The following is a 72089-nucleotide window of genomic DNA, read 5'->3' on the forward strand; positions in this document are numbered from 1 at the left end:
AACAATTAAGCTGCTAAATATCGAAGGTTCCAAGAGGGGTAAGATTTTCCATAATTATTCCATATCATACTCCTGTTCTTGAAAAGAAACTTGACCTCAAGTTTCATCCTCAAAGCAAGGTACCAAATCAGACGAAGGAAGAGTAGCACAAACTCCATTCCCTATAAGAACCTTGAATGTTTCATAGCCAACCTTCTCAACAATGTCAAACGGTCCCTCATCCATTGGTTCACCATTCTTGTGATCAATATGCAAACGTTGAGCATCTAAGGACAACCACACTTTCAATCCCTCTTGCAAATTAGTTCCTTTGCGCATTTGGAGCAATTTGTCCCTTCGTTCTCTCTTATCTTTTGAACAATCAAGTACCTCATGATGGCACGAGCTAAAACACACATGAGCAACGCCTCCTTTTTGTTCTTTACGCATAGGTGGACGTATAGGAGGTAAGGGATAGATGCAAGGCTAAATGTCTTTTGTTCCTCTTTATCCTTGTAATCACAAGCAATATAAAGTCTTTCGAATTCTTTGATATAATTAGCAACCGACATATATCCTTGTGTCAAAGAATTTAATTTCAAATATAAGTCTTGCTTATAAGATCGTGGAATAAATCGTTTTTTCATCTTAGCGTTTAAATCTGTCCAAGTAGAGAGTTGTGGCTTACCCTCTCTTTCAAATTTATTTTGTATGGAATCAAACCAAAGGGAAGCATACCTTATGATCTTGAGAATAGCGTGATTAAAACATTTGTGATTGTCTAAATTTTTGTGTGCAAAGATACGCTCCATTCTCCTCTCCCAATCCAAGTATAAGTCTGGATCACCATCACCATCAAAGCTAGGCAAATCAGCAAGCTTTATCTCCTTAACTGTGTGATTGCGTGTGTGCGGACACACCAGGAGATAACACATATCATTGCTGCTGTGTCTTTTAATATATATAGTTATTGATTGATACTACTCCCTCCATTACTTTGTACTTGCAACAATTGATATTATTTGTGAGATATTCAATTGTTGCAAGTAAAACGTAGGTAACGGAAAAAAGTAATCTAAAAAGGAGACGAGACATCGCCAAAAAGCACATCATATAAAGGAAATGTCATTAAAATAACTAAATAAGTGACACTTTTGGTTAGCCTTCAAGTACATAGACACGATGACGCAAAAGTGTAATTTCGACCGTTTTGTAGGCTATGTAAATGACAAAAAAAGAAGTCGGCAACATTTCCAAGAGTTACTATAATAATGGAGTTCATACCCCTAATCACCCCCACCACGACGGGAGAATGATAAATATCTAACAACATTTCAATGGGGAACTATAAATATCTAACATCTTTTACCATGAATTTAACGATATTTCACCTAAGTATGTTTATGCTCTCTTTGTTCTACAATGATTTATGTATATATTTTTTATAGTTTATACGCTTCTAAATGTACATTTTATATTATTGATTTTTATAATTAGTTGTTTGTAAAAAGTTTTGAGTATTAATGATGTACTCCATACTTATCAACTAAAATCAATCAAATGAAATATTAGTTTATTACAAATTAAAAAGACGAAGAAGTATTACTGAAAATATAAGTTTAAAGTTTGCAAAGTTTGACTCAAAAGATAGGTAGTAATTTAAGTTGGACGGAGAGAACAAAATTAGGAACATCATAAAAATCTTTTTTTAACGCACGTAATAATCTCCGATATACGTATTGTAATCCACTACTTGTCGAGTTGTAGTAACTACTATGTATGTTAAAGCCCTATTTCTTTAGTTTGAAGTTAACTTTCCTTCCAAAAAAAGAAAAAAAAAAGTTGACTTATATTGAGCTGAAATGAACTAAATTGAATTAAATTGATTTAAACCAAATCGAACTTAAATGTAGCATAGAAATGAACTAAACTTATATGAGCTGAATTGAAATACCATAAACTTCAAACTAAAGAAACGCAAAGGGCCTACATACTTGGGACTTTTTAGAGGGCCGACTTATGATGTAGTGGCACTAATAGTCACCTTATATCCTTGAGGTGCGAGGTTCAATTCTCACCATTAATTAATTGATAAAAAAGTAATTGTGCTTTTCCACTTATTAAAAAGACACTTCCTTTACTAGTGATCATTCATTAACCAAATTCAAACAATAATCAATCACTCTAACTTACTATTGACATTTTCCCACAATTATACGACCCTCCGAAGGTAAAAATGGAAAGAGGCTACGGTTCCCAGGAGGGAGGTGGGTATGGCTCAGACACTGGTCGCTATGGTTCGGCCGATACCAACCGCTATGGTACAGACCCCAATAGCGGATATGGCGGCGGCGGTGGTTATGGCTCAGATTATAGAACATCGGTTGGTGGCCCCGGTGGTGGCTATGGTTCAACTGAGACTAACCGCTATAGTAGTACAAACTCGGGTGGCTACGACAACAACGGTAGTTATGGCTCAAGCTACAAAGGCTCTGGTAGTGCCTTAGACAACAACGGTAGTTATGGCAATAAGGCGGATGGTAACCGCTATGGCTCACGCTACGCTGCGGAAGAGGGTTTTGGTGCCGGTTATGGTTCGAACCCGGCTAACCTCTATGGTTCAGGTGGCTCAAGAAACTACCAAGGCCCAGGTGGTGGGACTGGTGAGATGGTACGTAAATCCTACGCCTAAGTTTACATAGTTATGTTTTTATTGGTAAAATACAGTCAAACTTACAACGTGAATGTGAATAGTATCACCCTCTCAAATGAAACAACAAAATAAATCCAGGCAACATTATTATACTCAAAATATCTACAATATGCAATCAAAAGTTATTTCGTCCATTTTTTTTTGGACTTTTTGCATCTTAATTACGGAGTAATCTTTTTCCTTGTCTATATATCTTATCTTAGATTCCTAACAACTACACATTGATCATCAATTGTTATTAGTTATTTCATATGGTACATAATTATTACTACCTCCGTTTCTTATTAGTTGCAACTTTGGGGTATTATTTGTGAGATATAAAATATTCCAAAGTTTCAACTAATACGAAACGGAGGTAGTAAATTATGAGGATGTCCCAGTTTTTTATGGTGATTCCACATGACATATTCGCAAATAAATCAATAAATTTATTTAATTTTATTCAATTGTGGAGCCCACAATAATATAAAAAAGTTGTTCATTTATTCATAAAAATACCCCCATAAGAAACAAATTTCGTTTCTTAAAATGATAAACATGGAACTTCCCATTATTAATGCATACTTCTTTGTGTGTTGTTATCACAAACATTAATCATAATAGGGAGTATATAGTTGCAGTAATTTTCATAGGCAAATTTGATCATTTTCTTGCAACTCACTATTCAAAGCTTAACTTTTATGGAGAAAAATCTATAATACAAGTATTAATTTACGTTAGTATAAGAAAGCTTTGTACATAAGTACTCCCTCCGTACGCTAATATCGTAAATGCACACTTTATTTATTAGATAGTACGACGGAGGAAGTATATATGTGATACAAAGTTGCCTTTTGAACCCGGACATTTAATATCGACCTTGGCCTTAATAAACATCTCTAAAATTTCAAATCCACAGTGCACGATTCCTGGATCCTCCACTGGGGGCGGCAGCTATGGCTCGACTGAGGCACACCATTATGGCTCCACGGGGGATGGTTACGGTGAGTCCGAGGCGATGAGGTATAGCAGAGAGAAAGGAAGGGGCTACAAGAGGAGTGGTTGCTTCCCATTCCGGTGCTTACGCTTTGGTAACTATTTAATTCTTGCAAGACCTCTTTATTTTGTTTTCAGTACATAACATAGATATCACTAGTTCCGTTTCATATTTTTTTGCAACTTTGGAATATCTTATAGTATTTCACAAATAATATCCAAAGTTGCAAAACTCATGAAAGTAATAGAGGTAATAATTCCTTTGTTTTGTTCTAAATGCAATATTCCCCCTTTTTTTTTTTGGACAACTTCAAATTAAATGCGACAATTTTTTTTTTCTTTTTTGTAAGTCGTGTTAATGGTTTATAACATAGATATTATAAACTAAATCAAATTAACATAAAAAGTCATGTTCTCTTTTTTTAATTCAAAAAAAAATATATATATATTTAATACAAGTAGGTTTTTTAGTTGTTGACCTGCACTGTAGTTATCATTCTTAATAAGCTGTTTGTAACAATATTACATCGAGTTAAGTACAATCTAAGGTACTCAAATTTGACAAAAATTGCAATTTGAGTACGTACCCAATTAGGTTGTAAAAGTTGCAATTGGGTACCAATTGAAAATTGCAATTTCTGTTAGTTTTGTAAAAATTCCGTTAACTCTCCAAAAATTGAGTACATACGTAGATTGTGCTTATTAACTCATATTATTACGTCAGAGTGAATTTTCTCTTGGCAATTCGAATAATTCTTCATTTCTTTCCTTTCTTTTATCGGGACAATTTTTAAGTTAGCACAAAAGTTGGACAACTATAAGTGTATATGAAAGAGTAATCGAGTTTGAGAGGTTACATACATGTTGTACGTGGACGAACTCTTATTAAATCCTTGCAACTGTTACACAAATGCTTATTTGAGAAATCTATACAATTCTATTTTATGTTTTTGTTTCTGATTATAGTCTTAATCTTTGTCTTGGCATGTAAACTCATAAGGTCGCTGAAGGAATCATACGTAGGTGGCGCGGTGGCATCTGGTGGTTTTGCCTTCCATCAGCATCACCAGAAAAATCTATCAAGGACGAGGAGGGGGCAGGAGGACGGCTGTTAGGATATAGTGTTAATTGTGCAACAATGATAAAAATATATATATATATATATATATATATATATATATATATATATATATATATATATATATATATATATATATATATATATATATATATATATATATATATATATATATATTTATAATGTAAGTAAAGATATACATTGAGTATTACTTTTACTGATATTATTTCACATTGCTTTAAGTTTTACAATGACGTTAGTTTATATAGCAATATAGATTACACTAGTGCGCGAGGTTGGCTTAAGTGACAAGCAATTTGATGCCGCTTAAGCTATTGTAGGATGTATGTTTCATGAATTGTGTAAATGAGCACACTTAAACAAATTGATATGAAAAGACAGCAAAATGGTAGGGAAGATTGTATTGGGATGAGATAGTAAAGATTACTCCCACAAATCTACACAACAGAAACATAATTTTCATCTTCATTCATCAACATGGTATGTAATTCCCTCTGTCCGAGTGAAGTGCCAATCCAACCCTTCCCTCATGAGGCTCATCCTTTGAAGTAAAACAAATTCCTCTAAGAGATGGGAGGTCTAAATATTATGGAAATGTTATTATTGAACAAATTCAGAGATTAAATAGATGATACATCAAAAAGTGTTGTATGCCTATTGAAGGACAGGGCATAAAATCTTTGTATGCAGTATGCCTATTCCAAAGTAATTTTGTAGGAAAGTGGTTATTTATTTATTTTTTATAAAGATAATAGCTTGAGAATTTTGTCTGTATGAGCTGGTTTGACAATAAAAAAACAATTTTTTTTTTTTTTACATTAAAATTAATTCGTTGTAAAAAAATGGTAATTCAAATCTTTATAAATTTTGACGTCAAATTATATACTACTGCATAAGTCTTTTACATTATAATTACAATTTTATGAATTAATGCACAAAATAAAAATAGAGTAATGTTTGATTTCTTACAAACTTATTATTGTGAAATTATTAAGGAGTTACATTCCAAGGGAAATTTAGATAGGGTGTTATGCATATGAATAGTTTATCAATTAAACTAAACATTAATACATGAAGGTTAATGCATGGAGTTTTTCAATCATTAATGGTATGATATGATTTGGGGACACATCATATGCCAAATGGCAAAATTAGTGAAACATGATAAAATAACATGTCTTGCCATGAGTTTTAATAATATATATTGATTGATTATATTGAGTTATTAATAACGCTCAACCAAATATAGAATATAAATAAATAATAACGCTCAACCAAATATAGAATATAAATTGCTCATGTGCTAATTATATGAGAGAATCTGAAAATTGATTAAGAGTTGGGGCAATTAATTGATGATTACTACATTCTGTCTACAGTAATTACATTTCACACAGTGTGGAGCGTGACCCTTTATTACTCATGCATGAGTCATAAGAGCAACTCCAATGATTGTAGCTAGGGACTTGCTTGCAATTTCATTAATTCCCTAGCTTCTAGCTTAACCATTGGAGCTAGAAAACTCAATAAGCTTGGCTAAGCAAATTAGATTTGCCAAGCTAACTTGCTTGGGAATTAAACTTGCCAAAATAAAAATGCTCATTACACCAATTAAGCTCTTTCCATGTATTTTCTATCCAACAATTAATACTAAGCTAATAGCTAGCAATTTGAGCAAAAAGTAGCTAAAATGATAATTAACTTAAAAGCTTATGTGGCATGACAAGCTAATTGTCAAATTAGCTTGTCATTATAGTTACTCTAACAAACTCCATAACTCAATGTACAATACAATCTCCATTCTTCTGAGATTGTTTCAATTAAATTTTCTGAGTCAACTTTTAGAAAAATTGATCACCACCACTAATCCGTAATTTATTGGTAAAAAAAAAAAAAAAAAAAAAAAAAAAATAGTCATGTGAAATATAGTTAGATTCGCTTTTATAGTACTATGTATACTTATAATTACAAATTCTAATAATATAGTACGAAATTAAAGATATTTATGCATTAAGAATTCAAGACTAGTTGGAAATTAAAAAAAAAAAAAAAATCAAACAAGTGTAATCTTTAAAAGACGAAGCATTTAAACACAAGGTTGCCAAAATTCAAGATGCTAGTAATGTAAAATAGGGACCATCACATATCGTATATTATTTGTGTTCTACAAACGTGCAAGAAATCAATATTTATTTAAGCACAACAGAATAATGGTGTGACAATTTAAGGACACCATTTGCATTATAAGTAAACCATACATTCACTTGTTTTAGTCACCCATTTAACCATTCATTTACGTCCATACACAACCACCACCAAACACCATGTCAGCTCCCACTTTCCCCATCGTTGCCACCACCACCACTACCACCACCCCCGCCACGAACAATATTCACGTACTAGCCTTTCCATTCCCAGCACAAGGCCACATGCTTCCTTTCCTAGACTTTATTCATCAACTAGCACTCAAAGGGCTAAGTATCACCATTTTGGTCACTCCTAAAAACCTACCTATCATAAACCCACTTTGCTCAACTCATCCAAATTCTATTCATACATTAGTCTTACCCCTCCCTACTCACACAAAACTCCCTTTAGGTGTTGAAAATATAAAAGATATAGGAGTTGACGGAGTTGCTCCTATTCTTGCAGCTTTAAGCAAACTAGAAGAAGAAGTTATACAATGGTTTCAATCCCACCATTCTCCTCCTCAAGCAATTATATATGACTTTTTCTTCGGGTACACCCAACATTGGGCAGAAAAACTCAACATACCGACAATTGCTTTCTTCACCTCAGGAGCATTCTTTACTTGTTTTTTTCAACGACTAATGACAAACATGGCCAAGTTTCGTACTCTAGACATTATACAAATGCAAGACATTCCTAGATCCCCTTCCTTACATAAGGAGCAACAACCTACTTTATTTAGAAACTATAGGGAGGATGACTCTGATTGGAGGATTTTCAAAGAAAGTTTACTTACAAATCCTAAAAGTTGGTGTTATGTTTTCAATTCTTTCTATTCCTTAGAAGGGGAGTATATAGATCAAGTGAAAAAAGATTTGGGTCATGACCGAGTGTTCAGTGTAGGTCCATTAAGGTCAATAAGTGGACCCAAGAGGGTTAACCCGGATTCTGATGTTGGTTATGGTGTGCTCAAGTGGCTTGATGGATGCCCTGATGAGAGTGTTTTGTACGTCTGTTTTGGGAGTCAGAAATCACTATCGAATCCCCAAATGGAGGCTCTTGCATTAGGGTTAGAACAAAGCAAGACACGCTTCGTGTGGGTGATCAAGGCAGAAGGTAGCCAATTAGTCCCAAAAGGGTTCGAGGAGCGAGTCAAAGAACAAGGTTTAGTGATTAAGGGATGGGCACCACAAGTTGAGATATTAAACCACAAGGCAGTGAGCTTGTTCATGAGTCATTGTGGATGGAACTCGTTACTTGAGAGCATAATAGCAGGAGTGATGGTTTTAGCCTGGCCGATGGAAGCTGATCAGTTCCACAATGCCAAGCAGTTTGTAGAGTATGCAGAGTTGGCTGTTCGCGTATGTGAGGGAGTACACACGGTGCCTGAATCGGATGAATTGGCTCGGATCATTAGCGAATCGATCAACGAGAATATACCACAGAAGGAGAATGCTAAGGAGATGAGACAGAAGGCATTAGAGGCCGTGAAACTTGGTGGCAGCTCATCATCTGATGTCAATAAGTTGGTGAAAGAGTTGAGCCAAAATATTGCATTAAAAACTTGAAATCTATGAACATCAATTTTTTTATTTATCAAGTCCAATAATTTATTTACATCAAATATAAGTGTGTACTTGTATTTAATTTAGGAAAATTTGCTATTTTTTATAAAGATTATCATTGCCTTTGTTTTTATTTTACTTTCACATAAAATAGCATTACTGAAAGTTTTTATTAAAAATATCCGTTAAATAACTAACTCTCCTCTTCATCCTCATCTCCCTTTAACTTTTCCATAATACATACCCAATTTCCCCCCTTGTTAATTGTTCTAACTGGTTTTGCTTGGACTCAGAAACCGTCGGTACAAAATTATAATCAAAATTAGTGTATATGAATAATATAAAATTCAAAATGTGTCTAATTGTCATTAAAATGATGATCTACCTATATTTACTTAGTCATACTAAAAAAAATATAAATATATATATATATTAAAGAGAAATTCAAAGTTTAATCACAAATTCTCACCAATGTAAAATAAAAATGTCATCAAGGTTTCAATTATAATCACAAATTCACAATGGATATTATTCAAGAAGTAACTTTTCACAATTTTATTACAAGACGGAATAAAAATGTAGACAATTAAAGCACATTAAATGATTCAAACATAGGAAAATTCAAATGGGTACCACAGTGATCACCCCCGATCTGCTAAAAATGGATAGAAAATCTTTGTTTATCAGAGAAATCTGTCTATCAAGTTGCGTTTGTGTCTTTTCACTCCAGTCCTGAAGTATTCTGTGAGCGTACGCTTTATCGATCAAAATACGAATGAAATTAAGAAGGCCGCCATCATTATTGCTTGCTTTGCTACATTTTGTTAGGGGTGGCAATTCGGCTCAACAGGTTGGGTTCGGGTTAGATTTCAAGTCGATTTCAAGTTATATTTAGAAACCATCAAAAATAGTGTAAAACTTAATATTATTATGAAATATGTAATTTGGATCAAATCGGGTTGTTCGGGTCAGGTCGAGTTCGAATTTCTCTCGACAACTTCGGGTCAGGTTCATGTTGAGTTATCGGGTCGGGTCAGGGATTACCAGCCCTACATTTTGTTACCCCATTGTGTTGTTCGCCGCTACTTTTGGGCCCTATCTTTCATTTCTAAAATCATCAACCCAATATTTTATTACTTTCTCCTAAAACTCCGCGCATGGAGAAATGAAGTAAGTATTTAAAAACGAAGGGAGTTACTTTCTGCTAAAACTCCGCGCATAGAGAAATGAAGCAAGTATTACCTACTCCCTCCATTTTAAATACTTGATTCATTTCTCTATGCACGGAGTTTAGGAGAAATTGGAAAAAGTGATAAAATATAGAAGTTGTGAGATAGGTGGAAGAATAAAAAAATTGTAAAAAGCAAAAATAGTGTAGAGAATTGAAGGAGAAAATAAAATTAATAAAATATGATTTATGTTAGACCCACTAGTTGAGAGAAAAAAAAAATAAATATTGTAAAAGCTTTTCAAATAACGAAATGGAGCTAGTATTTAAAAACATTCGGAAATGAAAAGTAAATCAAGTATTTTAAAATTATAGGTGTATATATATAAATAAGGTCAAATTTTTACTCCGTACTAATTTTATGTTTGTGTATCAACATGTGAACAAAGTTTGATTGTGTCAGTAGGAGTATGTTTTTCCGAACACGACCGATATACACCCTAAATAGAAAAGGAAAAAAAAAAAAAGGCTGTAGAAAACAGAACAAGGCGGGAGCCCACGAACATGTCCACAAGCTCCACCATGGTATTGGACTACTGTCATTTTCTTTTCAGATAAAGGAGAAATGATAACCCAAGAAAATGAATAAAGTGTAGTACGGTGTTTCAAAAAATCAACAAGAAGGGTCCATGTAAATCACATCATCCACAAAGGCAAACACCTTCCCAATAAACCTGTTGTTGAATTTTCTTAATCGACCTCTACTCATAGTCATATACAACGCTGCAAAAAACATGGCCGACACTGCTACCACTGCCGCTTCCGCCACCCATATTTTAGTCTTTCCATACCCAGCTCAAGGCCACATGCCTGCTCTGCTAGACCTGACCCATCAATTAGCTCTCAGAGGACTTAAAATTACAGTCTTGATCACCCCAAAAAACCTCCCTGCCTTATCCCCACTCCTCTCAACCCACCCAACTTCCATTGAAACCTTAGTCTTACCTTTACCTCCTCACCCTAAAGTTCCTCTAGGGGTAGAAAATCTAAAGGATATTGGAAATTCCGGTAATGCGCCCGTTACTGCTGCACTTAGCAAGCTAGAAGGGGAAGTTATACAGTGGTTCCGGTCCCACCCTTCTCCCCCTCAAGCTATAATTTCTGATTTCTTCCTTGGGTGCACCCAACATTGGACAACACAGCTCAACATACCTAGAATTGCATTCTTTTCAGTATCTGCATTTTTGACCTGTATATTTACCCATCTATGGCAGCAATCAGACAAGCTGAATAATTCAAACAATTTTGAATTTCCAGATCTGCCCTCGTCGCCTTCCTTTACTCATGACCAGTTACCTTCTATATTTAGGAAGTTCAAGAAGGGTGATCCTGACTGGGAGATTGTTAGAGAAGGCATGTGTGCAAATTCCAACAGCTGGGGATATGTTTACAATTCCTTTTACGCCTTAGAAGGGGAGTATCTGGATCACATAAAGAGAGAACTGGGTCATGGCCGAGTATACAGCACTGGCCCGTTAGGCTTAATAGGCTTATCCAAGAGGGTTAGCCCGGGTGTAGATACTAGATATGACGTGCTCAACTGGCTTGATACATGCCCTGATAATAGTGTGTTGTATGTCTGTTTTGGAAGTCAGAAGCTGTTAACAGAACCTCAAATCAGAGCTCTGGCTTTAGGCTTAGAGCAAAGCAAGACCCGGTTCATATGGGTGGTCAAGTCTGTCTCAAGTCAACAGGTACCAGATGGGTTTGAGGAGCGGGTCTCTGATCGAGGTATGGTGCTACGAGGATGGGCTCCACAACCGGAGATACTAAACCATAAAGCAGTAAGTGGGTTCATGAGTCACTGTGGGTGGAACTCATTACTAGAGAGTGTAATAGCAGGAGTGATGATTTTAGCTTGGCCAATGGAAGCTGACCAGTTCCAGAATGCCAAGCAATTAGTTGAGTATGCAGGGTTGGCAATTCGAGTATGTGAAGGTGAACACACGGTGCCTGACTCCAATTCATTGGCTGGAATCATATATGAGTCGATTAGTCAAGATATACCACAGAAGGCACGGGCTAGGGCAATGAGGGAGAAGGCATTAGGGGCGATTAAAGATGGCGGAAGTTCAGCAGTAGGCCTTGATGAGCTAGTGAAAGAATTGAACCAGCTTGGAGTACCAAAGACTTGAAAATGAGGCAGTTTCTGTAAGAATAATTACACTATCACCAGTTATGACTTATAAGTCTCTGTAAGCTCAAGTATTAGCAGTCATAAGCCTTAATAGTTTATTAAGAATAATTACACTATCACCAGTTATGAGTCCTCAAAGCTGAAGTATAAGCAGTCAACAGCCTTTATAATTTATTATAGAATCTAAGTTTTTAAAAGAAACAAAATGCCTTTGCGGCTGTTGCAGAGTTGATGTAAGCAAACAGGACTACCTTTGTGAAAATTAATAAATAATTTGTAAATCTATTCAGGTGTGTATGCGAGGTTTTCAGGCGTGCTAAAATATATTGTTTTATTAATATATTTTAATAAAACAATATATAGCTGACGATGTTCTATGATGATGTTTTATTATAGCAGGGCATGTTCTACAATATATAGCTGACGATGTTCTACAATATAATTTGTAAAACAGGGCATGTTCTACAACGATGTTTTATTATAGCAGGGCATGTTCTACAATATATAGCTGACGATGTTCTACAATATAATCTGTAAAACAGCGCATGTTCTACGACGATGTTTTATTATAGCTGACGATTGTCAATCCTTATAATGACCTTACATAAAAGCAGCAAAGGAAAATACTATACTAATGAAGAATTACTTCCAAAATTTGTTCCTCTCATAATTCACTCTGCAAATGAGAGTTTTAATTTTGTTCAGCCCATTTTGTACACAAACTCTTGTATGTGTTCAAGAAGTATATACTATAGTGAATGTCAATTTGTTGCTTACAGTTCAAAGTGCCTCTTTTGGCCACTGCATGATAATTGCACCATTTTCAATCTTGATATTTTTTCGCACTTTTGGTATGCGTTCGCACACCAAGCTTTTATTCTTTATAGACTTTTTTTTTGGATGATTTTATTTGTTATTTTTTTAGTTAACACGCTTTGACTTCTAACACTATTCACAAACTCTACTTTGACTAACTTTTATGATTTATAGGCTTATAGCTATAATAAAACATCGTCGTGGAATTTTGTTAGAATCATCTCACTATATATTTTAATAATATCATCATATAATTTTTCATCATTAATAATTAGAGATTAAAAAGATGGAGGAAAGTATATTAAAACCCCACTCTCTCTCCTTTGTAATCACATGAGAATTAATAATATCCCCAATACTTGCTCCATTTCTTAGACTTTAAGCCAATAGGTGCAATTAGGGGAAAAACAGAAGAGTAAGTTCTATAAATCTTGAAATTCTGTATAGCCTGTACATCCTATATTTCTATGCACATAATAACAGCCAATAAGCTCGACTATGATTGGATATTTTATCTATGGAAAATTAATCTGAAACTGTTAAAAGCCTCGACACAAGTCAGAATTTAAGAACTCGCAATTGTCAGGACTCATGGGCTATTAGGCTCATAGCTTTATCATAAGAGGTTGTAGAAAATCTCAGAAAGGAATCTACCTTGTAAATCACCTGAAGAAATGAAATCTTTGATTTGCGTTCAATCTTCTGTTGGCAGTACCCATAACTCTATAACAGCACCTTTCATGCTTGTATATCGTATGGAAGGAAGTCTTATGTCGGACCCCTGAGGAAGTAAACATTTCTTAAACATGTTAAGTCGGGAATTCTAACACATTCACTTATGTGATGTAATATTATAGATGCTTCAAAAGTATTACTAAATGCAATAGAACCTGCAATTCAATATAGCAATACTAAACATTGAAAGCCTGAGCAGATACTGGATTCTATTATGTAATCTTACTCCATTTGTACAATTAACATAAAGTTTACTCAACATGGTAGCGAGGCACATGGCTTCCCATGTGAACATAATGACTACATTTAAAAATATATATCAAAATTCAATTCATTAATAAGCTTCGAGTTGTTAATTTGATACATGACCAAAAAAAACAATAGAATAAACCTACTCCTCTTAACTAGGAATTAAAAAAAAAAATTAAGAAAATATTATATAAAAAACACCGTATTGTCTTTTTATGATGTATAACTTCAATTTAAAAAGACCAGAGACTTGGATCTACCAAATGAGCATTTTCCATACAGCTACAGTAGGTTTACCTTACCATCTCTATTATATACATATAGTATCCAATTGAAAGAGACATTTAAACAGGTATAATATATGCAGCACTAAGGGGTAAAGAGATAATTGTATTGTATTCAATTGGCTTGACAAATGTCAAGATTGGAGCGTTTTGTATGTATTTTTTGGGAGTCCAAATATGCTAAATGAACCCCAAATTAAGGCTCTACCACTAGGTTTGAAACGCCGAATAACTCACTTTGTATGGGTAGTAAACTCAGCAGCCAGCCACAACATTCTACATGGTTTTGAGGAGTGCATCTCGCCATCTTGGACCAGGGTTCGATAATTAGAGGGTTGGCTACACAAGTAAAAATACTGAATCACAAAGCAGTAGGCGGGTTTGTTGTCACAAAGATGGAACTCATTGCAAGAGAGAATTACGGATGGCTTTATGGTTTTAGCTTGGGCAATGGAGACTGATCAGTTTGCCAGCGCTAGGATTTTGGTAGAGTATACAAGCATGCCAATACAGCTGTGTGAGGGAAAACATACAGCATACCATCTGTAAGTCACTGTAAAATACAAAAACAAGAAAGGGACGGGGGGGTGGGGGGGGGGGGGGGGGGGGGGGGGGGGGGAAGGGGTCCATGTATCATATCATCCCAAGAACGTAGAATCCAAAAACCTTTCCCAATAAACCTGTAGTTAATTTCCTTTAACCTCTACTCATATAGTAATATACAACCAAAAAAATGACCGACACTGTTACTGCCGCTTCCGCCACCCATATCTTAGTCTTTCCATACCCAGCTCAAGGCCACATGCCTGCCCTGCTAGACCTCACCCATCAATTAGCTCTCAGAGGACTTAAAATTACAGTCTTGATCACCCCAAAAAACCTCCCTGCCTTAACCCCACTACTCTCAACCTACCCAACTTCCATCGATCCCTTGGTCTTACCCTTTCCTCCTCACACTAAACTTCCTCTTGGGGTAGAGAATATAAAGGACATCGGCAATTCTGGTAATGCTCCCGTCACTGCTGCACTTAGCAAGCTAAAAGGAGAGGTCATTCAGTGGTTCCGGTCCCACCCATCGCCCCCTCAGGCTATAATCTCTGATTTCTTCCTCGGGTGCACCCAAGATTGGGCAACACAGCTAAACATACCAAGAATAGCATTTTTTACATCCTCTGCATTTTTGACCTGTATACTTACCCATCTATGGCAGGACTTGGGAAAACAAAATATTTCAAATACTTTTGAATTTTCAGATCTACCCTCGTCGCCTTCTTTTACTCTGGACCAGTTACCATCTATATTTAGAAAGTTCAGGGAGGATGATCCCGATTGGGAGATTGTTAAGGCAGGCCTGCATGCAAATTCCAAGAGCTGGGGAAATGTTTTCAATTCTTTCTACGACTTAGAAGGGGAGTATTTAAACCTCGTAAAAAAGGAACTGGGTCATGACCGTGTATACAGCGTTGGCCCGTTAAGCTTAATAGGCTTATCCAAGAGGGTTAACCCGGGTTTTAATACCAGATATGATGTACTCAACTGGCTTGATACATGCCCTAGTGATAGTGTGCTGTATGTATGTTTTGGAAGTCAAAAGCTGCTGACAGAACCTCAAATCAGAGCTCTGGCTTTAGGTTTAGAGCAAAGCAAGACCCGGTTCATATGGGTGGTCAAGTCTGCCTCGAGTCAAAAGGTCCCAGATGGGTTTGAGGAGCGGGTGTCTAATCGGGGTATGGTGCTAAAAGGTTGGGCACCACAAGTGGAGATACTGAACCATAAAGCAGTAGGTGGGTTCATGAGTCACTGTGGGTGGAACTCAGTACTAGAGAGTGTAATAGCAGGAGTGATGATCTTAGCTTGGCCAATGGAAGCCGACCAGTTCCAAAATGCCAAGCAGTTAGTAGACTATGCAGGGTTGGCAATTCGGCTATGTGAAGGCGAACACATGGTTCCTAATTCAGATTCATTGGGTCAAATCATATATGAGTCAATTGGTCAACAAATACCACAGAAGGCAAGGGCTAGGGCAATGAGGGAGAAGGCATTAGAAGCTGTGAGAAAAGGTGGAAGTTCAGCAATTGGCCTTGATGAGCTGGTGAGAGAACTGAACCAGCTTGGAGTACCAAAACCTTAAAAAAGAGGCTGCAACGGTAAGAATAATTAAACAGTCACCAGTTATAAGCCTCTCAAAACTGAAGTACAAGCAGTCATAAGCCTTTATAATTTATTATAATAAGGATCAAGGTAGTATTAAGAAGAATTAAAAAAAAAAAGCCTTTGAGGCTGTTGCAGAGTTGATGTAAGCACACAGGATTATCTTTGTGAAACTTTATTTTTATGATTTTTCACGTGTGTGATGATGAGGTTTTCAGGCATGCTAAAAATTATTGTTTTATTAATGGCATGCAGAAAACTGACGATTGACAACCCTATTGACCTGGTATAGCAGCTAAGATGAATACTGTTGTAACGAAGAGTAACTTTAAGAATTTATCCCACAATTAATCTTCAAATGAGAGTTTCATTTTTGTTTAGACCAGTATGTACACTAATACTTGCGGATTGTTGCAAGATATATAATATAGTGAATGTAATGCTTCATACTCCCTTTTTTGGTCATTGCATAATAATAGCACCTTTTCCAATTTTGGAACGTTTTCACACTTTTGGACTTTTGTATGCTGTCACACACTCACACATCAACACTTCTGTTTACAGACATTTATTTTTGGCAGTTTTATCAACATTTAATCTATTGAAACCCCACTTTCTCTCCCCTTTGTAATCAGATGGAAATTTTTAATATCCCCCACAATTTACTCCACTTCTTACCAACAAAGGTGCAGTTAGTAAAAAAATATCCCCCACAAGGCCACAATTTACTCCACTTCTCACCAACAAAGGTACAGTTAGTAAAAAAAAAAAACCAGAAGTGTATCCATAAATCTTCAAATTTTATATAGCGTGTGAATCCTATAAACCTATACACGTAATGATAGCCAATAAGCTCGACTAAAATTGGATTTTTTATCTATGGAAAGTTAATTTGAAATTGTTAGAAGCCTAGACACAGATCAGAAAAAGACATCAAAAAAATAAAGATCCTATAACAGTATATTTACCTATCTCTTGACTTCAGTTCTTGTGGCATGGCTTGTTACGCTGAGAAGTTACTACCTGAAATTTACACAATCATGCATCAAAAACAAGTTTCTTCATTAACTTGGATTCCCGTTCATTCATATATGATTTCATATAAAAGAGGCACCTTTAGTACAATTTCCAATATCACTCAAAGCCAAACTACCTGACAGTCTGACACCCCACCCGGACCTTACAGGCACACAGATTAGCTATATTTTTCATTTTAGGATGAAAAACCAGCTTATGAACCAATTGAAGAGACACTAACCAATTAATTTTTTTGTTAAGATATAAGGAAATATCCTATCGGGATGATCACTAAAAGTCATTTACTAAACAAGTCCATCTTACCTTTCTCCTCCCATAATAAATTTTCCTTGGGGTTGAGAATACATACAACAATAGAGAGCTTACTATGATTATATTAGTTTGAATTTGATAAGTCATTCCCTTAAGCAATTTAATCATATGAAACTTCACTTACCAAGTTACCAGACACACCATCTAACAAATTGAAGTAAACAAGCTACGTGATGCAATTGAAACATAGATATTCAAGCTCCATAGAGCATAGCTACACTACTATTGAAGTTCATAAATAGGCTCCTCAAAGCAATAGGAAAATTTAGCATATTTATTGTGAAGCCAATTTGAATATCAGGGTCGCGTTAACATTTTTCAAGGTTTGCCTAGGCCACTATGGACATGCTTTGGATGAAGGTTAAGGGGAAGTCAAATAAGAGAACATGTCAGTCATACATGCTAGAGCCAACTCATTTATCAAGAGCCAAGACATGGACAACAACGTTCATCTTAGAAAGAGCACACTAACCTGCAGATCAACTCTTTCTGAAAATTTGGATCAGAGCACAGTTCATTGAGCTTGATTGCAGAAGTAACATGAGGCTCGTAATTACAGGTGGCCTTCTGTATTGTTCCGCAAATGAAACATCCAACTCCAAAGAAGTACAATATTTTACTCCTGAGGAAACCCATTAAGTTATTCAGAACTTGAATTTGCATATTTGACATGGGATAAGATCAAATTTTGATTAAAAATATTTTACATTGTTACCACAATTGGGACACGCCATTCATTCAGGAAAGAAACAAAGAATGTAATAAGATACAAAGCCTGCCAGGCCAGGCAATTTCTCTTTGGATAGATGGGTGTGAGAAAAAAGCAAATAAAATTAAGTGTAAACTAATGTGAGTAAAAAAATCTAGAACACTCCACATTTGGTTTGTGTAGAACACCATTCATGTCCAACCAAACATCACGCCAGAACCCAGATTAATAATCTCTATTTTATATTCTTACTCCGTTCCCCTAATATTGCAACAAGGGAGGTAGGCATGGATTTTAAGATGGGGAGAGAGATAGAGAGAAATAAAGACATAGACCCATGTAATGAAAAGAGAGAAAGAAAGAAAGCATGCACAAAAAAGAAAATGTTGCAATATTTATGAAACATCCTAAAATGGTGGTATAAATACCAGGACCCCTTAATGTAATCTTATGCATGAACCCTGACAACGCCGAAGCAAATAACAGGACTGGTGCAATCATTCTACATTTAGAAGTCACCACAGAATCTTATATAGTAGCTCATGCAATTGATCACTGGTTAGATATCAGATTCCATCAAGTACCGATGATAAGGATCCTACAATGATGGCTTTGCAACATGACTAACAAAGTCAAACAGTTAGTGACTGACAGTGACAAAGTACATGACAATCCAATATCTAAGTATGATTAAAATTACTTCATTACCTAATTTTAGAAAAGCCAAGGTACATCTTGAAAACCCAAGAATTCCAGCACAATGGTCTCATACTGAACATCCATAGTTGTTGTAACTATAGCCAATATCAGCTTGCTAACCATAAAAACACATTCCACAATTTCTACATATGCAGTTACAACTGCACAGGTCCAGCTATTGATAGTAGTCTCTCTCTGCAGGACATTTTCCAAGTAAAACCAGAAGTATAGTTTCAACAACAGCTACTTTAATGGTTTTCTCTTGTCATGGCAGCCATATACATATTCATATCTTCAACACATCAGTCTTGCAAGCATAAGTTCTCCTGCATGATGACCAGACAAATAATTAGATCGGCTCCTATATTTCACAGGCTCACAAGATTAGGCTTGATGATACATATGCTGAAAAGTAGCATACATAATTTATATATGAATCAAGGCCATTTCTATAAGATATCAACGCAATCAAAGCAATTAAGATGATGTTGATGGGGTTAGACACTTAGACCGTTAAATACAGTGCCACTTATTGCTATCCTCAGGATATACAGAATGTTTGCTTGATCCCCACCCCCATATTGGCAATAAATCCTAGCCTGTATGATAACATCCGTCTTGTAGACAATACACAAAACTAATATGCTATATCCTGAATGACCAGGAATATGATATGCGTTCGTCGTCCAGGAATATCAGGCTTCATCCACCAAATGCATGATACACAAAGGCTAGGACAAGGCTGTGTAACAGTTAAAATTTCATAGTAGGTTGATATTAACATTGGTTGTATCTGCTTGACATATATCAAAACTTCTAATTTCAGATACACAAAGGCTATGACAAGGCTGTGTAACAGTTAAAATTTCATAGAAGGTTGATATTAACATTGGTTGTATCTGTTTGACATATATCAAAACTTCTAATTTCAGAAAGATGTCCAAGATAATCCTCTGCCTTCATGAAATCTGCCAATTATGCTCTTCAAAGTGCCTTAATAATAATCAAGAATTAAAATCTAATTTTATTCCAACTAGATAAGATACAAATCCAGAATTCTCAAGGCACTTATCATTCAGGGTCCCCATTAGCATTTGACTGGGTCAAATTCTATATAGTTATGGAAGGTTGCATTACAGATTCTCTAGGGAGTGATAATATTTTAAATCAGACCCATGGTGCGAACTTATAGAGTAATGCTCTAGTGAGCATCTTTCTACATCAGCAGCTTGTCCCCTCAAGGAGCTAACTGCCACATCTGCAATTGAACCAAGCAATTCTTTGTTTTATCAAAACTGAGAAACTTAGTATTACAATGTGTGTAGTACTTAATTGCTAGAAAATATAGATTCCAAACAAGACCAAGCTGTTTTCGAACTCTGACACCCACGGATTCTCCTTGCAACCCAAAATAAAAATGCCTAAACAGTAATTTCACTAAAGATTCAGCTTTAAAAAACTGAAAAAATAAATAAACATATCAAGACAGTTAAGAAAATCAATGTTAAGAAAAGGTAAAATTTCCTCCATATACCCTTAACTAGGGAAAAGGGGAAACAATATTAAGAAAAACCATGATATTTTTTATGACTTCAGTTTTCTATAGCAGCATAATTGAGCAAATCGAGTGACAAAAAATTATTATAACGATTGTTACTTTGTAATTTCGCAAGGTGCGTCTCATGACAATGTCAATGTCATGGTACAGCTTCTCCACATCCCCGAAAAAGCATAGAAGTGCATAACATAAAAAGAACTTTCAAATTACAAGGGTTGGTACAAGCTAAAAATAAAAATCAGTGAGGAAATTTTGCGAATAACTACCATTTAAATGACCACTTTTGAGAACAACTACCATTTAAAATTTTCTTTTGAAAAAAGTACCACAAAAACACAAAAAGTTTGACTAGCACTACCACATTTATTGTTTCCAGCAAGAATCTCCGTTTTTGGGGCATATTTTATAAAATTTCCCTCAAAAAACCCAAATTAAATGATAATATTGCACTACATTAACCCTTAATTGGATTATACACTTCAATTGCCCCAAATCCCCCCAATTTCGTAAAGCCCTTAATTCAATTTTTTGACCATAAACCCTAATTTTAAGATTTAATTGAGAAATTAAATACACTATAATGCAAAATTAAAGATAATTGACCTATAATTGTGTTTTACTATCGAAATCTCTTGTTTTCTATACCACAATTGATTGAAATTTTATAAACTAGGCTTTCTCAACCGGAAATTCTTCTCGGAAAATAAAACGTGATAGTGCTACTCAAAGTTTTTGTGACTTTGTGGTAGTTTTTTTTAAAGAAAATTTTAAATGGTAGTTGTTCTCAAAAGTGGTCATTTAAAAGGTAGTTGTTGGCAAAATTTCCAAACAGTGATGAGATATATTGACAAGAATTATTCTTAGAAAAAACGAATAATTAAAAGGTTAAATAACACCTTACAAAGAAAGCATGAAAAAAACTCTAAAAACGCTAGTTTATTAATGCTCTTAGTTTATAGAGCACTTAAACTATTTGCTTTCCATTGCCACTGAGGCAAACAGAATTTTTTTTTTCCTCTAAATTATAAAAAGAGCATATATGCAGTTTGCAAATCAGCATTCGAACCAATGAATAAATGAAAGGTTACAGACCATATAAGTTTCCACATCAAATGCAAAAGCCAAATTGTAAAAGATATCACATAGCCATCTATACTTGAGAGAGAAAATATTTTTAAAGATCATGCCAGTGGTTGCATTAAGCAAAGTGTAAGTTATATGTACCAAAATTAGAAATAAAAACATGAACAAAAAATGCAAGTTCTGCATACCTGACATGCAAACTCATTGCAACAACATCTCAAGTTCTCAACATTCTGAGATAAAGGGGCAAACAAAACTTTGCTTCTCATAGATCATATTATAGAAATGTCTCATCCAACACACCATAGAGAATCTTATCAGGTGAAAGTCCCTCATATAACATGATGCAGAGAAAAAGCTTTGCTTCAGTTAAGAATCCCCTTTTGCACAACCTATTTATAATAGCACTATAATCTTTGATGGAGACTTGATAACCTTGTTGCAGCATGCAATGAAAAATTACTATTGCGGCAGATGTATCTCCCTTGACACAATGCGCTTTTATCAACGTCATGTAAGCAACCTTTGACAAACTAATCTGCTGATGTTGAAGAAAACACATTAAATTGTCTGCAGCCTTTAAACCACCATATAAGCAGAGGCCATTCAAGAGAATATTATAAGTGACAGAACTAGGCTGAAGATTCTCCCTTATCATCTCATCATGTAGCCATAAAGCTGTATTCAAGTCCTTAGCTTTGCAAAGACATTGGATAATGGTATTATAAGTTACTTGATCTGGTTTTAGACCCTTGCTGTACATATTTGCTAGTACTTGAAAAGATTCCTGCCACCTCCTTTGGTTGCAGAGACCTTTAATCAGAACAGTGTATGTGACATGATTTGGGTTTACATTTTCTGCCATCATCTCCTGGAGCAGCTCAAGCATGGAAGTTATATCTTCATTTTTACAGTAACCATCCATTAGAGTAGTGTAGGTTGTAGAATTTGGTACAAGTCCATGTACTTTAATTGCCTCAAACCATGTTCTGGCCTCCACTAGTCTTCCACTTCTACAAAAACCATGAATCAAAGAATTAAATGTGATTATCGTTGGATCAATACCCTTTTCCAACAGTTGTGTATATAACTGTACAGCATCTCCAATATTACCAAATTTCACAAATCCATCAATCATTATATTATACAAAACAACATTGAAAGATAAATCACATCTTGTTAGGGTCTCAAAGTACACTATTGCCTCTGGCATCAATCCCTTCTCACATAGGTTCGAGAGAATTGTTCCATGGGAGACAAAATTTGGAAAGATTCTTCTCGACTGCATCTCACCGCAGAGTTGTATAGCTCTATCTACTTCCCCTATCTTGCAAAGGCCTTGTATAAGAATAGAGTAAACAACTAGATCGGGTTTTAGCCCTAGGCCTTCCATCTCCTCAAGCAATTTAATTGCCTTGTCAAATTGCGCCGTCTTACATAGACCATCAAGCACAATACTATAGGGGATAATGCTTGGTGGAATACCCTGAGAAACCATCTTATGTAGCAGTCTACGTGCTTCATCCAAGTTGCCACCCTGGCAATATCCACATACCAATACTTTATATGTAAAATTATCTGGCTTCAAACCCTTGACCATCATATTCCGAATGATCTGCTCAGCCTCACTTACCAAGCCAAGTCGATGAAACCCTTTGAGAATAGTATTATAAGTCACAATATCAGGATCAACACCATTCTTCTCCATATTATCTATAAACATCAAAGCTTCTTCTATAGATCCTTCCATACATAATCCGTCAATAAGGATATTGTAGCTGTATGTATCAGGGAGAATCCCATACTTTAACATCATGCAAAAGAATGACTTTGCAATATGAACAAGGCCCATTCTGCAAAAACCTGACATAAGAGCATTGAATGAAACAATGCACGGCCCACTATCCTTTCGTTCAGTCTCCAGCCAAAATTTTACTGCTTCGTGAAGCAGTGATTGCCTGCAAAGGCCATCTATAAAAATGGGATTTGTATATCTGCTTTGTATATCTCTGGATTTTATTTCATCATATACATCCCATATTACATCAGTGTATTTCATGTTTTGCAACAAGCTATTATAGGTGTATATTGATGGTTGCAAATCCATAATCTTCATCTTTGCTAAAACAACAAGGGAGTCATGGACCATATCACATCTTGAATAACAAAAGGCCACCATGTCCCAGACAAGACAAGTCGAATTCCAGTCACTAAAGCTGTTATCAAGAAGATCACACAGAAAAGGCGCAGAACCTGACCCTAATCACACCAGAAATAACCCAAAAAACAGTAGAGTAAGATTCATAAGCCACTTCTCTAAGCAGAAAATAACAACAATAAACACTATAAGCTGATAATCACTACATCAGTAAATAGTAACCAAATATCGATGTTACTAATGGAAGATTGGAAGGTCTGGAAAATTTAATGCAAGCAATCTTATCTCTAAGAATTCAATTAACGGAGTTCAGTAGAAAGACTGCTTCCTCAGGAATGTTATAGGGAATTGATGATTATATTATTAGTAATTCAAAATTGCAACCCAGCGGTAACCCTTTTCGGTCGGAGGAATACCGTGATTGCTTTTTCCAGTAGGGTGATAGATGCCACCAGCAAAATGTAGTGATAGTTGGCTTAAATGGTAAAATAAAACATTGTTAGTGGATAGATGATTACAACTTTAAAAATAGAAATTTTCTAAAGGTTCAGGTTCAATCGATTTCTGAAGAATGACTGTTTGAGGATGGAGTCCATGCATACTTTTTCGAACATTAAAGAAGATATTCAATGCAAGAAATTTAGATAACGTATATACAGGAAGTCTATCCAATCCTTACACAAGAAGATATATCACATGGCTACAAGGAGGGTGTCAAAGAGGTCAGTTCTATGAGTACTGTGACATATTTTGAGCGTCATTTCCATGGTGGTGTATCTTATAATCCTACTTATGTCATAGCTCCTATATTCAGAGCAACCTAAGACAAATGAACAACCGTTCTTCGCTTGTAGATTTTCATTAAGAGTTCGGAATATTTAACTTAAATAGATGGTCATTCAAAAATCTCCTGACAGTGACAAAATTAACTGTAATGCTCCTGCAAATTGCAACTCCACACCGGTTGTTGAAAGAGATCATGACCGGCTTTAAATTCAGTTTGGTGAGAACCAAATGCAAAAAGGTTATTTAATCTAAAGCTAAAAAACAAGTAATAACTTGCGCTTTGTAATTTGCCTTTTTCCTGGCAGTAGCTCAAGGCTTACAAAAGATTAATTCTACTTTTAGATACACAGATAGGAGCAAACTACGATTCGGATTCATTTAAATCTGATTAATGTGAATAGAATTGCAAAGCAAATGCTTAAATTCTCGAGAATTCGTGATACCGACACAAAAACAGGAAAACTGTCAATGTTCCAACCATGAAATTCAATCCCAATAAGAAAATAAGCTATTCAATTGCTAAAAGCTGTAAAATAATCAATCGTAAATCATATTACTTCTCCAACATAAATTCATTGATCAAACAAAATAAAGCTCCAAAACAATTACTCATTAGATTAAAACAACTGACCTTCATCTTCTATAATCTTCTTAACAAGATCCTGCAAATGCCAAATTTGCCGCATATCAGCAAGAATATGAGCCACAATAAACATACATTTGATCGAATGGCGAAACCCATACTCAATCTTCAACAGGGAATAAAACCCGATAGCCGAATCCGGGTTTTCGATCCTCAATCTATCAACAACCTGATCAACAGTATCAGAATCCAACTTAGAACCAAAAACGCCATGAAAATAACCACCAGAAACAAATTGATGGAGGCCGAAACGTCGTAAATTGTAGAGGATTTCAGAGACTGTGTTATTGGGGGTTTGGGTTAGGGTTTTGGGGGGAAGTTCGTCGGAAATTATGGCGGCAGAAGTGGAAAAGGGTTTAACGAGGCGGCGAGGAAGAAGGCGGCGGAGGCTGCTACATTGATGGAGACGATAAAGCATGGAAATTGATGAGCTTGAAGGTTATCAATGGCGGAAAGAAGGAGGAGAAATGGTGGCGGAGGAGAGAGAAAGAGGAAGAGAGAGAAGGAAGAGGGCATTTGGGGTTTAGGGATTAAGGAAGCCGTTGAATTCCCGGCAATTTCAAAGGTAGTGGAGTTAACATGGGAAAAATGGTGACACCAACTTATGGATCGGACCATGTTTGTTGTCACTCATTTTGCTGCTGAGTGGTGAGAGTCATCCGGTGAGCATGCGGCCTAGTGTCGAGCCTACGTGCCATGGGTTGACAACCCGGCTTTAGATGAGACGAGTGCAGATCGCCCGAGCGGTGCTTGAATCCCCGAGCTGAGGTTCGATCCTGGCCAGTCTTCCTCATGTGCGCAGCGAGAAAATAAGTAGAGGAAACAATACGCAATGACACTAACCTACATCACGAAGTAAGACACATAGGTATAAGGAGGTTGCCTCGTAATCAACATCGACTATAACCCCTAGACTTCCAAGCTAACGATGTGGGTTCGATTCCCACTACCAGCTCCAGGACATCGGGGAAACTGTCAGCACGTGACATTACGGATTTACGGTCTAATCAACTTTGATTTGGATGACTCTAAGCTAAGCATGGGTCAAGCTTAGACATTGTATACAAAAACTTTTATTGAATTTAGAATAACTTTTGTTGAATTTAGGATAACTATTGTTGAATTTAGGGTAACTTTTATATATGGGTAACTTTCATTCAATATAGGGTAACTTTTTAGCATTTTAAGGTAACTTTGAATCGGATGTATAATTTTTTATAATGCATCTATCCGATTTTTTAAATGTTTGTCCATTGTATATGGGCGTGTCAAATATAGGTTCACATGTATATTTCACTAAATTTGTCTTACTTTATCAATACGTGACATTTCGTGGTATACTGTTGTGTTATACATTATTGTTGGAATAACTTTCAAGCAAAATTTCCCTTTTTGGGGAGGGTACTCTGAGTAGTGGGTACCTTGTAGGACCTCGACTCGCCTACTCGGTTATAGTTCATGACATTACAAAATTAATCATACGTTCTATGGAGTAATAATTAGAGATTTTTGAAAATTATAAGCAAGTCCCTAGAGCAACTCTAATGTTGTAATTAGGGAGTAGCTTGATCATTGGAGCTAAAAATTACTCCATAGAACGTATCATTAATTTTGTACTGTCATGAAATATAATTTTGCTTGAAAGTAACTCCCTAAGTACAAATCTCAACAAGGGAGTAATAATTGGAGATTTTTGAAAATTATAAGCAAGTCCCTAATTACAAACATTAGAGTTACTCTAGTCTTAGACAAGTGTAACATTTATTTTAAAACAGTAAACATATCATTTTCTTAACCTCAAAAATACAGTATAAAAATGTGACAACTAATTTCAAAGGTACGCCGCACTAATCCATAATCTAATTCCCAAAGTTTCACGCTTCATGAAAAGAACAAGTTTGTGACAATCACAAAACTTAAGCTAATTAAGTTGGTCGAAGATGAAAAAGCAGTAAAACCTAAAAAATATGAGGAAATTAGAATGTTTAAAAGATGGAATATCTTTGTCTTATTCAGGCAAAAGGTTTGCCTCAAATATCCAAGATAAGAGTAATACCCAAGTTTTTAGTGGACCCCATTAACGAAATCTCTAATTCTAACAGTTTAACTTACCATGAAGCAAACATCGGACCTGAAAATTGGGAACAGTTAATAACGTTATTACTTTGTTAATCATTATTATGCGATTATTAATCTTAATCAAAAGAATTAATGTTCGTTCCCATATAGTTGTACGTTGGTAAAGTGACTAATTAAGTCTTGTCAAGACTTTGGTTATGTCGGCAAAGCATATATATATTCTCGTTAATTAATTATTAGTTAACTTCATCCTTACATTCTAGGAAGTATTTTTTTTCTTCAAATGTAGGCCAAACTTTAAAAGCATACTACCACTTGACTCTTTTTTCTTGATCTTTGAAAAAATAGGTTTCAATTATGTTATTATTATGTTAATGATATTTTTTTGTTGGATCGATTTGTTAATTGTGGGACTTTATAGGCTTGCATTGGACATGATCAATTTCTCCAGGTATTGTCTATGATATTATATAAATCTCATTACATCGTGTTTTGTGTGCGGCTGGTCATGTAAAAGAAGAAAGCGTAACCCATGATATATGGTTCATTGGCCATTCAGTATGGCCAACCACATATAAGAATTTGCGTTTCCCTAAAATATTATTCAAGAGGTTTTACCACTTTTTTTTTTTTTTTTTAATAAAGAAGGTTTAATGAAGAAACACCAAAATAATATCTATGGATCTCATTGCGAAAGCATTTGAGAAATTTTCTTCCAAGTGTCAAACTAGTTTCCGGCCAACCGGCCCTAACTCATTTGTCCCCTATTTTCTCATCGAAATGCTCAAAGTTGAACTTGTAGAAACAAATAGACAATCTAGGGTTCTTGCCATTGTGTATGTGAATCCAAATTTTTAAAGCCACCACAAGCTATAATACTAAAACAAACTACTCCGAATTAATTAAGTTGAAAAAGAGCTACTAACTAATACTCCTAGTTACTAAATCAAGCATTATTGGAATCTATATTTGGATGTTTCACAAGAACGATCATAAAGAATATCTAAAAATATAATAATATGTCATTATCATTCTAATAAAACGATAACAACTATGTTCCAACCACCTCATTTTGATTTATTGACCCTTTTCATACCATATGCTTAAATAAAATTATTTAAAAAGCAAGATTAGTAACAATAAACTAAATACTTATGTAAGAAAATTTCATGCATTCTACATTCATTATGATAGTAGCTAGCTAGATGTCAAAACCTTGATATAGCAATATAAGTGCATATATGATCTAAGCATCAACCTTTAATCATTTTATTTAATTATAATTTATTTCCTAATTAGGTAGGGTGGACCAAATTAATTAAAAGTAAAATATATATTATATAGTATCATGATTAGCATCTAATCTATATAAAATAAATATTTATTAATTAAGCACTAATACATCCCACTAGTTAGATTATTTGCTTGTGAACCAAGATGAAAAAAATTAGTAATTTAAGGCTATGTATGTAATGAAACTCACACTTCACCAACCAAATTTGTAGCAAAATTTTCTTATAAAGACCCCCTTCATTACAAAAGCAAATATTTTCATATATCACAAGCTCACAACCAATCTAAGTTATATAACTATATATTTATTTATTTTCTATAATATCTATATTTCTTTGTTAATTAATAAGTTTTATATATTTTGTAATAATACTATTGAGCCAAAAATAAAAATAAAGTAACAAAAAATGTCACGAGGAAATAATGTAAGGAAAAATGTTCTAGAGAAGAGTAGCAAAATAGGGTGGTTTAAGGCAAAAGAAAATCCAAACCAAAATAATAACAATAGTTTCTTCAAAAACTTCAAGAAGGTGTATCCACTTGGGATCCATAGGAGCAACTCTTCATTATCAGTGTCGTCGATCTCATTATCGTTGTCTCAAACGTCGACGGATTCTTCCCTTACGGATTACTCGTGTCCTTTGGATCAAAAGATCTTGTTATCACTCGAATCACTACGAAAGGTTTCGACCACCTCTCCTGAAAAGAAAGAGGTTCAAGTGGCTAAGGTTGAACAATTGCCTAGTCCTAAGAAGCCTTGTGATGACAATGGTGAGGTCAAGAGGTGCCATTGGATAACCAAGAATAGTGGTAAGATTATATTGAAGATTATATCTTATTTCAACTTGTGATAAATATATATATATTTATACTTAATTGAACAAATAGTGGTAGTTAGAATATAATTTTTGTGCTTTTCTTGCTTAAAATTGGCTATTGGAACTTGTTTTACAGTAATGCATGCTTTCACTTTCCATACATATACATGATTAATATTATCTTAGACCTCCAAATCTCTAATTGCATTAAGTTTAAGCATTGTATTGTTTTTGATGAGTTTGTTGATAATTAACTACTTGTCTACTTCTTTAATCATTAATTAAGAATTATACTATGTATATGATAATGAAAAAACACCTAGCTTAGATTTACTTAATTATACGTTATTACCAAATTCAGATATATTGTGACCATGATTCAAGTGAGTGAATCAAGTTCAAGCCTCTAGGTTTCTGTACGTATAATAATTTGTGTGTACGAGGCGTTGTATTCTTCACCTTATATATTCTTATAAATTATTACTTATTTTATTAGGATCAAATCAAAACATACCAAAAAATTTTAAGACTAGATCAAACAAAATTATAATGATAATAATTTAGACTAGATCAGATCAGACCACACCGAACTAACCCTAGCTTAGATAGATCTTTAGAGTAAAACACTTTGATTAAGGTGAAGATCGAGACCTAGCTTAATGTTAATTTTGTTCCTAATTATAATTACCCTAGTCGATCACATCATAAATAGAACATTTGTTCTCCAAACACATATATACCTTGATTATCTTATGTATAGAGAAATAATTAAAGCAATGTTCTCTTTTTCTTGTCTATTGGGGATCGAACAGATAACGCGTATGTAACCTTCCATGACGAACAATGGGGAGTACCCGTATACGATGACAAGTACGTACCAACTATATATATGAATACATAGATTTCATTTTATAGTATGTATATATATTAGCTAGGAAAAATGTATATCATTTGACTTTAAAATATATTTGAGAAATTATATTACTTATATTTTTGTTCATCAGTCAATTGTTTGAGCTGCTTTCCATGTCTGGTATGTTGATGGATCACAATTGGACTGACATTCTGAAGAAAAGAGGCCAACTGAGGTAAAAACTCCTTTTCATACATATTTTTTTTTTTTTTTTTTTGTTATATATCAATTTTATTTACTTAGAAAAATTAGTCTGAACAATATACTAGTGTTGTGTTAATTATGACATATATACTATAGAGAGTCATTTGGAGGATTTGATATCAACTTCGTTGCTAGCATGGAGGAGAGCGAGATCATAGAGATATCGTCGAACAAGGAGCTGGGATTACCTGAGTGTAGAGCAAGGTGCATTGTGGAGAATGCCAAAGGAATAATCAAGGCAAGTTCTTCAAAAGAAACCACAAGAAATGAGTTAAAAATCGTGAAATACTGGATTTACCGTTTTAATTTATGCATTACCTTATTGCTTAATTAAATAATACGTATACATGTATATACTCCCTCTGTCCCGAAATAATAGTTATATAAAAGTTACATTATCTTCAAAAACAAGTGGTATATTTGAATTTGTAAATTAACATAAATTTGGTTTATTATTATTAAGTCTAGGTGCTAGGTCACGTGGTATAGGAATATATGATTTATGTTTAAGACAACAATTATTCAAATGCAAATTTCTAATTAATTTCATGCAATATATGTAATTGAATATTTATGCAGGTAATGAAGGAGTATGGATCATTTTGCAGTTATATATGGGGATATTTCAATTATAGGCCTATTATCAACAAGTATAGATATCCAAGGAATGTACCATTAAGGACTCCAAAAGCTGAGGTCATAAGCAAGGATCTCGTACGTCGAGGGTTCCGGCTAGTCGGACCGGTGATCACTCAGTCGTTCATCCAAGCAGCTGGGATGACCATTGATCATTTGATTGATTGTTTTCGGTATAATGAGTGTGTTAGCCTTGCTGAAAATCCTTGGAGACATGTTTAAGTTATATCTGTATATGTAATTAATTTTTTAAAGAGAGGGATTTTTATTTAACTATGTAAGTTTTATTGTAATTTTATATACATGCACAAATTTTCGAGAGCAAAGAGATTAAGATATTTCTGTTACATGGAAAAATGGGAGGACTAGATGTGTGTTTTTGTAAACCTCCAAATACTAATTCAATTTTCTTTTTATTATATCAACATTTAATATGTTTCTGTAATCGGTACTAATGGGAATATATTTATTTGTTACGTATGGCGTACAAGTGTTTTTTTTTTTTTTTTTTTTTTTTTTTTTTGAGAGGGCCATAAAGAATAGTGATATGATATATATATATATATAGATATATATATATTAGAAAAATTTTAATTTGATCCAATATATATATTAGAAAATTTTTAATTTGATCCAATATATTATGTTTTAAATATCACCTTCATAAAATTAACCAACTAAGCTAGTTGGCATTCACTACGTGTGGAATATAAATTAAAGTTTGGTTCTATCAAGAAAAATCTTAATAATTAAATAAGAAAACAATTAAACAAAATGTCGCTTAGTCCCTAATTTAAATAAAATTCAGTAAATCTAATAATGACTAGCTATCTGAATTCAAGTTTGGCACCTTTTTTTTTTTTTTTTGAACAAACACTTTATTTTTTCTTTGTTGTTCCTAATTGAAACGTTAATAGATTCATATTCAAATAATCCAACATATATTTTTTTGAAAAATATCTAAAGACGAAAAACATACTAATGTGATATTCGGTTTAATTATTTAATTCTGATGTGTGAATATCAATTTTTTTATAGTACAAAAATGAAGATATACATGTGATAATGTTTATTTCTATATCTATTTTCTTAGAGTACAATAGACCTGGTTATTGGATAGGGTAACTCAATGATAATAGGGTCAGAGTCAAGCTTAAAGGACTCTTAATGGACATAGCTCGTATTAGGTAGGGTCAAACCAAAATGTTTGTCCAAAATAGATAAAGAAAATAGATAAGGTAAAAATAATTACATAGATATTTTCGTATTCATATTAAAAATGGCTCTGTCTAAAATTTTTTATAATTAATAGTTCATTGGCTCGCCCATTATCGACACACTACCAACCCGCGACCCCCATTAGTTCGTCCCGCTATTGGCCCTATAAAGTGTGAGTGTGTGACCCTTTTAAACTAGAATCACACGATAACCAGGTGTAGTGTTCATAGTACTTAATGTTAAAGGACCAACTCAACCAAAAGTTTAAGTTGGTGGTTGAAGCCCAAATTAAATCAATTTATATACTCTATTACACCCCCTGAGAGCCCATTGAACATAAAGTGTGGATGCAGTCATACAGCATATGTCTCATCATATCTAGCGCTTAATATTTTACTTAAACGGTATATATACTCTTATCACTTACAAGTTACAACATCGTCCCATATAGGATGCTCCTAATAAATTATTCCGTTTTGCCAACTAGACGATATGATCCTACAATTTTCAACTTTCTATGAACTTCTTTCTGTTTTAGGCCATTTTATGTCAACCGTTGCCATGTTTAAACAGTTGCAGTCCTAGCAGCAAGTCGTGAATAATTTAGCAAACTTCTAAGACCAACTAATATTATTAATGGATTTGCATTGGACGACTCCTAACAACTATTACTACTAGTCTACTAACAAAATCCATAAACTATATCACAAATATATTGTCAACATTAATCAATTAAGTTTAGTCTAGTAGCTGCATGCAAACAACCAACTTTTCTTTTTTAAGAGTGGAAAACTAATGTATAATATTCTTAAAAGATATCTATAAAACAAATTATATTGCAGTGGATCAATTCCAATAAGACTAACGTAAGATTCTTCTCTCACGCGTTGTTCCGCTGTGCCAATCATTGGTAGGTTCTAGTTGCCAATCATTGTTAAATCTTAGGCATATATATGCATATTGTCGTATGTTAGTGTAACAAGATATAAACAAAATATCTCTATATACTCTACGCCAATTAAAGCTAGGCACCCGTTAGACAGTCCACATGTCAACATGCCTCATGCTCAAGTCCGACTTTGGACATGTTTTTCCTCACCCACAAAACAGGGCCCTCAAAATTGGTTTTGAACATGTTTTTCCTCACCCACAAAACAGGGCCCTCAAAATTTTAAAAAAGCACTAGACTCTATTAAAAACAAAATCTTAAACTTACCTTTTCCCCTTCTTCCCCGTAAAACAAAAGGACCACTATTTCCAAAGTAAAACCAAATTTATAAATTTAAGGGCCCAATTTTTAAGCTGTTGGATGAATCTAAAAAAAGTAATGTCATATCAGTCTTTCAACTAACATACACCTTAATAAACCCTACCCAACTATTCGACATGTATATCTATTTTGAACTAGACTTGTAACATAATAAGACAAGAACATGTCCTATGTATGTATACATTATCAAAAGACATCTTCAATCACTAATACAATTATTCTTGAATTGAGCAACATAAACCTAATATAAGATCAATTCAATCAAACAAAAATTACAAATTAAAATAGCTATTCTTCCCAATTTCTAAACAGGAATACGTCGAGCCTGAGGCAAGGCTTGATGTGAACTAGTAACATGCAAAATCTCATGGTTTAACAATTGAGCAACATTACTATCATCTCCATTAGAGATGATACCTTGGATGATAGACAATAGGACGCGTTCGAGATCACGGCCGTCTTCCCATTCATGGATCTTGGCCTTGATAAGGTTTGAGTTTCTTGAGATCAAGTCATAAACAGGAAAGTTCTTCCTTGGCATAACATGGTCACTTTCTCTTAGCATCAAAGAAGGACAATAATCTCCGAGACCATCTCCTAAGTTGATAAATTTCTTGGATTCTTGCTCACTTAGTAACCTTTTGATCACTAAACCCTACAATTTTTTTAACAATAACATAAAATTAGTCGTGAACAATCATAAATAAAATTAATTCATAAAATATTTCTTTGTTGCGAGTAATATATAACGGATAAAGTATTTACCTTGCACATGTTTGGAGGGCAAGGGTTGTTACATCCATGAGGAGATTTAGTAAAATCATGTAGCGGTAATATCCTTAATCTTCCTTCTTGATCAACATAACTCGGATTCGTGTTAATCTCTGAGAAACAATCCTTTACTCCTAGATGATCAAGTACGGTCTCAATGAAGAAAGTATTAGCGTCACTTACAATCCTCAAATCACACCTGAAAATAAATAAAAATTCCCAAGAATTGTTATTAATACCTAGATGACCTAATTAATGTACAACAATGATCAAGATTTAGTCGTCACAATTAAGTATCCTAAATAATACCTAGAAAACTCGATTAAAAATTTGGTTGTCATGTCGCTAATTCAATTAGAAATAATATATCAACGTGACTATTAATTCCGGATGACATAAACAAGAAAAGTTTCAAATACCCAGCAGCATGGGCAGATTTGATTGCGGGAACGACACGAGGATGAATTGGAACTCGTTTCAAGACTTGTACAATATCATCAATTGTAACTCCTTGTTTATGCATTTCGTTCATCAATGTATCCTGTTACGATCAATAAATCATACGTTAAATCGCGTAAACTATATAATAAAACCAAGAAAATAAAAGAAAACACATTTAAATTAGACCGAACAAAAAATACTAACCATTATAGTATTCCAAGGCGTATTTACGAGTAGTAGTTTATTGAAAAGTGATGTAAAACCGAACTCATTAACGACCCATTCATCACTATCACAGTCGATAATCGTTTTATCGAAGTCGAAAACGACCATTAATCCTTCCATTGCTCAAGAAAATTACTTAGAAAAAAAAATCAGAAATTTTGATGAATTGATATTTGTTTTTTGTGTATGTGTAATGCCCTAGAAGTTAATTGGAGAGGTATTTATAGTTTTAAAAGGGATATTTTCATATATATATTTTGAGGGTTAATTTTGATCGTTGGATTATGTGTGACAATTGAATCCAAGGGCTAAAATTTGACGGGTTTATAGGAAAGTAATTATGTGATTAACAATAAATAAAATGCGCGGGAATCTGAGGGAATATGCTTTTTTGTTATAGGCTGATTTTCTATTTGGAATAGAATTATATGAATGTATGTACTATTATAAGTTTTGATAAATTAAAGGTTATAAAGGATAATAGCTCATCAAAAAAAATTGAAGGACAATAGAATATTCTTTCTATGCATAAAATTGATATTTATCTTATTAGGTGTTTGATATAGGATGGGAATGAGAATATTTATCGTATCTACTTGTTTGTTTTTGTTTTTTAGAAAATTAAAAATAAATAAATTGAAAACTACAAAAATTGATTTGAATTTTTTGTTATTAGTTTTCAATATCATGATGATTTTTACAAAATACTTATTTTTTTTTTTAAATCAAGAACCTAAGATCGGATGATTTGATTGAAGAAGGGAAGAAGCCATGGGTATATATAATAAGGTAGTGATGATTTATAAAAGCTTGATCAATTTTAGAGTTTGGACAACCCCAGCCATGTTTGGTTTTCTGATGTAGTACAAATGTTCAATTGTACATGTTAATGAGTTAATCCACTAAATTGTAGAACCATCCAAGCCCAAGCCCAAGCCCACTTGTGTTTTCTTTCTTCTTGGCATATTGTAACAATACTGTATTTTGATAACAGTTTCGCATTGATTAGATGTTTGTGACGATTCTAATTTTATGTTTGTGAATGTATGATTTTAACCATTAATACCTAAGCTTAATGGGCAAGGAAATAACAAATCATAGAATTATGTTTTCCCAACTAGCAAACTTTTCAAAGTCAACAAAAACTCCATATCTGAATTGACCCCATAAGTTATGAATCTTATGATGATCTGGAGTGAGATAAATGATTAAGGGGGCGTTTGGTTGGTGTATTTTTTGAGTTGGAAACGGATTCGATTAAACCAATACCGTTACCATGTGTTTGGTTTGAAGGCATGGTAACAATTACCATTACCTAAAGGTAATGATTACCCCTTATTTATTACCTCTCAAAAACTTGGGGTAACAAATACCCTTACCCTCCTCTTAACAAATACCCTTTCTATGGTTAAACCAAACAAATGAAAAGGTAATAGCTAAATGATTCCTTTCCCCCCTCTTATTTGTTTCCTTTCCACTCTGTTTCCACTTTTCAAACCAAACGCCCCCTAAGAGTAGACGAGTAGTCAAGGGTTTATATTTTGGGTCTGTAGTGAACCACAAGGACAGGTGATGAAAATTGATCCCAAAATCTCTTGGAATCGAGAGAGAACTTCTAACCACTTAAGCTCCCTCCCTCTCCGACGTTGATAAATTGCAACATAGACTACCTTTGAGTCAAATTTATACTCATTAGTCATTACCAAATTGGATTAATACATGCAAAAGCCTTATTTGGTTCAACTTATTTTTACTTATTTCAGAAAAAATTAGTTCGGATCAAATCACATTAGAAAAAATAAGTTTAAATCAGGTCATAATTTTATGTGAAACTTTTCATCGCTAAATATCTTTAATTTTTTAATTAATAAATTATGAAAATTACATATTAATAAATTACACATTAGTATGAATCTAACAAGATCCTACTTGATATATTTTTTTTCCTTAATATATTATCGTACACTTAAGATTAAAGTTTGGTCAAATTTGAAAATATGATCATATCAGACCAGATTAAATCAGATCAGATAAGCAAAAATAAGGTAAACTAAAACCCCTAATTCATTGAAAGATAGTTATATACTCCCGGGTGTATTGTACACCCAACTAATCCAAGTTAGTTTTTGCTCTTCATTTGATAATTAAATAAAAAAAAAAAACAATTATTAAAATGAGAAGAAATACTTATTGGTGTAGAATGTGGATGCATCTGACCCGAGTGTATATAACAAATTCCATAATTCATTAACTACAAATATGTTTCTAAATCTTTCAGCCAAACATGTCACACAAAACAAAACCCAATTTTTTTCAGAAGCCCATTCCCATTGAGCTCACGGCCCAACCGATTGACCAAACGGCCCAACCGAAGAACAGAAGAAACACTTTGTCCTAGTACAACTTTAGATCAATCATTGTGTATTTGTGTATATGAGATGCTTATCTCATTTCCTACTATTACCATCCACTTATACTTTGTTCCCTTTCAATAATTAAGCACACCTAAAAAAAAACAAAGAATCTATGACAATTACCAACTAATATGTTTTCCACTTTACTTTTAAGAAGGAATATTGATATATATCCTAAGTCCCAACTCAAACTATCTCCTCTTCCTTAAACTTTATTTGATCTAATTTTTTTCCTTTTTTTTATTAATTTTTTCTAACTTAACTATCTATAATCCAGTTGTAACCTTGTAGAATTATAGGTAGGTACATCTTTTAATAAATTCATCCATGCATCATATTACTTTATTAGCATGCTTTTGCTTTGCGGTCCCTTTTTTTAAGCTTTCTAAAGGTGGACAATTAAGTAGGTTAAATTCCTTAATTACATCATTAGTAGATTGTGTGACTATGTTAATAGATGTTACTTTTAACTAACTAAGGACAAGAAAAGAATTTTGAAGACTGACTTTTCTACTCTTTCTTTCTTATTCATTTTATATGGCACTTTTCTTATGTGTGTATGACTAGTCAATCATTAGGCCTTCCTAAGAGTGCCATATACGTAGTATAACGTTGTTTAGGGTACAAAAATGCAACAAAAATTAGTTATATAAAAAAAAAATAAGCTATGAATAATTTTGTAAATGTTTAGGGAATTGAGCAGCCCGGAACGTGTTTCTCCCCTTTTATAAAGATTATGACAGTTTGATTTATGCATTATTTATAAATCAACTCGAGTTTTTAATTATGTTCTATTAGTAAATTATGGAAAAGAAAATGTTCTTATAGCATAAAATGTTGTTGGATTACCTCTAACGTACACTTTCTTTGATGTGGAATTGATAGAGATAACAAGGTAAAGATGTTTACACATGAAATTAAAGTTATATGTACTCATTCATAAATAAATATAAATAAAAATTAAATAGATAGATGTTATTGCCCATTCTTGATGTGTAAAAATAACTTTAAAATAATGATATAATTCATGTAAAACAGCTTTTTAATACATGTTTAACAGGGTTTTTGCTTGTCATAACCATTAGGACTTTAAAGGTGTGCATCAAATGTTTCTTCCAAATTTTTAAAAATCACATACCATTCAGTGATAATTATGTTTGTGTTATCTTTTTATTTACGTAGTATACAAAAATTTAACAAATTTCTTCAACATATTTGACACTTTACCAGTGTGAGTCACCATTGATACAGACTCAAATGGGATCACTATTTTTGTTCAAGTAATGAAAATAATCATATTTGGTCCACTCCTACAGGGATGTCTATCTCATCCTCTACTATTGTCCAGCCCAATCAAGTACTCCGTATGTTATTAGACCGATAGTTTGCTCTTTTAAGGTACTCCCTCCGCCTAATAAAGATTGTCCCGAAATTTAATAATAACCTCTCTCTCCTTCAAAAAAACAAAGATTGTCTTGAAATTTTTCCTTCATTCAAGAGCTGGTTCATTTGAAATCTTATGAAATTCTATCTTTTATTTTTCGTACATGCACATAAATTATTAAGATGAAAAACTTACCACTTAAAGAACAAGTTAATAGTATTACGGGACAATCTTATGAGATACGAGAAATATTGATACTCCGAATATTGTCTTTATTCCATCATGGACGATCATCATTTAAACATCGGCTAAACCCTAGAAATGAGTTGTATTTCTTTAAAATACTATTGTACTACACTAATCATAAGAACCTAAGATGATAGCTTTTTGACACACTTTAAAATTGATTTGAAAGAGAACATCAAAAGTGTCCAATTAGACAATTAGACAAGACCATGGTCCAGTAGTTAGCTTTGTAAATTAACCCATCATTTTATCTTGAATCCCAATTTTTCAATAAAGTGCAATTCTACCGGGCCCCCGGCCCTACTCCTAGCTACAACTTGCATATATACATACAATTGACACAATAAAACAAACATGTACAAAGATTAGGTTGCCACGTTCTTGGTGAGGGTCCATCTTACCAAAATAAATAAATTCTACTTGCTATATTTTTTTTAAGAAAAAAAAGAAATTATTTTTAATACTACTTGCATGTTTTTCTCTCTCAAATTATGCACTTTCATACCACCTTCTTCTTCACCCTTCTTTGATGATGATGGGTAGATGGGAATCTGCCTCCTAAATCAAGGCCTTCACCAAATATACATGTTTATCTTGTTCAAGATAAACTTACACAAACATTACATGACTGATTACTTTTTGCCCCTCCACTAGTTCCTTTACTTAGTGCTATCATGTTGAACTGTTTTAATTATTCTTGTGCGATACTGACTTACAAAGTCATTTTCTAAAGTAGGAAGTTATTTTAATCTCGTAATAAGTTATTGTAAGACTGCCTCATACAAGAATTTATTAACATGTAGATAATTAAAAAACTTTAATTGTCAATGGTTTTGGTTCTTTGACTTTTTTAAGCTCTTTATATTTTAAACACTTCTTTTGACTTATTTTGAAACAAAAAAATTTAGATAAATTTAGAATGAAATAAGATGAAATATGCAGCTCGATTAACACATATTAGACGAAATAAGTTACATTAAGTTCATATATGCTCACAAACTCATAGCGTGTTAGATTTATGTGGATTATTTTAGCTAACCTATATAAGTTTTAAAATGAGGTAAAAAAAAAAAATCAACATAGTACACTAATAAAGAGAATGCACCCTTAGAGCATGCATCCACAATGGTGGTGCATAAGGACTTGTTAGCAATTTTTAAATAATTTCTAGTTACATGCTAGCTATTATAGAGCTACAACCTCTTGTAGCTAAGCTAATTTACATATTCCATATTTTATGTATTTGTTTGTTTATTTATTTATTATTATTTTTATGGTTTATTTATTATAAAAGAATGTAGCTTATCATTATAGAGGTTGTAGCTTCAATCACGTAGCTTAGAGATTTATGATGTGGCAACCCAAAGTACATGTCTATGTAGCTAACCATTGTGGATGCTCTTATTGGTTAATGATCATAGTCTTTGTTTTTATAAAGTTTTCATCTTATGAAAGAGAGAAAAAAAGGAGCTTAATCTCATTTAATTCACTTTTGATAATAATGACATGATAAATTTAAGGTTATCTCTTTGTCAATGAATATTAATTTCGTACTTGTATAAGATAAAAACTCACCTAAGACTTTGTTTGATTTACTGAAAAGCCCATTATTTAGACTCGTCTAAAATAAAAATTCAAAAGTTAACCTATAATAATATGTCACCACCATTGAAAAATCAACTCTTAATTATATCATTTGATCATGATGGGCCTTGAAATAAAATCACCCTTCTTTTTTTTCTAATGTGGATAACTCCAAAAAATGACACCAAAGGAAGGTAAAATGTATGCATGTTTTTCTTGGACACTTCCTTTCCTAATCCAAAATCTAGCATCTAAAGCTAGTAGTGTTGAAGATAATGAACTCCTTAATCACAAGAGTTTGCATCTCAACTATTCCAACAAATAACAATAAAAAAAAAAAAAAATTGAAGACAATAACATATATTCGTGATATATACTATAGCATAAGCAAATCAATAAGTCGCGACTAAGTCCCTGGTTGAATACTTGAATCAACCACTATAAAGTGCTAAAAACATGAGTTAGGGTTTGTTCTATTCAGCTTAATTTCAATTCAGTTTGGTTCGGTTCAGTTTAACTCCAATCACTTCAGTTCTATTCCTAATTTTCTTCTCTCATAAACAATTCATTTCAGCTATATTCAGTTCAATCTAGTTAAGTTGTTTTCAGTAAATTGGAACACGCCCCTAAGAATCAATAATGATGTGATCAATAGTAAGATAAGAGCTACCAAAATTAGATTATAAAACCAAATGGATTACAAAGTTTGCATCATCAACAGCAATTTCATCATACCCTAGTTAGAAAGAAAATAAACAACCCCACCTGAAATGGTACACTTTCAACAGAACAATCCTTCATTATTTGGTCCACAGATTTTGTGCAAAATCAAGGGGCATATAAACTAATAATACTAGAAAAGGCGTTATAATATATAAATATATAGCTATATAGCACTAAATTGGCTGCGCTAAAGAATTCTGAAAGGCCAAATTTGGATTTGTTGTTAGCTTCATATAATTTTCTTGCTTATAATGTCAGCAAATACCAACCTTGTTTATTAATCATGAAATTTATAATGTTCATCTTTTTGGTGAAATCTAAACCACCGTGACATAAAGACATGTAATGAACATGGCAAACGTCGTTTTCGTCGAAATTAATATAATATTATTGACATAAAATGCGAAGGGATGGGATAAGGAAAAAGCCATTTATCCACATCCGCAGAAAAGTAAGTTGTTACATATAGAATTGTAATTGCATATATGATGGTGACCCTTTAAAAACTGTGGATTACAGCCAGGTCTTGATGACACTAGATGAAAGGGAATGTCTTTGTATTGCTAAACTACCTCAGATGATCGTTTTCCCCGCCTGTAGGTGGCACACGGAGGGGTGAAGATGTATCATGCACAAGTATACACTCGGGTGTAGGATGAACACCCTTTCTAAGTTGCATCAGCAGCTGAACGGTCAAATTTTCAAGTCATCAAGGACCAGAAGCCGTGTAACTGTCAAATTTTCAAGTGACCGGCAACCAACATGCCGTGATCAGAAAATTGTCAACAATGGAATTCAAGTCTTCAATCATACAGAAAAGAAAACTTCAGTTATCAGTCTACCACAGTTTCTATCAGCTAGAGAAACAGAAGGCGGTCAGAAAATAAATTTGCACAACGTTCACCTCCGATCAGTACCTATAATGTTGCCATTGAATAATGAATACCGTAACATATCATCAGCACATTAGCTCTGGAACAGTATGCAAGGTAACAACACTCTAAAAGAAACTTCAACAAGTTATTAAAGAAAGAAGTACAAAAATTTCAGATATACAAAGATGATAATAGAGTGGAATGGAGGAAATTCACAAGAAACAACAGTCTCAGTGGTATATACATTAGTTTCTATTTTCTTTTCTTTTTTTCTTTTTTCTGTTTTTTTTGTTCTTTTTTTGACGGACTTCTCATTTTCTACAAAATTATTTATCAAACAAGCCCACAAAGAGTGAAAGAAAAAACTAAAACCAAAAGCTTCAAGGCTTTCTAAGAAGAGAACAAAAAAATACAAACAAATCCTACTAAGACAGCCACTTCGCCGAAGCAATGCCGCCTTCAAAGAATATTTACAGCACTTCCAAACTGCTGCTGCCCTCCCAAGGCCACAACCCACCACTACTTCCTGGGAAGTGTCCCTGACCTAATAAATCCTATCATTACTCCACTCCTCTTGCAACGCCTACAAATCCTTATTATCTCAACTGGCTAAGCCCTCTCATATAGCTGTAAGTATCTCTATCTCAAAACTGGCAAGAAGTCCCGAGCCTCAGTCTCTGCCTCTGCCCGAGGGTCACAGCCTTCCGCTCAGCAAATGCCGGGCGCAGCAGCTCTTGGAACTTCTCGAGAAAGAGTGTCCACTCTTCTTCGCTCATGTCAGCAACCTTCACAAAACTAGCACTTGCAGGGAGCTGCTCATTTGCACTCCTATGACCAGATGACGAATAGCCATTCTCTGCTTTCGCCCCAGGAAATTTCTGACTCTTTTCCGCTAAACAAGTATTCTTCAGGGACATTGATATCATTGACATAGATGGGAACTTTTGAGGACCAGGGAATACCGCAAAACCATTTCCCTCCGCCTCTGCCTCCACCTCCCCGTTATCACCATCTTCACTTTCTTCTTCCTCCTCAAGACTTTCCTCCAGCTTCGAGAGAGGGTTTCTGCCATTCACACCAAATACTGGTGATCTGATGAAAAAATCCTCTCCATTGCCCATCTTTGGAGTACAGTCCCACTCAGGGTCCTCACAATCAATGTCAAACAGAAAGTCATCTTCACCAGCTTCAGACTCCGGCACAAACAACTCCCTCTCTTCCACCAGCCTCCTTGCTTCAATGCACACAAGCTCAAGCTCACTAGGTTCCTCCTCTCCACTACGGAATTCCCTACTCATCATCTCACCTATCTCGGCAAGACACAGGCCAAAGGCTGCAGCTTCCTTGAGGAAAATGGTGCAGAGCACCAAGATACGAAGGCATGCCTCACGGATCATTGGAAGCTCAGCGCGAAGCATCTCACAATCTTTTTCTGGATTAAGGCCCTCAATATATGCAAGCTCATCCTCAGAAAATGGGATAGAAGACTGCGGCCAGTGAATCCATTCAAAGTATGGATCCTCCAAAGTTTCAGGCAGACAAAGACCATGGTCAATGGGAATGAGCTCGACTTGACCAAATCTCCCCACACCATCAAGCTTCCTGACAAGGAGGTTGCCAGCATGCCTGTCGGTGTTAAAAATCCTAATGTCCAATATCCCAATCCTATGCACAGATGAGACGGGAAAGCTTGAGGTTCCATGGTCACTGGCATCAAAATCATGTGGGATATATTGCTGGCAAGACGCTATCTTACTGACCAGTTTCTTCTTGTGAGGTTTGTTACCATTCACCCCATCATTGACATTAAAGATAGAATGAGTGATCTTCACCAAAGCAGTTGCAGGTACACTTGCAAAATTCTGGGCATCAAGAAGATAAGCCGCAACTTCCCTGATGCCTGTCTCCCCAACCCGGACAGATCGCTTCAGACCTGGTTGCCCGAGAGCCCTGCCAACAAACCCTTTTGGATTGTTTGGCGCAAAAGGCTCTTCATCAGTGGGCTTCACAATAGCAACACTCTCACCCCTACTGTTCCTGAAGTAGTAAGCACCTCCAAGCCCACCAGTCACAGGCACTGGATCAACACCATTCTTAATCGCCTTGCCAATCTCCTTAACCATCTTCTTGGTAACCTCATGCAGATCCGACCTCCCCAACAGCTCAACCGGACCACTCTTATCCTTCTGCTGGAGATCCCCACCTCGTGGAGACAAACACGGGGTGGATGAGCTCCGATGCATATTCCCCCTCGTCAGAAGAAGAGGTGAATCATGCCTAATAGCATCAAGATCATTCTTTAACACCATATCCCCATAAGTTAAAGAACTCTCATCAGTTGGAACATTAAGTGCAATCTGCAACCTCCTCTTCACAGTATGAACATTATCACTCCGATCCAACTCCATCCCTAACACACATCCGGTATCCGTCTGCACAAAAACCCTCCTCCTACCCGTGGTAGACACTTTCCCATAGAACTCCCCCGAACCCGAACCTGACCCCGACCTCGACAATGGGTTCTTAAACAACCCAACAGGGGCCTGGGTCTGAACAGGGCTGTCTACCTTAGACATATTGCCTCTCAAATCTTTCAAACACGGTGACCGCGAAAGAGAGCCCGTTCTTCTCTCTCAAGCTACCACCTAATTCTATATCCCACAACAGGAATCTACTACTCAAGGTGCACAATAAGGTCACAATCATTAATTTATCACCCACCAAAAACCCTAAATCCACCTCTTTTTTCACAACCCACTAAAATGAGTAGCTCAATTTCAGCTAAATCACTACATTCACATCCCCATCGTACTAAGTAAGATCTTAATACTTTGATTATCTGAAAACAAAGATATACCAATAATCAATCATACCATTCCAGAAATATATATACATACATAAACAAATGTATACATGAAACTTGAATCTTTATTTAACAGATCTAAATAATCCCAGAGTTGGCAATCCCTAACACGACACGATAACACGATACGAACCCGACCTAAACAATCCAAAAGCTTATTTATATAATTCTTTGACTACTACTACTACATCCTGAACATTTTACCACATTTCAAAACAGTGATTTTTACATCAATCAACTTAAACAGCAAAAACCCAGAAAAACCCACGGCTGAAAAATTAAATCTTCAAGGTCAAAATCATGAAATGAAAGATTAATAAATCCCAGAAAATAAGGAGCAGCAAGAAATCAAAAGAACTGACCTTATAATAAAAGAGAGATCTGGGAAATTAATTCCAAGTAAGAAATTAATCAATCAATCCAAAAGAAGAAGAAGAAGAATCAAAGAATTATAAATTCAAGAAAGTTGAATGAATTAAATCAATCAAACAATCATGAATTTGAGCTTCGATTATTTTTTTTTCTAAAGTTTCTCTCTCTTTCGCGTTATCTCTCTTGGCCCAAAAATGAAGAGCAGGAGTTGTTTTTAACACTGGACCGCTTAAAACTCAGAGGTTTAGTTGACTTAACTCAACCATAGTTAAAACCCTTTAATAATAAAATAAAAAGGGGTTTTAATGTTTTATCTTTAAGTTAATAATCTTAATCAGAGCTTTTTTTTTTTTTCTTTTTTTTTTTTTTTTTTTTTTTTTATGGAAAAATAAATAAAATAAAGGATGGAAAAATGGAAGGGTCTAGAATAAGGAATGAGTGCCGTTAGATTTGGGTGATATAAAGATGGGGATGACCAATGACGAGGAGAGAGAATGTCATTTCTTTGAAGTGGTGTTCGTACGTGGGTTGGGTGACCGTCATTCTAGCAATTCTAAGGGTATTTTTGGAATTTCAGAGTTGGAATTTTTTATTATTATTATTATTTTTTTTTTTTTACTGTTTTTATGGTGGTAATTACAGCAAGGTCGGAAATATGAGTTTTTGCCTGTTATTTTTATCTTTGGAGTGAGTTAGTATTATGGTTTTTTTTTATCGCTTGTGAATGTTTTATTCATTCCCTTTTTCCCATTTTATAAGCAATGTTCATTTTGGAGTTTTGACACATTCTTTAACGAGAAGGGAAATCTAGTGGAAGCTTACAATTGTCTAAAGATAATAAATTAAGACATATAGATATTAGAGAAATCGAGGAAAAAACGTAATATGTGTCCACTATTTTAAGACCAAGTAAATTGAAAATGAGGGAGTAACTTATTAAGTGGCAATGCCAAATCTGTTCATTGACTTGAACTACAGATGTACGAAGTATTAAGTGGCAGCACCAAATTTGTACATTGACTAGAACTATAAAGGATAAACGACTTATTCAATTGTTGTTCTATGCTCATACATGATATGTATTTCCCAATATCCAACTTTTTTTCTTGGACATAGACTCTATAGCCTCGTTTGATTAACATGGAAATTTAATCCCTAAAAAAAAAATTACATTTCATGAAAGTTTATTTCCCAACTGAAATTCCTAAGATTTTCTTAAACTTGTTTGGTTGACATTTTTAGCAATATACGGAGTATAAATTTATAATTCTCATGAATTTTAATTTGGCAAGATATGAGCTCATTATTTAACAATGAATGAGTTCAAATAAATGAATTTTTACTTTTTGAACATTGTCTTAATTGTTTCTTCATCAATATTTGGGGCACATACTCTCTCTTATACTTCATCGATCCGAATATAATATGGAAAGAGTGAGTTGATTCATATCTCAACATTATAGTCCCTCTAATCCTAAAATAAAGATGTTTTTATTTGCAATTATTAAAAATATAAGTATACATTAATTTTAACCTTGAATAGTCGAGTTTTTTTTTTTATTTTATTTTATTTATTTTTTTTTTTTTAATCCATGTAAAATCTTATTCAATTCATTTGAACTTGTATTTTTAAGATTTTAATTTAAGACTTGTTCTCTTCATCTTAATTTAAGTTCAGTTTAATTACCTTATCTCATAAACGGTTCAGTTCAGCTTATTTCACTAAATAAGAACCTGCTTTTGAATTCTCACCCCCCCCCCCTCTATTCCACAATTTACTTCCATTATTTAAAAATGAAACCTGTCCAAAGTCCATAAAAGATTTCCATACGAGTATATCTAGTCAATATAGATATGTTCTAGACAAAAAAGTTGATTTGTTATATTATTCCTTTACAAAACAAGAAAAAAGGTAGATTGAGATACTCCGATTTAGTAATAAAAATGGGAGGAAATCTTTTCTATTTTTGGGAAGGGAAGTTTCCAGCAAGACCAAAATTTACACTTTACAGTGGCAAGATAAGAGAAGGGGTAAATCCGACCTTGAAGGATTTATGATCTTGCAGAATTCTAGGGGCTCTGCCAGTTAGGTGTGCTAATGGTCAAATTTTGCCCCTTGATTAGAGGGATGGGTGGAGAGAGAATATTTTGTGGATGGACGAAAATACCCTTTCTATTGAAAATGAGACTGATCACTGGGAATGAAGTATGGGAAGGTGCAATGTAATTCAAGAGAAGTCAATACTCAAGTATGGACTTAAGAGTGGAATCATGAGTGGGTCCCTCTTGTTTGTGTAGTGCTCGTCATGATCATTAAGATTGATGTCTACTTTTTTTTATTTTATTTTATGTTTATGTTTACAAATATAGTTTACAGAGTACTCTCTGTTTTTAAATATTTCCTCTACTTTTCTTTTACAATCATTTTTAAATACTTGCTCCATTTTCTTATTTAGAAAGGTATTACTTCCTCCGTTCTATTAATATTGTAACAATGAACTTTTTGCACTATTCATCACTCTTGTTTGACTATATAATATGAGTTATACGTTAAGCAAAATATAGTCAAGTGGGATCTTGTTGGATTCGTCTCATAAAATACTTTCACAATATCAACTTTTTATAATTTTTACTCTTACACAATTATAGATATTTAGCATATAAAAAGTGTTTCGGGATGCGTAATTTCCTCCTTGTTGCAATATTAACAGAACGGAGGAAGTATAATATTAAATTCATTTATTTTAATTAAAGGATCCAATTTTATTACTTTTAAATTCTCTCTCCTCCAATTTACCTTCTACTATCTCTATATTTTAATATTTTATCTTTGCATCAAAAAAAAATATTTTAATATTTTATCTAATTTTTCCCAAAACTCCACGCAAGGAAAAATGGAACAAGTATATAAAAACAGAGGAATTACTAAAGTTTTTTTTTTACTTAATTTTGTTGAATTGTCCAATTAATATTATTTTTGATGAAATAAAATTATTTTTATTGATGATTTATTTTTATAGATTTTCAATTATACTTATTGAAATTGTTGACTTTATGTTAACTTTTATTTTTACTAAATTGAATTTATTTTTATCAAAGTGAAATTATTTTAACTGAAAGAACTTAGGGCCTGTTCATATTTACTTATTTTCATTTCAGTTCAGCTCCAATCAGTTCAGTTCAGTTCAGTTCAGCTCCAATCAGTTCAGTTCAGTTCAGTTCAGCTCTTAATTTCCCTCTCTCATAAAATATTCATTTCAGCTTAGTTCAGTTCAGTTCAGCTCCAATCAGTTCAGTTCAGCTCTTAATTTCCCTCTCTCATAAAATATTCATTTCAGCTTAGTTCAGTTCAGTTCAGCTCCAATCAGTTCAGTTCAGTTCAGCTCCAATCAGTTCAGTTCAGTTCAGCTCCAATCAGTTCAGTTCAGTTCAGTTCAGCTCAGTTCAGTAAATATGAACAGGCCCTTATTTTACTAAAGGTAAATACAAGTTTCTCTTATTGATTAACAAGAGATGTATCTCAAGAGGGTATATTCGTAATTTCAACCAATTAATTAGGGTTAATATTGTAACCAGCCAAAGAAAATGAAGAACTGGAGACGAAAGGTAGAGCTTTAATTTACAACTTTAATGGAGGATGAACAGCTTCAATGAAGTAGTAGAAGCTCACGAATATCTTTAATGGAGGAGGATTACAACCCTTCCTTTGATTTTGGGATTAACCATATCCTTATTTCTCTCTTTTTTTTTTTTTTTTTTCTTAGGGTTTCGTTTTAGTATGGCGGCGAAGCTGCCAGAATTATGGTGGCGAAAAGATGGTTCACGGTCTACTTTCTCCTCAAAGTTCTCACCTTATAAATATTCTTATGTACTTATGTACTTCGCATACAATAAGACAATGGGTTTGGTTCATCTTATTTGAACTTATCTGATCTGGTCTAGTTTGATCTGATATGATCAGAATGACATATTTGACTTTAAATATACGATAATCTATACGGAAAAAATGTATCAAGTGAGGTCTTGTTAGATTCGTAATGACGTGTATTTTATTAATACGTGATGTTCATAATTTTTTTCATTACGAAATTAAAGATATTTATTGATAAAAATGCACATAAAACGATAATCTGATCTGAACTTATTTTTTTCTAAAATAAGTTAATTTAGGTGAACTAAAAGTTCAAATAATAAAGTAGTGATAGGGCTAAGTGGCTAACAACTTTTCAATTTTCCATAGGTTCTAATAAGCTCTATTATTAGGACCCAATAATCAAATCAATGAGCGAGGTAAAGGATAATAAGTTACAATAAGGCCAGGTAATGTTAATAAGTTTAGATAAGTCCAAGACTAATAAAACATGATAATATAAGTGTAATTTAGGTGAGGAGAAAGCTGTCAAGCTAAGAGCGTGGAAGTTTCTTGTACTTGTTAACCTTTTCCTTTTCTAATTCTGTCCCGCAACCTCCTTTCACTAATATCTCTGGTACGCAGCCAGGCCCGTATCTGACCCAGGGCAACCGGGGCAACCGCCCAGGGCCCACGGATGGGGAGGGCCCATTTTTCAGCTTTTAAGTTCAGTAAAATTACCGATATATTAAATTTAGAGATACATTTGTCATCATGTTTGTTTGTGTAGCTTGGTGGTTAGGGTAAATATTTAAGGTAAAAGTTTGTTTCTTGATCTGCAGTTCGATTACCATTAGCCACATTTTGCTCTTTTTTTTTATGTAACCATCTTTCTTTTTTTTTTAAGGAACTTTTTGTTATTTCTTTGTTTATTTATAATTGCAGCCTAAATTCTTGTTATTTTTCATTTAACTATTTTTTGTAAAATTATAATTACAGCTTAAATTCTTGTTTCTATTATCTTTGCTATTATAATAAAATATGTCAAAAAATAAAATAAAATATAATGGCTATAGATTATGAACAAGATCAATTTCATTCGCAAGAGAGAATCGATCGTAACGTTATGTCCTTATCATACCATATAGTTGTAGAAGTACATTATATTTTACCATTGTTGGCATTGCATATAGTTTAATTATTATAAGGGGTTTTTTTAAAACAGTAGTCAAAACTAGATTATTTATTGAAAATGTTTTTTTTTTTTTTAGAAAGATTATTTGTTCAAGGAAAATTTGCCAATTATTACCGCAAGTTAATATCACTTTGTAAATTACTACCGCAAATTTAAAAAGTTGTGAATTACTACCGCAAAAAATTTTAAAATGTTGCGATTACTACCAAACCCCCATTAAACCCAACTATGACGTCATTATATCACTTTAACCCACGGTTAAAGCTCTTAACCATGGTCAAACATGGGTTAAAGCCCTTAACCATGACGTCATTATATTCCTAAATCCCTAACCCATTTTCTTTTTTTGGGGGGGCTGGTTAAAGCCCTTAACCATGGTCAAACATGGGTTAAAGGGATATAATGACGTCATAGTTGGGTTTAATGGAGGTTTGGTAGTAATCGCAACATCTTAAAAAATTTTGCGGTAGTAATTCACAACTTTTTTAATTTGCGGTAGTAATTTACAAAGTGGTATTAACTTACGGTAGTAATTGACAAATTATCCTTTGTTCAAATTAAAGTAATAATGAAAAAAAAAATCTCCAATATTAAAAAAAAAAAAAATTACATAAAATAGGGCCCAATTTATTTTTTCGCCCTTGGGCCCCCAAAACTTCAGAAACGGCCCTGTACGCAGCTGTCCATAAAAGCTTCAACCTATATTTTATGACCTCACTACGATCTCTTTTTCTCTTTCCTTATTCATTATGAAACTAGTTGTAGCTAGAACAAGAAACTAATTTTTGGCCATCAAAATGCCAAACATAAGGTGTCTTTATAAACAGGAATGAATTGCAAAATTGGGTTTGATAGATGGCCATGTAGATGTCTAATCAACTAGTTGGATGCCCTAATAAGCTAACTTGTACTACGTTAGAAACAGGAAAAATTAGGTCAAATTAAAAATCCAATCAGGGAGCAGCACCATGCGCTATGTCTAGCTTTGGAAGCTAGCAAGATACTTCGTATTTGTTTTAGCATCTACCCGGTTAATAGTTTGAAAAATAAACCATGCAAAGTGCAAGTTTTTTTGTTTTTTTTTTTTTGCTTAGCTCATAATTAAAATTTTATCCCAAACTCAAAAATAGGTTTATCATATATTGCTAGGAGACTAATGTGTCTACTTAGAAATTTAATTAGTTGGTTTTCAACATATTTTGTTTTCAGTTTGAGTTATGAGGTTATGTACCAAAGAGTCCAAAATTGCGCAAGCTCATATTTAATATATTGCCCACATCTCTTTCATTATAAAAAGCGAGTGGACTTATAATGTGTCGATTGATAAGAATTTTTATTTAAAGTTCATGGATTTATAGGTTTTATGGATCTTTTGAGTTCAATTTTGTGCTTATTTGGTTATTCATGATTAGGTATCTATACAAATTAAATTTCAATACTCGTCCTTTGTTTTCACATTATATGATCTATCATATACATCCTTCGTTTCTATTTATATTACTTGATTAATTAACATTCACAAAATGAAAATGTCATATTACTTATTACTTATGCTTGTATATCGAACATCTATCAACTATCATGTTCAATTTTCATCTTTCTTCAATCTTCATCAAATATAGATAGTATTTTAAACGGGACAAACATAAAAGAGCCGGGGCGTAATCCATTTGGTTATTAACTTATTAATTGTGTCCTTTTCGATGCGTTTGTGCAGGCCTAGCATATGAAGAAATAAAATCTCCAATATGTATGTCCTACAATCTAAGATTCTCCTAAAGAATCAATTATTTTGTCTATCTGCCCATCACCCAAGTTGTATAATTACATTAATTATTACGTACAAAGTATTAAAGAAAATTAAATATAAAAAAAATGAAGTGAAAGTACAACTTCAACTCCAATTAAGTCTATTGTGTTTTTAAAAATTAGGTAAACCGTAAATTCTATATCAACACATTAAAAGACTCAACTGCTATTCGTCGCTCCCATTTTACCGGGTAACACTCCCTTTTTGACTTGAATGGACAACTATGCCCTTTATGCAATTTGTGTTATAAAAATGACCTTGTTCCCCATTTGGACACATTACATGAAACGGTCCCCTCACTTTACGACCTTGGTATCCCGAGCCTCCCAAAATCGGTCCCCCACGACCACCTAAATTTTATATTTTAAAAAATCGTGAAATTTTCCGACGGGTCTTGGGTCATGGACGGCGAGTGGAACATTCGTACGCCGGAGAATGCGTCGGATCATTCTGTAAGTTTTTTTTTTTATTATTTTTATTTTCGGCAATTAGGACATCCGCCTAAAATTTCCGGATGTCCTAGGTACATCCGCCTAAAATTTCCGGATGTACCATGGTACATCCGGAAATTTCAAGCAGAAGTAGGGATCCGCTTGAAAAATCCGGATGTTCCATGGTACATCCGGAAATTTTAGGCGGATGTCCCTGTTTATATATATATATATATATATATATATATATATTTTAAATGTTAAGTACGTTTATTTTTTTTTTTTAATGTTAATTAAGTTTGTTTTTTTTTTTTTTATGTTTTTTTTTCGTGGTCTTGTGATTTAGTATTTGATAATTAATGTAATTTTTTTGTATTAATATGATTATTTTTTGTTACATTATTATTATTATTATTTATATTATTATTATTATTATTGAAAATATTATTATTATTATTATTATTATTATTATTATTATTAATATTATTATTATTATTATTATTATTATTATTATTATTATTATTATTATTATTATTATTATTATTATTATTATTATTATCGTAGTTGTTGTTGTTGTTGATATTATTGTTGTTGTTGTAGTTGATATTATTATTGTTGTTGTTGTTGTTATTTTTATTGTTGTTGATATTGTTATTATTAATTAGTAGAAATATAATTTGAATAATAATAATAATATTATTATTATTATTATTATTATTATTATTATTATTATTATTATTTTTATTATTATTATTTAGTAATTAATGTTATGGTCTTATATATTGTTTTGTAGTTGTTGTTATAATTTTTTATTATTATTTTTAATATTATCATTAATATTGTTATTGTTTTGTATTTGTTGTTATTATTATTAGTATTATTATTATTATTATTATTATTATTATTATTATTATTATTATTATTAATATTATTATTATTATTATTATTATTATTATTATTATTATTATTGTTTTAATATTATTATTTTGACATAAACCATGTTTTGTTTAATTTGTATAGGATATGGAATCTCAGGAAGGCGGTGACGGTGTGAATTATAGTGGGAATTTTGTCCCCGATACGTTTTTTCCTACATTTGACGATGCAGTTACATGGGCTGATGGTGTTCCATAAAATTCGGATTTATATTGGTGAAATCGTCTTATAACAAAACCAGAGATGGTCGGGCGTATCGGTATTTGCGATGTGATCGGTCACGAAGGAGCAAGCCGAGAGATTTGGAGAACGCGGTACGAAAGGACACCAAAACCAAAGCTAATGGTTGTCCATTCTACATCAAGATATATTATGAAGTCAGCACCGGCAGTTGGAAGATCATTGCGAAAAATGATCACACCGGGACACATAACCACCCAATGATTGTGTACCCAGAGGGTCACCGTAAAGTGAGCGGATTGAGTTCGGGTGCAAAACAGGTTGTGCGGGACATGACAAAGTCCAAGGTTGCTCCCCGTAACATCATGTCCACTATTGCCGAGCAATTTCCTGATGATCATCCAAACATCCGACACATTTACAATTGCCGAAATGACTTCAGGATGGAGATGTCCGAAGGTAGAGGAGTTGTTCAGCAATTTCTTCATCTGGCGAGAGAGAGTAATTACATTTACTGGGTCACGAACGATGATCACAACGTTTTGCAACATGCATTTATGGTGCACCCGATCATGGTCAACATACTCCGCACATACCCACATGTCATAGGTATGGATTCTACTTACAAGACCAATCGATATAACATGCCTTTCTTTGAGATAGTAGGCGTGACACCGACAAACCAGAATTTTCTAGTTGGATATGTTTTCATGCGCGACGAGTGCACGGCTAGCTATCGGTGGGTGTTGCAGAGATTAAGGGAGTTGATTGGGTTTGATAAACACTAGGTGAAAATATGAATTGGCCACCGGTTCAAAACCCCCCAAGGCCACCGATTTTGAACCGGTGGTCATTTGGGGGGTGGCAATAAACCGAAGCAAGGCCACCGGTTCAAAACCGGTGGCAAAAAGGCTTAAGGCCACTGGTTAACCGGTGGCAATAACACTTCCCGCATTTTATTTTTTTTGGTATTAGTAAGTATTGCCACCGGTTTTTAGGTGGAACCGGTGGCAATAATGCCCAAAAAAAACAATTTTTTTTTTCATTTTTTTCACTTAAAAATCAAGAGAAACTTACATATAATCATAATATACATCTTTTTTTTTTCCCTAGAAATTGAGAAATAATCATAATATACATAAATTACATGCATTGTATATTCATCAATGAATAAATAGCTAATTTACAATTTTTTTTAAAAAAATAGCTCTTTGAATTAACCTTGAATCTGCAATAATAGATCTGCAAAAAAAAAAAACACAAAAAATTAAAACACAATTAAAAATCAAAATAATAAAAAAATCTGCAAAAAAATAAAAAATAAAAAATGATGAACAAAAACTTTAGATATGAAAAATTAAAAAAAAAATAAAACCACCAAAACCCACAATCCACCCACAACGCACGACCCACGACCCACGACCCATAACCAATGACCCAGAACCAACCACCCACCACCTGGAACCCTCGACCCACCACCCAGCTTCAACGACCCACGACCCACCCCACCACCTACCTAAATCCACCCCACCACCCACCTAAAACCGCCACACCACCCACCTTAAACCACCGCCTTCGAAAATAATAACAACCTAAAATTAACAAAAACAGAAAAAATCGACCAATCACCCACCACCAAAAAACAGAAAAAATGAAAAAAAAAATTTGAAAAAAACACACAAATCTTCATTCGACGACTCTCCATACTTTGAATTAGGTTTACGAGGTCAAATTCGACCATCAAAACTCTAGAATTTGACCTGAAAACCTATGGTTTCATCACGAGGAGAAAGCAAATGCGACGATGTTGGTGGCTGCGGTGGTCAGTGGCGACGGTGTGGGAAACTGAAAACCGTTGATGTCGGTCTTGGTGGTTGAGTGGTGACGTTGGCCTTTGAGGGAGATTTAGAGAGGGAGAGCGACGAGAGATTTAGAGAGGGAGATTCAGAGAGGGAGATTTACAGAGAGAGAACAGGAGGAGAGCAGGAGAGAGAGAGGGAGTAAGAACGAAGGAGAGAAGGAGATAGAGAGCAGGAGGAGAGGCGATAGAGGAGAGAGAAGATTAGGGTTAGGGTATATAAAGGAAGGGGAAAGAGAATGGTGGGCTTTTTTTTTATTATTTGATTATTGCCACCGGTTCAAAACCGGTGGCCTTTATCATTTATGCCACCGGTTCGGTTTGAACCGGTGGCAATGTACATATGCCTAATCCCGCCCATTTTTTAAGCCACCGGTTTACAAAAACCAGTGGCCATTGAGCGGTGCCTTTTTCAATTTTTCTACTAGTGAAAGAGCCATCTGTATTTATTTCAGACCGTGATCTTGGGCTATGTGCGGCTTTGAGAGAAGTCTTTCTAGGGACGTCACATTTACTCTGTCTATGGCACATCAACAGAGATGTGGAGGCTAAGGTGACGAAGATGTTCGGAAACAAGAAGGTTGGTGTCAGTTTTAGAGCTGGGAGATGGTTCAAAATCGTGAATGCAACAACACAGGCGGAGTATGATAATGCTCTAGCTGCCATGCAAGTGAGGTGGGGAAAATATCCGGCAGTGATTCAGTATGTTCAGAGAACATGACTTTGTCATAAGGAGAAATTTGTGAAATTTTGGACGAACAGGTTCTTCACTTTGGTAACACCACCAACTGCAGAGTTGAGAGCCAACATTCAGCAGTGAAAACTTGGTTTGAATCATCCACAGGTTAGTTGTATTATTTTATTAGTTGTTCTCGTTATTACGTAATTGTAATTATATTAAAAAAATTAATATGTATTTACTAATTAGAATCATTGGCAGGTGCTTTGGATACCGTATGGGCCCGAGTCCATTGTCATATCGGTAATCGCATCATAAAAATTCGTAATGACTTGGAGGCATCAAGGTCTAAAATTGGTCCCCAAGCATACTCGTTAATAGGGACATCCATGTAACATAGCTCGTGGAGGAAGGAAGGATGCGTACGGTTACCACTCTTGTCTACAAACAGTGTACCTCCAAGCACTAACCACAAGTATCCATCAAGCTGATCACTAAACTCCCGGTCAACCGCCAATGTCGACTCAAAAATCTTATCAGTCAACACCTCACTACCCTGCCAAATGGTCTTTGTGCCGCAAATCTCAGACAGATCATCTGGAGTCATATCCATGGTGATCGAGCACGCGTCCCGTAACACGTCCGTGCTAGGAGTAGTGGTCATCATATTGCCTGCGACCCGTAACCCAAGTATGTTGTACACGTCGTGCAACAAGATCGTAATCTCCCCAAATGGCATGTGAAAGGTGTTCGTATCTGGCTGCCACCTCTCAACAAAAGCAGAAATCAACAGCCAATCAAGTCTTTTAAACATCAGGCCGGGCAAGTGATGAATAAAAAGTTATACCGCAAGTGCACGGTGTCTGTTGTTAGCAGAGATTTAGCAAATACGGGTCGAATCCCACAGGGAGATAGGTTCCATTAGTTTTTGCCCAATTATATGAACTATTTCTATAAACGAGAATGATTCGATGATTAATTAACTAAAGAATGACAATAATGAAAATAAGGTTGTTCTCAGACAAATTAAAGTCTAGGGCATACGTTCGGTCCACCATGCTTATACCAATCCAAGAAATGCAAACAATCCACTAATAAACAAACTAGGTCGAATAATTAAAGCACTTGTTGATCCTACGGTCGGGAATTAACGCTTACGAATTAACATATATAGTTCGGCCGCTAGCATAATCAAATTCGCCAATTGTAATTAAGCCTCTAAAAATATGATCTTTCAATTCTAATTTTTATTAGCTAAATAATTAACTCATGATATTGTCCAATTACATGAATCAAACAATAAAGCACAAATCAATTGGAATTATTCAAACCCTAATTCATAAATTTATAAATAAATAAGCACAAATAATCATGGTATAAACATGGCTTCCCTCACTTAACCCTAGAAAACGACTACTCACTCATAATTGAAATAAACAAAACAAAAGAAATAAATAGACTTGAATTCATAATTGATAAAATAAATAAAGAACAAAAAGAATAAACGAAATACCTCGATGATTGAATTAATGGAGAAATAAAGCTAGGGTTCAACAATGGAGAGAAAAACTTAGAAACGTTTAATCTGGAAAAATAAAGCATAAAGAGGCAAAATAAAATCTTCTAAGTATTTATATTTTTTTGCCTCATCCTAAATAAAATTAATAAATAAATACATAAGTATAATGCTATTGGATGTCAATTGATGACGTGGCACGAAGGAAGCAAGGATGCGAGTGGCTCATCATAACCACCCGACCAGACCCGCGGCCGCAGGTGGTTCCTGCGGCCGCAGGTGGTTCCCGCGCCCTGGCAGTGGCGGCAGCAGCCTCGATGGGGCGCGGGACAAGGGCGCAGCCACCCCTGCGGTTGGCTGGCTGCAATGCTTAGATTCAAATGCTTATAACTTCTGTTCTAGGAATTTTCTCGGGGCTTATGACCTATCATTGGAAAGATCTTCAAGTCTAGTTTCCAACGCAACTTGAATCGTATCAATCCGATCTTTAGAACTCAAGATATGATCAAAAGAGTGAGCAAAGGTCATTTTTGATACCTTGCAAACCTTCGTTTTTCTCCGTTTCTAACTCAAATTCACTTCCGTAAGGTCCATAGTGACTCCCGTGGATGCTATTTTCATTTTCCATGCATAAAATCCTTAGATCCAACATCCACGAGCATATATCCCTCGATCAATGAACCCAATCCATCGATTTCCATTCAAATATCATCCGAATCATCTCTAAACACTTCGAAAGCTTCCAAATGACTATGAAATCACCTGAAACATTAAGAAAAACACAAACGGAGCGTAATAGAGCGACATATAATAAATTATGCAGACATGACTCTAAAAAACGACTAAGAAGACTATGAAAAAGCTCTAAAACTAGCAAAAACGTGCCTAAATAAAACTATATAAATATGATTTATCAAATTCCCCCAAGCTAAACCATTGCTTGTCCCTAAGCAACACTAGACTTAAGACGGAGAAACAAGACAAATAAGACTTCCAGGGAACCAGAATAAGACTGACTCGACTCTCGAGCAAACTATCAAACCAAAGTTAGCGAGACTGAAATCTGGCTCGGATACATATAGAACCACGTAGCACTCATAGTCTTGCAATTAACTCTCCAATATAAAGGCCACAAACAGTCTCTTTCCAAGCTAGTCTCCGCCGATTTCTTGTAGATATGCTGAAGTTGAGCACGAGAGGTGCCCTACCAGCTAGGGTTATAACAACCACTCAACCTATACCATGTCGACTCGGAATGCAACAAATACTCTTTAACTTTGACTCAAAACTCATTTCATTCAATCATAACTTATGCACGAAGATCAAAAGGTCTTTATAAGGGTTGTAATGGGGCTAGGGTGAGAGGTAGGATAAAATTTTGGGAAATGTGAGAGAGTAGCTAGCTGGGAGAGTGATAGTGATAGTCCACAATAACAACACAATTGAATGCATGTCAAAGATAACCTCGTTTAGCATCTCGCCTCCCCATACACCAAAGTAATTTGATTTCCTCTTCTTCCCTTCTTTCTTCAACTTTTCTTTTATTTTAATTTATTATTTTTTTTTCTATTTCTTCATTTTTTTTTTCATACCCCATTTATTCTACTTTTTCTCTTTCTTTCTTTTTGATTGATTTTTTTTTTTTTTGAAATTAACCTCGAACTTCCATTCAAAATCTCCCTTTTTTGCAGCATGAAGCAAATATTTAGCCAAATAAAAATCACAACTTACAATATGGACCACTCCCCCAAGCTAGGCATAGGAATAGTAACTGATTAAGGCTCAAGGCTTATAATATGGCTAATTCAATGAAGGGTAAAGCTCAACATGGGTTACAATTAGGGAACAAATGTACAAAAATTACATCTGGAGGCTCAAAATAAGAAAAAGAAAGACCTTTATCATTTCAATCATGCACTCATCACAACCAAATTACTACGAGTCTCAAGGCAAAATCAAGATCAATGTTGTACCAGGAACTATCACACAAACAAAAATATAGACTGTTATAAATAAATGTGACAGTCAATCAATCAGGTTTCAAAAACTCACATGGCTTGGGGTCTACAAAATCTCGACTAGCTAGACTCAAAAAGAGCAAAAGATCTTACCACAAACCCATTAATCGCAAGCTACATTGCTACGCAGTTATCAACGTATAAAGCACACCGATCGAATTTCAAAATCATAACTATGATGAGAAGAAGCTCAAGAGAGTCTAATCTAATCCGCACACGGTTCGAAGTCAAACATATGTAAGATAGGCACAAGAATGCATTATTCAAAAACACAACTAAACTAAGAAAGCAATACATTTTTTTTCGTTGCACGTAAACTCCCACTCCTAATGAATGGTACAAACCGTACAACAGTCCTAAGAAAGCAATAAAAACTACACTATGAAAGCAATTAAAGATAAGTATCCCTCCCCCAAGCTAGAATGAAGCACAGTGTCCTCACTGTGTACAAGCATACAAAGGAGAAAGGAAAGGTATGGCTCACTCAAAGAGACTCGCTACTACCATTAGGTATGGTAGCAGTGACAACAGCAGAAGCAGTGGCCCTAGGAACTCCAACATGGCGACGCAAATCACGAATCTCAGCATATAGATCCTGTACCTATCCTTCAATAGTGGTGAGTCGTGTGAGAACTGAATCCTGAAAAGAAAGACAAGAATCCATAAAATTTTTCAGTTGCTCATCAAGAGTGAGTGGAGCTGTCGTAGTACTAGAAGTTGGGTTACTAGAGGATGGTGGAGGGCGAGAATGAGAGGTATCTTCAACCACCGGGCTATTTGGTCTAGCGGCCGCCGATTGACAATGTGAACAAGGGAAAGTACGTTGCACTTCACCGTGTACCTCTATTCGCTCGGTGATCTCACGTGGGTTCCAACTTAGACTACTTGCATCGTGGGGTGCATCATTCGGGAAAATGTCGTACACCAACCTTGCATCGGAACTTCGGCAACCCTTAACAAACCAAACATATCGACCCTTGGACCGGTGGAAAAGCCAACCGAATCTGTCCATTGCAGCCTGATTGATGTAGTTGGTGGATTCAAATGTCTCTTAATTTTTCAAATCAACATATAATGCCGCACATAACACAGAAACAAATCCACCCATGGAAATATCACCCTTCTTCAGATCCCGCTCCCATAAAAATGCTTCGATGAGGAATTTGGCGAGATTTAGGCTTGCATTTCCATGAGATCTAGTGAGCCACCATAGAAGTTTTAAGTCCAATGTAGTCACCTGGCCGGCCTCACTCTTGGGTCGAAATAACTGAAGTATAAATCGATGTAGCATGCGAAGAGCTGGACAACCAATAGAACTAGATTTGCTGACACCGGACTCCCAATCTGTTCGACCTGTTATTTGTTTCCAAAAAGTGCTCGAATCGAAGAGAGAAGAGATTGGACTTCCCTTGAATTTCATAAACTCTTTCGGACCCATGACACCTTTATTCGGCCATCCAAAAGCCATGTTCACATCGTCCCACGACATAATCCGCTCGTCTCCGTCCAAAGAAAATACCACATCTCCCTTATTTGATTGGACATCAAGTGAGGCAAGAAATTCAATGACAAGTGATGGACATATATCATGATCAATACGAAGGAGCTTACTCCATCCATGTGTTATTGCAATGCTATCAAAGAACCATTCAAACCCAAGGTTTGTAGCATCTGAGAGAGAAAAGTAAAGAGTGTGTCCCATGGTTCGATCTTTGAGCTTCCTTGCACATTGTGTTTGAGACTCGGTTAACCAAGAAAGTGGGGTTGATGGTGATGGGGGGAGAGGTTGGACTCTAGATGGTGCTTTAGGTGTGGAGGGTTTAGAGGTTGGCTTAGATTGTGTAGGTCGTTTTGTGGGTTTGGTCGGTGGTTTTTTTTTTTGTGATTTTTCGAGAATATGCGTTGGGGTCATAGAGTGGCTTAGGTGCCGAAGAGGTTCGTGTTCTTGTCCTCATGGTGAAAGTGATGAGAAAGTTAATCAACAAAGAAACACAAACCAATGAACAAGAGTAATCCAAAGCCAAATATGTGTCACCCAAAATAATTCACAACCAATCCACACAAAAATTATACACAAAATCAATACTACCACACCAATTTGGGGAAATAGATGAAAAAAGGGGGAAAACTCAAGAATTAGCACAATTGTAGAATAGTAAGAGATGAAAAATTTGAAATTTATACCTCTACAATGAGAATTGTGCATCAAAAATATGTCAAACCTCTTATAATAGTCCAAGGATAGCCCCAAAATTCCCAATTTGATGTCACAATACTTGGAATTTCAAAAGCCCTAAATCAATTGGAAAAGTTAGGGTTTATGAAATTCAAAAGGAAGAGAAGGATTATGGTGATAGATGGTGATAAGAGGGTGGAGGTACGGGGGTGGTGGTCGCCGGTGGGGTGGGGCGACGGTGGTGGGTGCGGTTGTGGTGGAGGTGGCGAGGGAGAGGAGGGAGAGAGAGGGGGAATATTTACGTTCTCTCTCTTCTCTTTTTTTTTTTATTTTATTTTTTTTTTCAGTTTTGGTTTTCTGTTTTTTTTTTCTTTTTTCTGGGTGGGTTCGCCAAAACCCGCGGCCGCGGGCTGGCAGTGGCTGCGGAGGGGGTGGGGGGGCGCGGGACAAGGCCGCGGGGTGGGCTGCGGGTTTGTTTTTGCTGCTGCTGCTTTTTTTTTTTTTTTTTTTTTTTTAAATGCCTTCACTAAAAAAAACAAAGAAAAAAAATGTTAGTGAATCAAAGAAAACTAAAAAAAAATAAATAAATAAGAAAACTAAAACTAATAAACTAAAATTATAAAATAATAATAAACTAAAATGTTTATGAAGAAGAAAAAATATATATAAAATAATAAAATAAACTAAAATTATAAGAAAACTAAAAATAAATAAAAGATATAAGAAATCGGGTTACCTCCCGATAAGTGCTCTTTTAAAGTCGTGAGCTTGACTTCTTACCTCTATTTCAAGCATCAATTGGTGGATCGGAGAGATAAATCGTCTCCAATTTGCCGATAAAAGCACCCTCAATATATAGCTTCAAATGTTGTCCATTTACCTTGAATTTCGTGCCGTTTTCGCTAGCAACCTCAATGGCTCCATGTGCTTTGACATCAGTAACTGTGAAAGGCCCGGACCATCTAGACTTAAGCTTTCTAGGAAAGAGCCGAAGTCTCGAGTTATAAAGCAAGACCTTGTCGCCAACATTGAACTCTTGTTTCTGGATCATCTTATCATGAAACTTCTTCGTTTGGTCTTTGTAGAGCCTATGGTTCTCATAAGCATCAAGCCGTATCTCATCTAGCTCGTTCAATTGAAGAAGTCTCGCTTCACCGACCTTTTCTAGATCTAAATTAATCTCCTTGACGGCCCATTGTGAAAGATATTCCATTTCGACCGGTAAATGACAAGCTTTGCCATACACCAACCGATATGGAGTTGTCCCTAACGGAGTCTTGTAAGCCGTTCGCAATGCCCACAATGTATCATCCAACTTCAATGACCAATCTTTCCGGGACTTGTTGACAACCTTTTCAAGGATTCTTTTGATTTGTCGATTAGATACCTCGACTTGGCCGCTCGTTTGAGGATGATAGGCCAAGCCAACCTTGTGAGTAACTCCATGTTTCTTAAGGAGAGCCTTGAAAGTTCGTTGATGGAAATGAGAACCACCGTCATTAATAACAACTCTTGGGACTCCGAAGCGCGGAAAGATGATCTTTTTGAATAACTTCATAACAACCTTTGAGTCATTAGTTGGTGACGCAATAGCTTCAATCCACTTAGTGACATAGTCGACGGCAACCAAAATGTACCGATTCCCGCAAGAAGAGGGAAATGGTCCCATAAAATCAATGCCCCATACATCAAAAGGCTCGACCTCAAGAATCCCATTTTGTGGCATCTCTTGCCTCTTTGATATATTTCCCGTTCTTTGACACTCATCACATGCATTGCAAAAAGCACGAGCATCCTTGAATAATGAGGGCCAATAGAAACCACATTGAAGCACTCGGTGGGCAGTTGCAGTAGAACCAAGATGTCCACTAGAAGGTAGATTATGGCAATGATGAAGGATACCATAGGTATCCCAATCCGCTACACATCTCCGAAACATTCCATCAGCGCACTTTCGATACAAATGAGGGTCATCCCAAAAGTACCGCTTGGCATCATGGTATAACTTCTTGCGTTGTTGGTAAGTCAGATCCGGAGGATGTGAACCACCTACACAAAAATTAGCATAGTCAGCATACCATGGAGATACAGAAGAAACAGAGAATAAATGATCATCGGGGAAAGAGTCATTTATAGGGCTATTTGAAGTAGACTGAAATCTTAATCGAGAGAGGTGATCCGCAACAACGTTCTCGGCACCCTTTTTATCTCGAATCTCTAAATCGAACTCTTGAAGGAGCAAAATCCATCGAATGAGTCTCGGATTAGCCTCTTTCTTTGCTAGGAGATACTTCAGAGCGACATGGTTAGTGTGGACAATTACTTTCGAACCAATGAGGTAAGTTCGAAACTTGTCAAGAGCATACACAATAGCTAGAAGCTCTTTCTCAGTGGTGGCATAATTCATCTGAGCCTTATCCAAGGTTTTACTAGCATAGTAAATGGCATGCAAAACCTTGTTCTTTCGTTGTCCAAGCACGGCTCCCACAGCATAGTCACTCGCATCACACATGATCTCGAATGGTAAATCCCAATCCGGAGGTTGTATGATTGGAGCAGTTATCAATGCCTCCTTGATCCTGTTGAAAGACTTCATACAAGCATCAGTAAACTCAAATGTGGCATCCTTAAGCAACAATTGAGTGAGGGGTTTCGCTATTTTCGAAAAATCTTTTATAAATCGGCGATAAAACCCCGCATGACCAAGAAAACTTCTCACTCCCTTGACATTCACAGGAGGAGGAAGTTTCTCAATCACCTCAATTTTTGCTTTGTCAACTTGGATGCCACGATCAGAAATAAGATGACCAAGTACCACTCCTTCATTGACCATGAAGTGGCACTTTTCCCAATTCAAGACCAAATTTACATCAGTACAACGTTTAAGCACCTTAGAAAGATTATGCAAGCACATATCAAAGTCAGAACCATAAACACTGAAATCATCCATAAATACCTCCATGATGTTCTCAATGAAATCAGAAAAAATGGCCATCATACACCTTTGAAACGTCGCAGGGGCGTTACACAACCCAAATGGCATTCTGCGATAAGCAAATGTACCGTAGGGGCATGTGAACGGTGTCTTCTCTTGATCCTCCGGATGAATGGGAATCTGAAAGAAACCTGAATATCCATCCAAATAACAGAAAAAACTATGTTTTGCTAATCTTTCAAGCATTTGATCTATAAAAGGTAAGGGGAAGTGATCTTTCAAGGTGGCCGTATTCAACCTGCGATAATCGATACACATACGCCAACCTGTGACAACACGAGTAGGAATTAGTTCATTCTTATCATTTTTAACAACTGTTGTCCCCCCTTTCTTAGGAACGACTTGTACCGGGCTCACCCACGTAGAATCTGAGATGGGGTAGATGATGCCCGCGTCAAGAAGTTTCATTACCTCTTTCTTCACCACCTCTTGCATATTAGGATTCAATCGACGTTGTGGTTGAATGCAAGGGCTATGATTCTCTTCCAAATTAATTCTATGCATACAAAAATTAGGACTTATCCCTGTAAGATCATCAATGCTATACCCAATTGCCTTTTTTATGCATGCGAAGCACAGTCAAAAGCTTAGAAAGTTGGCTATCATCAAGTTTAGCACTAACAATTACAGGGCATTCCTCATTATCGTCAAGAAATTCATATTTTAGATGAGAAGGCAAAGGTTTTAACTCTTTCTTTTTTACCTGTGACTCAGAAGTAGAACAAATAGTTTCCATTACCTCAAATCCCTCAGTGTTAGGGGTATCCAAGTCACGAATCAAAGAGTCAATCTTTGTATCTCCTTCTCCTTCAGAAACCTCCAAGGTGAGAACAGCTTCTAATGGATCATTAGCTAACTCACGAGGCGTATCATCTCTCACAATTTCATCAAGCACATCAATCCTGCAACAAGTATTCTCAAGCATAGGCGACTTCATTGCATTGGTTAGATTAAAAGTCACTTTATCATCACCAACAGACAAAGTAAGGGACCCAGACTTGACATCAATAACAGCACCTACAGTACACAAGAAAAGTCTACCTAAAATGATCGGGATATTTCTATCCTCCTCCATATCCAAAACTACAAAGTCAACAGGGATGAAAAATTTCCCAACCCGAACGGGTACATCCTCCAAAATACCTAAAGAGTATTTTATAGAACGATCCGCCATTTGCAAAGTGATCTGTGTGCATTTTAAAGCTCCCATATTCAACCTGTTACAAACAGAGAGAGGCATAACAGACACACTAGCACCTAAGTCACATAAAGCTTTATCAATGAATAATGCACCTATATGACATGGGATGGAAAAACTACCAGGGTCCTTAAGCTTAGGTGGGGATTTATTTTGCAATATAGCACTACACTCTGCAGTTAGAGCGACTGTTTCTACACCACCAAAGTCTTTCTTCTTAGTAATCATTTCCTTTAAAAACTTTGCATACATTGGAACTTGGGAGACCAAATCAGTAAAAGGAATAGTTACCTCAAGGTTCTTGACCATAGTCAAGAACTTACCAAATTGTTGATCTACCTTGGTCTTCTGCATTCGATGTGGGAATGGTAGCTTTGGCTCGACGGATGGGGGCTCAGAACCTTTCTTTTTCTCTTTCTCAGCATCACTTGCTTTAGCTTTCCCATCTTTTGAGGTGGGAACATCATCTAAGGCCTTCTCTGCAACCTCACTATTCTCCTTCTCAAGATTTGCATCATCAGTAGGCATTTGTGACCCTTCATAACTGACACCACTACGAGTAGTGATAGCATTGGCGGTCTCCTTGGGGACCGGTTGTCCCGGTAAGTGGCCAGGTTGCCTTTGGATATTGGTACCTGCGACTTGTGCAATTTGGTTCTCCAAATGCTTTGTCGTGTTTTTCAACTCCTTGATGCTATCTTCAGTATTTTGCTTCATGGTTGTCATCATTTTCATAAGGTCAGACATAGTAGGCTCTTGAGTGCCATGAGAAGGTTGTTGTTGTTGAGGTGGCCTATTGAAACCCGGAGGAGGATGATGAGAGGCCCCTTGTTGATGTAGTGGAGGCCTTGCAACATATTGCTGAGGTTGAGGGTTGTGAGGTTGTGACCATTGTTGCTGAGGTTGAGGATTTTGAACATTATTGCTTTTGTATGAAAGGTAGGGATGATTCCTCCAACCTGGATTGAATGTGTTAGAATATGGATCATTTGGTTGCCTTTGCTGAAAGGCATTCACCTGCTCCATCTGATTGGTGTCTTGAGAATTCTGAGCACATTGATATCCAAAGTGACCCTGTATACCACACAATTCACAAAAAAAATGAGTTTGCGAAGGTTGAGAAGACATAGCATTAACAGATAAAAGAGAAGATTCTTGAGCGGCCTGCAATGCTTCAATCTTTGCAATTAATTGAGCCATTTGAGATGTCATGAGTGAATAGGCTTCAACTTCCATCTTCCCTTTCTTTGGTCGTGTTCTTGGAGATGAGAAGTGGTTGGCTGCAAGATTTGCAAGAAAATCATACCCTTCCTCGATTGTCTTGTCAAGGAAAACACCACCTGCAGCAGAATCAACAATACATTTAGTCTCGGGTTCTAGTCCGTTATAGAAAATACAAACAAGATTCCACTTTTCAAAATTGTGATGCGGGCATGATAGTTGAAGATCTAAGAATCTATCCCATGCTTCCCTAAGAGATTCCCCCGACTCTTGAGAAAATGTTGATATTTGATGTCGAATCTTTTCAGTTTTTTCAGGGGGAAAATATTCTTTGAGGAATGCTTGAGAAATCTTGCTCCACTCCGTCTCCTCAACAGTGTTCAACCACTTTTGAGCTCTATCGCGAAGGGAAAATCCGAACAACATCACTTTCAGTTGATCTTGAGTGACTCCTTTGTGATGAACAGTGGAGCATAATTGTTGAAATCGCTGCAAGTGATTAATCGGCTCGTCAGTAGGATGGCCACTAAATTGATTTTGTTGGACCATACTGAGCAATGCGGGTTTGATCTCGAAGTTCTCTGCAGTGATTGCTGGCATTTTAAGACCCGTTGGAATGCCATCTTGGGATGGTACTCCGTAAGAATTAAGAGACCTATTATCAGTCATCTCTTTGCGTGTGTCAGACTGTGTTGTAGAGCTCTTCTGTGAGTGGGTCTTTTTCTGCTTCCCTTTCCCTTGTTTTTTGAGTTGCCTAAGGGTCTTGTCCAAGTCCGGATCCGTAGGGATCAAATCACCTGTTCGTTTTGACCTGGGCATAAACAAAAAGAAAAGAAAGCAATGAGAATGTCCCAATTGAAACTAGAAGTTCCAATGGGACAATAAAAACAGTTCAAACAATCAAACTAAAACTAATAGAATCTAGCCGTCTCCCCGGCAACGGCGCCAAAAACTTGATGAATAAAAAGTTATACCGCAAGTGCACGGTGTCTGTTGTTAGCAGAGATTTAGCAAATACGGGTCGAATCCCACAGGGAGACAGGTTCTATTAGTTTTTGCCCAATTATATGAACTATTTCTATAAACGATAATGATTCGATGATTAATTAACTAAAGAATGACAATAAAGAAAATAAGGTTGTTCTCAGACAAATTAAAGTCTAGGGCATACGTTCGGTCCACCATGCTTATACCAATCCAAGAAATGCAAACAATCCACTAATAAACAAACTAGGTCGAATAATTAAAGCACTTGTTGATCCTACGGTCGGGAATTAACGCTTACGAATTAACATATGTAGTTCGGCCGCTAACATAATCAAATTCGCCAATTGTAATTAAGCCTCTAAAAATATGATCTTTCAATTCTAATTTTTATTAGCTAAATAATTAACTCATGATATTGGCCAATTACATGAATCAAACAATAAAGCACAAATCAATTGGAATTATTCAAACCCTAATTCATAAATTGATAAATAAATAAGCACAAATAATCATGGTATAAACATGGCTTCCCTCACTTAACCCTAGAAAACGACTACGTACTCACTCATAATTGAAATAAACAAAACAAAAGAAATAAATAGACTTGAATTCATAATTGATAAAATAAATAAAGAACAAAAAGAATAAACGAAATACCTCGATGATTGAATTAATGGAGAAATAAAGTTAGGGTTCAACAATGGAGAGAAAAACTAAGAAACGTTTAATCTGGAAAAATAAAGCATAAAGAGGCAAAATAAAATCTTCTAAGTATTTATATTTTTTTGCCTCATCCTAAATAAAATTAATAAATAAATACATAAGTATAATGCTATTGGATGACAATTGATGACGTGGCACGAAAGAAGCAAGGATGCGAGTGGCTCATCATAACCACCCGACCAGACCCGCGGCCGCAGGTGGTTCTCGCGGCCGCAGGTGGTTCCCGCGGCCGCAGGTGGTTCCCGCGCCCTGGCAGTGACGGCAGCAGCCTCGATGGGGCGCGGGACAGGGGCGCAGCCACCCCTGCGGTTGGCTGGCTGCAACTCTTAGATTCAAATGCTTATAACTTCTGTTCTAGGAATCTTCTCGGGGCGTATGACCTATCATTGGAAAGATCTTCAAGTCTAGTTTCCAACGCAACTTGAATCGTATCAATCCGATCTTTAGAACTCAAGATATGATCAAAAGAGTGAGCAAAGGTCATTTTTGATACCTTGCAAACCTTCGTTTTTCTCCGTTTCTAACTCAAATTCACTTCCGTAAGGTCCATAGTGACTCCCGTGGATGCTATTTTCATTTTCCATGCATAAAATCCTTAGATCCAACATCCACGAGCATATATCCCTCGATCAATGAACCCAATCCATCGATTTCCATTCAAATATCATCCGAATCATCTCTAAACACTTCGAAAGCTTCCAAATGACTATGAAATCACCTGAAACATTAAGAAAAACACAAACGGAGCGTAATAGAGCGACATATAATAACTTATGCAGACATGACTCTAAAAAACGACTAAGAAGACTATGAAAAAGCTCTAAAACTAGCAAAAACGTGCCTAAATAAAACTATATAAATATGATTTATCAGCAAGTGAGACAACCAACTAGCATCAATCGCCGCGAGGTCCTCCACAGATTGACGACCTCGCCAAGTGAACAAGTCAGAACATAACTTTGTCCTACTCAAACAGCGCAAAACACTACGCTCCTGCTCCATCCAGATATACCGTGCCACGTGACCGCCAAAACTAGGGATAACTGACCCATCCTCAGGCCCACTCGGCATCGGTTCCTGCACTAACCATGCCTCTACAGAGCTGGAAGTAGGCTGACTCGATCCACTACCAACAAATCTCCCAAACTGACCCCTATATACCATATGGAAATCCTGAGGGTCCTGTTCTTCATCCCGGTCACCAGCATGACTAGCCGAACATTCGTCGTCCTCGTCAGATATGGGTGCTCCACTTGCAGAGTACAAGGGCCGACTACTACCAGACTGTTGGTCTCCCGACCAACCACTAGTAGACCCGTATTGCTGCTGCTCGGGCTGAAGCGGTGCTGAACGAGATGTCTGTCTCCTAACAGACGCATTCAGACGTCGTGATATTGCATGTCGAGCACCAGAACCCTCGATCTACATAAAATAAGAAAATAATCCGATTTTAGTAATAATAATAATAATAATAATAATAATAATAATAATAATAATAATAATAATAATAATAATAATAATAATAATAATAATAATAATAATAATAATAATAATAATAATAATAATAATAATAATAATAATAATAATAATAATAATAATAATAATAATAATAATAATAATAATAATAATAATAATAATAATAATAATAATAATAATAATAATAATAATAATAATGGAAGGCCAAGAATAATAACAACAACAACAACAAATAAACTTAACAACAACAACAATAACCATAATAACAATAACAACAACAACAACAACAACAACAACAACAACAACAACAACAACAACAACAACAATAACCATAATAACAATAATAATAACACTAATATCAACAACTATAATACTAATCATAATTAAAAATATTAATAATAGTACTACTAATAACAATAATAATATTATTATAACAACAACAACAACAACAAAAAATAAATTAAACAACAACAATAACCATAAAAACCCTAATATCAAATTAGTTTAATAATAATACTAATCATATTTTAAAAAATAATAACACTACAAAATATGCTAACCATAATAATAACAATAATAATAATAATAATATCAACAATAATAATAACAATAATAATAATAATACTAACCATAACACTTCAAAATAACAACAAAAAATAACAAAATCCAAAAAAAAAAAAATTAAATTAACAACAACAACAATAACCACAATAACAATAATAATAAAAACACTAATATCAACAAAATAATAAAAATTATCATATTTTTAAAAATAATAACATTACAAAATATACTAACCATAATAATAACAACAATAATAATAATAATAATAATATCAACAATAATAATAACAATAATAGTAATAATAACCATAACACTTCAAAATAACAAAAAAAATAACAAAATCCAAAAAAAAATAAAAATTAACAATTAAAAATAACAAAACCATATTATTATCGGGCAAAAAAAAAAAAAAATTGGAACATCCGCCCAGAAAATCCGGATGTTCCATGGAGGATCCGTAATTAAAAAAATTACCTCGTCGCCTCCGTCGCCGCCGCCTCCACCGCTGCCACCACCGCCGCCGAAGCTCCTCCCTCCGAATTTCAGTCTAATCCGCCTCGAATCACCCATTTTTTTTGTGTTTTTGATGATTGTTGTTTTTTTTAAAAATGAAGAAAAATTTTTGAATTTTTTTTTAAAAATTTTTAGAGTGTTTTAGAGAGTTAGAGAGTAAGAGAGTTAGAGAGAGAAGTAAGTGAGACATGTTGGTCGGGAAGGAAAAAACCGTATTTATATGTTAGGGGTAAAATTGGAATTTCAAGACAAAAAGGGAGCGTTACCCGGTAAAATGGGAGCGGCGAATAACAACACCCATTAAAAAATTATATTAGCTAAGGCTTA

General features: G+C 35.0%; 4 protein-coding genes, 1 non-coding gene and 4 pseudogenes across 6 annotated transcripts; 6 read left to right on the forward strand and 3 right to left on the reverse strand.

The window, feature by feature from the left end:
* The first annotated feature begins 2158 nt into the window (after window positions 1–2158).
* LOC145616883 (uncharacterized) lies at window positions 2159–4801 on the forward strand. The gene is made up of 3 exons (XM_081671621.1): window positions 2159–2650; window positions 3591–3762; window positions 4668–4801. Exons 1-3 carry the CDS (start codon window positions 2216–2218, stop codon window positions 4673–4675), a joined length of 615 nt encoding a protein of 204 aa, XP_081527747.1. The 5' UTR covers window positions 2159–2215; the 3' UTR covers window positions 4676–4801.
* A 2261-nt stretch (window positions 4802–7062) lies between these two features.
* LOC145616953 (UDP-glycosyltransferase 89A2 pseudogene) lies at window positions 7063–8564 on the forward strand (annotated as a pseudogene).
* Window positions 8565–10459: 1895 nt separating this feature from the next.
* LOC145617018 (UDP-glycosyltransferase 89A2 pseudogene) lies at window positions 10460–12171 on the forward strand (annotated as a pseudogene).
* A 983-nt stretch (window positions 12172–13154) lies between these two features.
* LOC145617098 (uncharacterized) lies at window positions 13155–25699 on the reverse strand. The gene is made up of 6 exons (XM_081671811.1): window positions 25096–25699; window positions 21709–23779; window positions 18889–19205; window positions 17944–18093; window positions 17090–17144; window positions 13155–13483 (listed from the first exon to the last, which is right to left on the reverse strand). The coding sequence occupies exons 1-2, from the start codon at window positions 25523–25525 to the stop codon at window positions 21798–21800; spliced, it is 2412 nt and encodes an 803-aa protein (XP_081527937.1). The 5' UTR covers window positions 25526–25699; the 3' UTR covers window positions 13155–13483; window positions 17090–17144; window positions 17944–18093; window positions 18889–19205; window positions 21709–21797.
* On the forward strand, window positions 14704–16101 carry LOC145636937 (UDP-glycosyltransferase 89A2 pseudogene; annotated as a pseudogene).
* A 3054-nt stretch (window positions 25700–28753) lies between the features above and the next one.
* LOC145617176 (uncharacterized) lies at window positions 28754–31550 on the forward strand. Its single transcript, XM_081671897.1, has 5 exons — window positions 28754–29289; window positions 30110–30167; window positions 30302–30385; window positions 30511–30652; window positions 30994–31550. Exons 1-5 carry the CDS (start codon window positions 28887–28889, stop codon window positions 31270–31272), a joined length of 966 nt encoding a protein of 321 aa, XP_081528023.1. The 5' UTR covers window positions 28754–28886; the 3' UTR covers window positions 31273–31550.
* Window positions 31551–33831: 2281 nt separating this feature from the next.
* Window positions 33832–35141, reverse strand: LOC145617267 (inorganic pyrophosphatase 2-like). The gene is made up of 4 exons (XM_081671993.1): window positions 34955–35141; window positions 34729–34850; window positions 34304–34508; window positions 33832–34193 (listed from the first exon to the last, which is right to left on the reverse strand). The coding sequence occupies exons 1-4, from the start codon at window positions 35093–35095 to the stop codon at window positions 33843–33845; spliced, it is 819 nt and encodes a 272-aa protein (XP_081528119.1). The 5' UTR covers window positions 35096–35141; the 3' UTR covers window positions 33832–33842.
* A 7271-nt stretch (window positions 35142–42412) lies between these two features.
* On the reverse strand, window positions 42413–45792 carry LOC145558643 (phosphatidylinositol 4-kinase gamma 7 pseudogene; annotated as a pseudogene). Its single transcript, XR_014092590.1, has 2 exons — window positions 45427–45792; window positions 42413–45040 (listed from the first exon to the last, which is right to left on the reverse strand). The product of XR_014092590.1 is annotated as a phosphatidylinositol 4-kinase gamma 7 pseudogene (transcript).
* Window positions 45793–67695: 21903 nt separating this feature from the next.
* LOC145565470 (small nucleolar RNA R71) lies at window positions 67696–67801 on the forward strand. Its single transcript, XR_014095039.1, has one exon. It is a non-coding gene; the product is annotated as a small nucleolar RNA R71 (small nucleolar RNA).
* The last annotated feature ends 4288 nt before the right edge of the window (window positions 67802–72089 follow it).

The sequence above is a fragment of the Chenopodium album genome, chromosome 1, assembly GCF_948465745.1.
Source record: "Chenopodium album chromosome 1, dcCheAlbu1.1, whole genome shotgun sequence".
NCBI classification, from domain to species: Eukaryota; Viridiplantae; Streptophyta; class Magnoliopsida; order Caryophyllales; family Amaranthaceae; genus Chenopodium; species Chenopodium album.

Coding starts and splice junctions, on each gene's coding strand:
- LOC145617267 (XM_081671993.1), bottom strand. CDS start 35,095: ATGGAAGGATTAATGGTCGTTTTCGACTTCGATAAAACGATTATCGAC. Junction 34,509..34,728: donor AAATCTGCCCATGCTGCTGG/GTATTTGAAACT, acceptor ATTTATTTTCAG/GTGTGATTTGAGGATTGTAA. Junction 34,194..34,303: donor GCCCTCCAAACATGTGCAAG/GTAAATACTTTA, acceptor AAAAAATTGTAG/GGTTTAGTGATCAAAAGGTT.
- LOC145616883 (XM_081671621.1), top strand. CDS start 2,216: ATGGAAAGAGGCTACGGTTCCCAGGAGGGAGGTGGGTATGGCTCAGAC. Junction 2,651..3,590: donor GTGGTGGGACTGGTGAGATG/GTACGTAAATCC, acceptor TCAAATCCACAG/TGCACGATTCCTGGATCCTC.
- LOC145617098 (XM_081671811.1), bottom strand. CDS start 25,525: ATGCTTTATCGTCTCCATCAATGTAGCAGCCTCCGCCGCCTTCTTCCT. Junction 23,780..25,095: donor GAAGATTATAGAAGATGAAG/GTCAGTTGTTTT, acceptor TGGTGTGATTAG/GGTCAGGTTCTGCGCCTTTT.
- LOC145617176 (XM_081671897.1), top strand. CDS start 28,887: ATGTCACGAGGAAATAATGTAAGGAAAAATGTTCTAGAGAAGAGTAGC. Junction 29,290..30,109: donor TTGGATAACCAAGAATAGTG/GTAAGATTATAT, acceptor GGGATCGAACAG/ATAACGCGTATGTAACCTTC. Junction 30,168..30,301: donor GTACCCGTATACGATGACAA/GTACGTACCAAC, acceptor TTTGTTCATCAG/TCAATTGTTTGAGCTGCTTT.